Here is a 72,089-nt window from a genome sequence, read left to right as displayed (position 1 = left end):
CAGGGTGGGATGTAAGACAAAGGAAAGTAGGAAGAAACAAATTCAATCTCATCCATAAGTCACCTAGTTCTTCACAGAACACTTTCACTTAAAATCACAATTAGTATTTCTAGTTTTCCATCTCAGTTAGGAGGAAGCACTTAATTATTTTTTAAAGTTTTTATTTATAAAATGGAAACACTGACAAGACCATAGCATAAGAGTGGTACAATTCCACATAATTCCCATGACCATAACTCCACAGCCTCTGATAGCTTCCCTGTTCTTTATCCCTCTGGGAGTATGGACCCAGGGACATTATGGGATGCAGAAGGTGGAAGGTCTGGCTTCTGTAATTGCTTCCCCGCTGAACATGTGTCTTGACAGGTTAATCCATACTCTCTTTCCCTAGTAGGGTGGGACTCTGAGGAAAGCAGGGCTCCAGGACTTCCCTGGGAAATCCAATTGGCATCATGGTGACATCTGGAACCTGGTGGCTGAAAAAGAGTTAAAATAGAAAACAGAGCAAAATGTTGACTAATTATGAACCTAAAGGCAGAATATTGTGGATTGAGATTTAGGGTCTCCCTGGAGGGATACATAGTCCTATAAACAGATTTACATCTATGTAGACTTAACAGTGAAAAAAAAAAACCCAAAATTCCTAACTATGGAAAATGAAAATCTGCTTACTTCAAAACCTGACAGAGGAGGTACTGACTGGAGAGTTATCACATATGTCACTAAGAGTTACAGTTACTCCCTACTAGATGAGAGTGACTGAATAATGCAGAGAAAACTCAGGAGACATTTTTTTGTCTCATAGGCTTGGAGCACTGGGTGACTGCTAGTACCACCATCCCAGATCTGACAATAGTAGTCAGCTTCATCCTCAGCCTGCAACTGAGAGATGTGCAGAACTCCTGCATTTGTAGAGGCATCTTTGGATCCAGTGAAGCGGCTGGAGACCCCAGATCCCTGGTGCTTGATGGAGTCTGTGTAGTAGTACAGGAGATACCAGGGAGGGCTGCCTAGGTTCTGCTGATACCAACGGATTGCATATTCACCAAGCTTGAAGCCACCACTCAGGGTGCAGGTGAGTCTGGCTGTTGATCCAGGAGATGCTGAGAGGGAGGGAGGCTGAGTCAGTGCAGGCTGAGACAGGGAACCTGCAAACACAAGTAGTTATGAGTGATAAGGCAGAAACAAGGTTAAACCCTCATGGTCTACACTTTGGGGATGATGGAGGCTAGGGATCTGCCTTTTGACCTTGTGGCCTATTCCCACCTGTGCAGTGAGAGAGGAGAATCAGCACAAGGTAAGTCCAGGTCATGATGCAATAGCTCTTTTTTGCACTAGGTCTGGACTGTGGAGGCCTCCATTTTACTCCATCCCTCTACCAGAGGAGGGACTGCGCATGCAAATGGGTTTCCATCAAATGACTGCCCTCCCCATCGTGAACTCTGCTTCTAGTTCTCAGTTTATAAGCATGGATGAATAAGGCAGAGTTTTTCTTTGTCCCTTGGGTGATCCCTGGGAGGAATACCTATTGACACCACACAAGAGTTCACACTCAGAAAACTCTGATGGCCAGAGAGAACATGGTTGTTGAGGGTTCATCAGTGAGCACAGTCTCCAACACGCCCCCACCCCCGCTTTTTTAAAAGAATAGTCTTCACTGAAGAGATAAAAACTATATATAGAGATGAAAACACAGTATCAGAGCTCCCCCTTTTGGTCTTGTGTCATACACAAGAGACCAGATCCCTAAGAACACAGTTGACTTTTTCTTTCTCCCTTCCTTCCTTCCTTCCTTCCTTCCTTCCTTCCTTCCTTCCTTCCTCTCTTTTTTTTTTAAATTTTTATTTATAGAAAGGAAACACTGACAAAAACCCTAGGATAAGAGGGGTACAACTCCACACAATCCCCATCACCAGAACTCTGTATCTCACCCCCTCCCCTGATAGCTTTCCTATTTAAACCTCTGGAAATATCGAACCAGGGTCATTATGGGGTGCAGAAGGTGGAAGGTCTGACTTCTGCAATAGCTTCCCCACTGAACCTGTAATTTGGCAGGTCGACCCATACTCCAAGCCTGATTTTTTCATCTCATCTGGTTGCTCCTTCTATTCACAAGTCCATGAATAATGCCCTTAGTTTTAGCTCACAGTACAACTGTGCTATGGAACTTACAATCATGAAACCAAGGACTAGTTCAAGAATTAAAACTAGGATCCAGCAAGAAAGCTCACCTGGATAGTGTGTCTGCTTTGTTACACACATGACCCTGGCTAGTTTTGCTCTCACTCTAAAGGGGGAAGTTTTGGTGCTGTGACAACTTTATTCATCACCTTCTGTCTCTCTGAGCCTGTATCTCTTTTACCCTCTGAAGAAAAAGTCAACTTCAGGTCCTAGTTGTATTAGATAAAATATAACAACTGAGATATCCTGAAAATTTATTAATATTATTGTATGTTTAGATATTAATTAATTAATTGATTATATTTGCTTTCAGGCTATCATTGGGGCTTGGTGCCGACACTATAAATCCTCTGCTCCTAGCAGCCATTTTTCCTTACTGATTGACAAGACCACAGGATAAGAGGGGAACAATTCCTTACAGTTCCCACCACTAGACCTCCCTATCCCACCCCCTTTTGAAAGCTTTCCTATTTGTTATCCCTCTGGAAGTATGCACCCAGGATCATTATGGTGTGTAGATAGTGGAAGGTCTGGTTTTCTAAGTTTTATCAGCTAAGACAGAGAAATTGAGAAGGGACAGGGAGACTGGGAGAGAGATAGATACCTGCAGACCTGCTTCACCATTCATGAAGCAGACCGCCTGCAGGTGGCATGCAGTCCTTGTGTTTGTTAATATGTGTGCTTAACTGGGTGCGTCACCACTCAGCCCCCCAACAAGATACTAGTTTTCAAGTAGTCTTTTCAACCTTGCAAAGGAAACTCATGATCCTTATGTGAGCTATATCTAAAACAAAGAGTTATGCATAGAATCAATAGAAATCAATGTTCCTTTTATGGTAACTGTATGATAAATACATTACTCACTAGAGTCCAGTGAACATTTCTTTCTTTCTTTTTTTTTTAATTTAAGAAAGGATTAATTAACAAAACCATAGGGTAGGAGGGGTACAACTCCACACAATTCCTACCACCCAATCTCCATATCCCACCCCCTCCCCTGATAGCTTTCCCATTCTCTATCCCTCTGGGAGCATGGAACAAGGGTCATTGTGGGTTGTAGAAGGTGGAAGGTCTGGCTTCTGTAATTGCTTCCCCACTGAACATGGGCGTTGACTGGTCGGTCCATACTCCCAGTCTGCCTCTCTCTTTCCCTAGTAGGGTGGGTCTCTGGGGAAGTGGAGCTCCAGGACACTTTGGTGGAGTCTTCAGTCCAGGGAAGCCTGGCCGGCATCCTGATGACATCTGGAACCTGGTGACTGAAATGAGAGTTAACATACAAAGCCAAACAAATTGTTGAGCAATCATAGACCCAAATCTTGGAATAGTGGAGAGGAAGTGTTAGGGGGGTACTCACTGCAAACTCTAGTGTACTTCTGCTTTCAGGTATATATTTTGCAGTAGTTTATGGATACGTGTGAACATATGCTTTTACTCACAGAAACTGGTGTATATCTAGGTTTTGGGACTTTGTTAGAAAGTGAACCACCTGAGATGAAATTAGAGTGTACTATGAAAGGAAAGGTCTCACCCGAGTAATGAAGCTGAAGGGTTGTCATTCCACACGTGAAGCCTCTGAACACAGTCTGAAGTGAAGCATGTTGAGGTGGCCATCATTGCGTTGATTAGGTTGTGATCAGCAGATGCAATATTATTTGATATGGGTTGGGAGAGGCATATGGGAAAGTGAGCCCTATCCAAGGGTTCCAGGACTGGGGGAAGTAGGGGCTCTATAGTGGAGATGTGAGGTTCCTGCTGTCTTAGGGTTCAAAAGGACAATTGATAGTTAATGTTATCATCACATCATTTGGTAATTGGGTTAACTTTGAAAAGTCCTTTTGTTATGGTTTGCTGTACAGTATCCAGTATCTTGTATATAGCTGTGCTATTTGGATGCTTCTAATCTACTTGGTCTAGGCTTTTGAGAGAGTCCGCATATCAAATACACAGCCTATACAATTGATTTTCCCCCTCTCATATTAATTAACTACTGATTTATATGTCTACATTTTGCTAGGAGTGTACATAAACACCATTCCCACCACCAAAGGACTGTGACCCATCCCTCCCGCCCACTCCCACCCCCCACTGGCCCAGGAAGCTGCATGTCTACCCCTCACCACTGGGTTTTTACTTTGGTGCCCTACTTACAATTTGATCAGGTCCTGCTTTTAGTTTCCCTTTCAGATCTTCTTACTCAACTTCTGTTGATGAGTGGGATCATCCCATACTCATCTTTATCTTTCTGACTTAGTTCACTTAACATAATTCCTTCTATCTCTGTCTAAGATGGGTCAGAGAAGGTGGGTTCATTGTTCTTGATAGCTGCATAGTATTCCATTGTGTATATATACCACAGCTTTCTTAGCCACTCATCTGTTGTTGGGCACCTGGGTTGCTTCCAGGTTTTAGCTATTATGAATTGTGCTTCTATGAACATAGGAGTACACACCTCTAATGATTATTTAGTTTGAAATCTGTGATCAGTGAGAATTTGGTGTTTTGATAGATAAATATTAATAGGCAAATCTAACAAAATTTTTGAGGGATAATAGAAATCAAATATATGTATTGGAATGGGTTATGAGGCTTAAATTCAAATGATATATTCCCACTTGCAGTTTTTAATAAGTCCTGGGATTCTGTATGATTTCTATTTTAATTCAGTTTAATGCAATTTAAGATTTTAGTTTGCTACATTGCAAAAAAATAAAGAAGACGCCAATTTTTCATTATTTATAGTATCCTAACTTCTTTAGAGTGCTGCATAACAGCTATAGCCAAGTTCTACAGAGAATCAAGCCAGAATATTTAAAATTAAAGACCTCAGCAACTACATTAGTACTAATATTTCTACAGTTTCATAGGAGTTAACATAACCTCACAAACGCTGACTGAGAAGTCTGAGCCCAGATTTTGGTGTGATTTTCTTTTCTGATAATAATATTATTTCTGCCTTTCTGACATAAGGATAAAGTAAAAAAGGGATTGTAAATTAATACATATTGGATATGAAAGATGTTACACTAATAAATATGACTTTCAACTCCCTCACTATCTAGGACACAGACATGTTAATACATTGATTTATGCTTAAGTTGTGGAGAGAGAGCTAGAGAGAGATGGAGAGAGAGATATCAGACCACTAAAGCTGCATTCAATGTGCTGTGCATGTGTGTATGGAGAGGATAAAGACTTGGCTCGAACCTGGGTCACATGCATGGCAAATCAGTATGCTATCATGTGAGTCATTCCACTTTCTATGGGTCAACTCCATGGTATGCCACAAATACTTTAGTGTATGTGCTGCTGAAGCGAGCACAATAGTTTAATAAAACTGCTTATATAGGAAAATATAAGTCTGTGACTATTTTTTTTTATCCTTAAAACAGCATCTGTAATTGGAGAGTCTTTCTGCATCTCTCAAGAAAATAATTTCACTGAAAAAAAAAAAAACTTAGAGCAGAGATTTTCCTCATATGACTCCACCTGCAGATGATAGCCTCTGCAACTTGGTGGCTGAAAATGCCTATTTTTTTAAAATCAAAGGTAAGATATGCTTCTTGCAGTCAGCAATGGGTGTTTTTTTTAATTTCTTTATTGAGGAATTAATGTTTTACATTGGACAGTAAATACAATCGATTGTACAAGCATAACATTTCTCAGTTTTCCGTATAACAATACAACCCCTACTAGGTCCTCTGCCATCCTTCTTGGACCTGTATTCCCTCCTCCCCCCAGCCACCCACACCCAGACTCTTTTGCTTTGGTGCAATACGCCAATTCCAGTTCAGGTTCTACTTGTGTTTTCTCTTCTGATCTTGTTTTTCAACTTCTGCCTGACAGTGAGTTCATCTCATACTCATCCTTCTGTTTCTGACTTATTTCACTTAATATGAATTTTTCAAGGTCCATCGACTTAGATCTAAGATCGACTGAAAACGGTGAAGTCACCATTTTTTATAGCTGAGTAGTATTTCATTGTGTATATATACCACAGCTTGCTCAGCCACTAATCTGTTGTTGGACACCTGGGTTGCTTCCAGGTTTTGGCTATTACAAATTGTGCTCCCAAGAACATATGTTTACACAGATCTTTTTGGCTGGATGTGATGGATTCCTTAGGATATATCCCCAGGAGAGGAACTGCAAGATCATAGGGTAGGTCCATTTCTAGCCTTCTGAGAGTTCTCCAGACTGTTCTCCACAGAGGTTGGACCAATTTACATTCCCACCAGCAGTGCAGGAGGGTTCCTTTGACCCCACAACCTCTCCAGCCATTTGCTGCTGTTATCTTTTCTGACATATGACTTTCTCACAGGAGTGAAGTGGTATCTCATTGCTGTCTTTATTTGCATTTCTTTGAGAATCAAATACTTGGAGAATTTTTTCATGTGTTTCTCAGCCTTTTGGGTCTCTTCTGTGGTGAATATTCTGTCCATGTCCTCTCCACATTTTGGGATAGGGTTATTTGTTTTCTTGTTGAGTTTGGCAAGCTCTTTATATATGTTGGTTATTAAACTCTTGTCTGATATATGGCATGTAAAGATCTTCTCCCATTCTGTGTGGGGTCTCTTGGTTTGGGTAGTTGTTTATTTTTCTGTGTAGAAGCTTTTTAATTTGATGTAGTCCCATAGGTTTATGCATGACTTAGTTTTCTTTGTAATTGGATTCATTTCATTGAAGATGTCTTTAATATTTATGCAGAAGAGATTTCTGCCAATATTTTCCTCTAAGTATCTGATAGTTTCTGGTCTAACATCCAAGTTCTTCATTCACTTGGAATTTACTTTTGTACTTGGTGATATATGGTGGTTCAGTTTCATTCTTCTGCATGCTTCAACCCATTTTTTCCAACATCATTTGTTAAAGAGACTCTGCTGTACCCATTTAATAGTCTGGGCACCTTTGTCAAAGATTAGATATCCATAGGTGTGGGGGCTTATTTCTGGGCTCTCAATTCTATTCCACTGGTCAGTGTGTCTATTCATGTTTCAGTTTCAAGTAGTTTTGATTACAAAGGCCCTATAATACAGTTTGAGATCTGGGAGTGTGATGCTTCCAGTTCTGTTCTTTGTTCTTAAGACTGTTTTGGCAATTCTAGGTCTTTTCTAGTTCCAGATAAACATTTGTAGCATTTGTTCTATTCTCCTGAAAATGTGGTTGGGATCTTGATGGAGACAGCATTAAATTTGTATATGGTTCTGGGTAGTATATTCATTTTGATGATGTTAATTCTTCCAACCCATGATCCTGGAATATCTTTCCACTTCTTCGAGTCTTTTTCAATTTTCTTGAGTAATGACTCATAATTTTCAGTATAAAGATCTTTCACTTCTTTGGTTAGGTTTATTCCTAGATATTTTATTGTTTTTGTTGCTGTAGTAAAAGGAATCGATTTCTGGATTTCAACTTCTTCTAACCTGTTGTTTGTGTAGAAGAATGGCACTGACTTTTGAATGTTAATTTGGTAGCCTGACACCTTATTGATGTATTGTCTGATTATATCCAAAAGCTTGTTGCTATGTTCCTTATGTTTTTTTTTTATGTATACTGTCATGTCATCTGCAAACAGGGAGAGATTGACTTCTCTTCCAATCCATATCCCTTTAATTCCTTGTTCCTGCCTGATTGCTATAGGAAGAACTTCCAACACTATGTTGAATAGTAATGGTGATAGTGGGCAGCCCTGTCTAGTACCTTATCTGAGGGGAAATGCTTCCAGTTTTTCATCATTGAGTATGATGTTGGCTGTAGGATTGCTATATAGACTACATTATCTTGAGGAACTTTCCATCTATTCCCATTTTTTGTAGTGTTTTGATTATAAAGGCATGTTGTATTTTGTCAAAGGCTTTCTCTGCATCTATTGATATGACCATGTGGTTTTTGGTCTTTCTTTTGTTGATGTGGTGGATCATGTTGATTGATTTACGTATATTAAAGCATTGATGCATGCCTGGGATAAACCCCACTTGTTCATAATTAACAATCTTTTTAATATACTGCTGTATTTGGTTGGCTAGAATTTTGTTCAATATTTTAGCATCTATGTTCATCAGAGATGTTGGGCTGTACTTTTCTTTTTTGGTTGTGTCCCTGTCTGCTTTTGGTATCAAAGTGATGTTGGCTTCATAGAAGCTGGAAGGGAGTATTCCAGTGTCTTCAATCTTCTGGAAGACTTTTAAAAGTAGAGGTATTAGTTCTTCTTTGAAGGTTTTGTAGAATTCATCTGGTCCAGGACTTTTATTTTTGGGAAGATTTTTGATAACTTTTTCAATTTCATTAACTGTGGTGGGCCTGTTCATGTGATCTAGTTCCTCTTTACTTAATTTTGGAAGTTTGTAGGTATCTATGAAATTGTCCATTTCTTCCAGGTTCTCTAGATCCTAACCAAGATATAATGCAGGGTGGGACAGAGATAATCCAGTGGTTATGCAAAGAGACTTTCACAGCCCCACCACTAGGCCACCGAGGTATAGATTTTCTCCTGAGTTTCCTCCTTATTTCTCTGTCCCCTGGTTCCAGATTCTGATGGCAGTAGCAATGGAGTAGCATATTTGCAGCTGGTGAGTCTTAAGGTAGTCCTCTCCTCCCTTCAGCCATTCCCTTGTTGGTGAAACAGACTGGATGTGGTGTCTCAACTAGTAAATTGCTGGACTGTTACCAGCCACTTAATCTCTCCCTAGGCTGTTCTTTGTCCATGAGCCAAACGTGTTTGCACTCACTGGTGATTTGTTGGGTTCCTGAAGTTGTTCTAGTCTTGTCTTATTGTGGTTCCTGGTGGTCTCCTTTGGTATTCTTAGTTGACCCAAGATAGGAGAGGAGACAATCACAGTTGCTGCTGCTCTGTAGCCCCACCTCCGGAAGTCCTGTTGTTTATTTTTTTTTTAACCCCACTCATGCTTTAGTTTGTGAATTCAGATCATGAACATTTAAAGCAATTATTATGCTTTCTTTCTGCAATATTATAACCTACAGTATGACCTTACATGCCCTACAAAAAAAGCACCATAGTCTTAGGTCCCCCCATATGACCCTCTCTTTCCCTGTCATCACAACTAAAAGCTATGATATCAGTAAGGGTTTCAGAAACTTCTGTTAGAATTCCTTCTAGACATTTAACTTTTTTTTTTTTTTACATATAGCATCTCACTTTTAAGTGCCTCAGTCCCGGGGCATAGTCTGCTCTGAAATTGGAGGACTGTTCCAGCTAGAATAGACCCAGAGCTCTGATGATAATGAAACTGGAACATCTCTCTTTTAACTATTTTATATTTATTTTTACCTTTATGGGGGAATAATGGTTTATGGCTAATAGTAAAATCTAGTAGTTTGTACATGTGTAATATTTATCAATTTTCCACATAACTCTCTAACCCCCTAAGTAGGTCCTTCTCTGCCATCATGTTCCAAGACCTGAACATTGCACTGATCATGCATACTTGCACCCATTTATGGGTAAGTGAGAATTTTTAATTGCATTTGTAAGTGGGTATGCTTTCAGGTGAGTTTGTTCTGTTTTTGTTGTTGCTTTAACTTATCAGGGGAGTAAAGTTTGAAAGATGCTAATTTCTTCCCATACCTCTGGAAGTTGCCCAGGATTTATTTTCCTTGCTTGAGCAACCACAAGGCTTTAGTTCTAGGTCATGCTTGTTTGTTTTTATTTTTTCTGTTAGACACTGGTGAAACATTGTGGGTAGTTTAATATCCTATTACCCTGGGAGGTAGCACAGTGGATAAAACACTGGACTCTCAATCATGAATTCCTAAGTTTAATACATTGCAGCACATGTAACAGAGTGATGTCTTTTTTTTCTCTGTCATGTCTCCTATCTTTCTCATGGATAAATAAATTAACTCTTAAAAAATCACATTGCCCCTGAGTTCATAGGGTAAGCACCCAGAAATCCCTTGTCTTCTTGCCTCTGACAATGTGTTCCACTGCAGAGCTACCAATATGGTACCATGTGCCCCTAGGAGTGGCTACTTAATTCCTAGGAGTTTCTCCCTGACCCTTGGTCCATTCACTGACTACACATGCCTGCACCCACTTGCAGATTATTGAGATACTTATGAGATCCCAGTTGTAATTTGCTGAGTTTCCAGGTTACTTTTTTGCTTTAACAAGTTGATCAAGGGCATGAAATGCAGCAGCTGCTAATTCATGGTCCTGTCTCTGGCAATCTTTACTTTCTGTTTTTTAAACAGCATGTTGATACCTAATATATACAAAGTTTCAAGAGGATTGTGTGTGATTGAGAAAAACCTAGATACAACATTCCTAGTACTTCTGAGAAGGTCACTATTTAGTTGAGTCCTATCACACTTTCTAAAAATGAGAAGTTTAATTATTTCTGATTCAACTAGATGGGGCTTCATTCTGATCAACTTTGAACAAAACCACCTAGTATAGGAGAACCCAACTTTAGTTCCTCCTTTCCTCAATCCCAGTCAGTTCCTCCTCTTTCCAAAACATAGGAAATATGACTTTTTTTTCTCAATCTTTCCTGCCCTACAGGGGTCCAGGACCTATTGTCTGACATATGTTTCAGCCATATCCCCATTTGTTCCCAGCTTAACCCTCATTTTATCTTTTCTTTATTTCTCTCTTTCTTTGTAAAACCTCCTATTGGGGAAGTAATGATTTATAGGAAAGTTGTTGATTCACACATATAGTTCCTTATCTCCCCAGGGCTGTGTCTGCACACTCTTGCTGCCACCCACCCAAGTCTCTCTTTACCATTATGCCCTAGGGACTTGATGTCCTCTCCCTACCATAACCCCCTTGCTTTTGCTGGATGCAACACATCTCACCTAATTCGAGTTTCACCCTGTGCTTCCCTTTTCTTTCTCTTTCTTTTTTTAAATATTTATTTATTTTTACCAGGGCGCTGTTTACATCTGACTTTGACTTGTGGTGTGGTTGGATTGAACCTGGGGACTCAGAGCCTCAGGCATGAGAACCTGTTGTCAAAATCATTATATTAGCAGACTCCCCCCTATCCCTCAACCCCTTTCCCCTGTATTTCCCTTTTTTTGCTTTGCTTCTTAAGTTATGACTGTAAGTGAGACTAATCTGGTATTTGTGGGGTTTTTTTTCTGTTTTATCTCTCTCTTTTCTTTTTAAAAAATTCTTTATTGGGGGTTTAATATTTTACAGTCAACAGTAAATACAATAGTTTGTACATGCATAACATTTCTCAGTTTTCCAGACAATAATACAACCCCCACTAGGTCCTCTGCTATCCTGTTCCAGGACCTGAACTCTCCTTCCACCCATCCCAGAGTCTTTTACTTTACCTTTTTTTCTCAATTTAATTTTTTATTTATAAAAAGGAAACACTGACTAAACCAAACCATAGGATAAGAGAGGTACAACTTCACACAATTCCCACCACCAAAACTCTGTATCCCATTCTCTTCCCTGATAGCATTCCTATTCTTTAACCCTCTGGGAGTATGGATCCAAGGTCACTGTGGGATGCAGTTTCCTTTACCTTTTATCTTTCCCATTTTCTCTGAAGTATCTAGGCACTGCTAATCTAAATAAAATTCTTCTGCTGAATATTATCTCCTCTAGAGCAACCTAACCACCCTCTCACCATACCTTCCCTAACTCTACAAAGACATCTGCCTTTTGCTTTTATTTGTTTGTTCTGTCTCTCACAAAAATTTCCAGTTCCATGAGCACAATATCTTATTTTTTATTTATTCTTGTTATCATAGGAGTTTTTCTACTCTGTATCAACTTTTTGAGATAGATATAGACAGAAAGACAGGCAGAGAGAGGACACCATAGCATCAAAACTTCTTCTAGTGTAATGAGGACTGTGTTCAGATTGGGTCGTATACATGTCAAAGAAACAACCCAGGTGAGTTGTCTTCTCCTGTGCAATATGAGGGCCTTCTCATATTGTTAATTTATGTACTGAGCTTCTCTACACCCATGTCTGGCACATATAGATACACAGTAAATGGTAAAGTTATGCAGATGTCAGTAGCTGAGTACATTGAGGTAGAAACTGTTGAACTCTGTGTCCTGATGTTTTGTTGAAAAACCACTGTGTACTGAATCATAAAATCATAAAATATATAATATCTACTGGGGAAATCAAGTCCAAATATGTGATTTCATTTGATATTTTTGATGAAGGTATTAAAGTCAGTGTGGCTACTAAATGACTCTAATTTATTAAATCTGTTATTTTGTAATAAAACATTATTTTATTTACTGATGGATTAGTTATTTACAGTCCACAGTAAAATGCAGTAGTTTGTACATATGTAACATTTCTCGGTTTTCCACATCATAACCTACCCTCCACTGCCAGGTCCTCCTCTCCCATCATGTTCCAGGACCTAAACACTCTTCCTTCCACCCTAGAGTCTTTTACTTTGGTACAATGCACCAACTCCAGTCTAAGTTCTGCTTTGTGTTTTATTCTTAGGTCTACTATTTTTATAAGGCAAAGATAACCCAAGGTGGGCACACAGATCACAGATAATCAGACATACGAGAGACATACAAAAATTAGAAGAACCTGTATTTGTCAAATTATTTATCTTAAATTTCTAGATTCAAGTACTACGAGAAAACACATTTCTGTTGGTAAATCTTCCAAGCTTATGATGGTCATTATGGTAGCAATAGAGCACTAACATGCCCCTCATATAACTGACCAGTATCCACAGATTTCTGTTCAATTCAAGAACACATAAATATATTGAGAAAACTTGAGAGGATGAGGAAGTCAATAGACATTTTATTACACAGATCACTGAGAAGAGTTTTTGAACAAACAAGGAAGCAGCTGTCATGTTAAAAGGAGATTACACAGAGATTACCCATTGCTTGACTGATAGTAAGTTCTTGTCTCACTTCCCCACAGGCCTAGAATAGTGTGGGATCACTAAGATTATTATCATAACAATGACAGTAGTAGTCAGCCTCATCCCCAGATTGCAGTCCATTGATGGTCAGAGAAGCTGAATTGCCAGACTTGGAGGCAGAGAACCTATCGGGGATTCCTGATGGCCGTTTGGTAGTTTCATATATAAGAAGTTTGGTGGAAGCTCCTGGGAATTGCTGGTACCAGGATATATATTTACCATAATAACTATTCCCAATATTTGTGCTACTTCCAGCACAGGAAATAGTGATCCTCTGGCCCAGGTTCCCAGACACTGAGGCTGGCTGAGTCAGCACAGACTGGGCCCGAGAACCTGCAATAGAAGAGATGAAGTTGATGAAGTCCGCAAGACAAGGAAAGAAATCCCCATTCATTTTTAGAAGACCCCTTCCCATCACCCCATATTCAGTCACCTGTGCAGTGAGAGATGAAGATAAGAAGAAGAGGCCAGGTCATGGTGGAGACTGTTGCTGAGTTCAGCATTTTAAGACCCTACAGGTGAAGTAGAGCTACCCCTAAAAATCTGTTGCTCCTTTTCTTCACATTCTCACAATGGGAGGATCTATTCATGCAAATAAGATCACCATCATTTTCTGATTCATTACTTGGCTCTAGTCAGTTTCCTCCACCTATGTTGGGCAGGGGTGGAGCTTTATAGATATGAGAGATAGGAACACTAGCAGCTGTCAATCTTAAGTAGAAAGCATCTGGCAATGCTAAGAGGTGGACCCATTCTGATTAGTCAAGAACCTTCACAAACAATCCTCCAGTGCCCCCTGGTGACTTATAAACCACAGTGTGACGTGTTGAACAGAGATCATATGTGACCCCCTCATACACCCTTGCTGCTCTCTCCACTACCTACCTCTTTCTTAATGGCAGAACAGATATAGGAATATGTGGTCTTTCTATGACTTCTGGACTATCTCTGCACTTAAGTTTGACTCCTCAGGGATGATCTCCCCACAACCCTCTTAACTAGTTGTTCAGTGGTCAGAACAGAGTAAGTGTCTCTCATATAAACTTCTCTTAGAGCAGGATCATGACCAGTGCCAGTCCCTGTGGAGATTTTTCTTCTTTATACAAAATGTAGGGGGCTTGGTCATCTTCTTTTTTGTTTGTTTGTTTGTTTTTGGTTTTCTCTGGAGAATAGAGATCTTGATTCAATTTATATCCCCTCAACACTAAAGAGAATTGATGTCTCTGTTGTTGTATGAGAGTTTTATCTGAATAATCATGTTCTTTACATAGAGTTTTAGTGGGACTATTTACTGTGTGTTCATTTTTCCCAGTTGAACCCAAGGTTCTCCATATTCGATCAACAGCACTTCAATCCTGGGAATCTTCTTCAAGCATCAAGACAATGCTTTGGGCTTTATAGGATGATGTTGCTTGTTGCATTTATTTAACTTTATTGCTTGTGAGGCGACCTCTCTGCAGGTGTGGAGCCTGCGGTGTGAACAGGAATCTTTCCTTGGGTCCTTATGCTTGAAACTATGTGCGCTTAGCCCAGTATGTTTAGCCCAGTATGCCTGACCCCTTATATTTATTTATTAGATAGAGACAGTTAGAAATTGAGAGAGAACAAAGTAGTAGAGAGGGAAAAAGACAGAGAGGCATCTGTAACACTGCTTCACTACTCATAAAGCTTTCCACCACCATGTGGGGACTGGGGACTTAAACCTGGGCCCAGTTCATTGTACATTGTGACACGTGTGCTCAACTAGGTGCTACATCACCTGGCCCTCATGGTTTCTAGTATTTTTCTTATCTATTTTTGTGGGTTCTGTACTAAAATTTAAAATGTTTTTTCTTTTTAAAAAACATTTATTTTTTTAAAATTTTTTTATATTTATTTATTTTATTTTCCCTTTTGTTGCCCTTGTTGTTTAACATTGTTGTGGTAATTGATGTCATCGTTGTTGAACAGGACAGAGAGAAATGGAGAGAGGAGGGGAAGACAGAGAGGAGGAAAGAAAGAGAGACACCTGCAGACCTGCTTCACCGCCTATGAAGCGACTTCCCTGAAGGTGGGGAGCCGGGGGCTCGAACTGGGATCCTTACGTCGGTCCTTGTGCTTTGCGCCACATGCGCTTAACCTGCTGCGCTACCGCCCAACTCCCAAAAACATTTATTTTTCATATTTTAAGTCTTTATTTATTTATTGGATAGAGAGCTAGAAGTCAAGAGGTGAAGGGAGATTGAGAGAGAGAGAGAGGCAGAGAGACACCTGCAGCACTTCTTTACTACTTGTAAAACTTTCCACCTGCAGGTGGGTAGGTGGGTACCAGGGGTTCAAACCTGGGTCCTTTCACATTATAACATGTGTGCTCAATGAGGTGCTACACCACCCAGCCCCCTAAAGTGTTTTTTTAAAACATATTTTGGCAGTATATAGTTCCAGTTCTTATAGCAAATAAACAGTGTGTCGTTATTATTGGTAAAACTTCCAAATCTGGGGCTGGATAGATGCATCAATTTTATGCAAAAGTCTTTAATATTCAAGGCTCCAAGCTCTCAGGTTTAATCACCATGGCTGCCACAATTCAGGGTTAAATGATTGTCTGGGAAAACAGAAACAACAATAATAATTGTGTCCTTAGTTAACAACAATCTAGCAGGAAATATATATATATATATATATATATATATATATATATATATATATATATATATATGAACTGTAACCAGTGTAGGCTATCTTAGTATAGACACACTTGTGTTAATTCAGGAATAATACAAAATTATTACTGTCATAATAGATATTAAACAAAGAACATGAGAAAATTAAGCAACATTTGGGAAAATCCATTGAGTGGGTTTTCACAAGATTTTGAACACACCAATAAACAGATATTTCTAAGGAAATGGAGAATGTACAAAGAAGAACCATCAAGGATGACAGGAGGTTTTTGTCTTACTTCCCCAATGTCTTGGAGCACTGTGGGGGCAGCATTACTAATGTCTCCAGATAAGCAGTAATATTCAGCCTCATCCTCAGGCTCCAGCCCAGAGATGGTCAGTGAGGCTGTGTTGCCAGACTTGGAGCCAGAGAATCGGTCAGGAATCCCTGAAGGTCGTTTGGTAGTTTCATGTATAAGAGGTTTGGGAACCATTCCTGGGTGTCATTGGTACCAGGATACATAATTTCCAAAAGCACTATGCCCTATGTTGTTGCTGTCTCCAATGCAGGAGATGGTGATCCTCTGCCCTATGTTCCCAGACACTGAGGATGGTTGAGTCAGCACAAACTGTGCCCAGGATCCTGTAAATGGAAAAGACATAGTGATCAATATTTTACTCCAAGATGATAAAGCAGATCCATATTCATCTTACTAGGATGAATCTTTCTATCCCCAGCTTGATTTACCTGTGCAGTGAACAATGAAGGTTAGAAGGAGAGGAGTCCAATTCATGATGCAGCTTATCACTGTGTCCTCTCTTTCTATGTCCCAAACTGAAGTAGAACTTCCCCCTATGTCTCTTCCTTCTTTTCTGCCTCCTCTTTATATTCTCCAAGAGGGCAGGGTCACCCACGCAAATGAGATGTGCCTCATTTTGATTACTCACAAGTCCTAAGTCAGTTCTTGTGCCTCAGGATGGATGGAGCAAGACTGTGTGGGCAATACTTCTTCCCTCACAGCAGTGAGTCCCCAGAAGAGGGTAATGGGCAGACCAGGTAGTAATTTTCTATTACTCTGAGAAGCAACCTGTACTCACTGAAACAGTCCTTGAGCACCTCCTAGTGTCCATGACTAGAAGAATCATAGTGAAACATGATAACTAGAACCTATTAGAGACACCTTCTACCTACTCACTGGTCTTTCCTTATCCATCTTTAAGGTAATACATAGAAAACGTTTTCTACATTTTCATGACCAAGCCCATGTTTATGCTCTAGTCTGATTCTTCATGTGTGTGATCTCACCCTGTCTCATTTGACAATTGAGTGTTAGGATAAACTGACAAACTGCTATTAGATCAGAATCACTTTCAAATCAGTGATAAGTCACACATGGAAACCTGTCCCCTGGTGTGAAAGACCACTGTGGTTGTGTCCTCTGCAGTATGGTTCCTTCCTGGTGGATAAAGATCTCCTTCCCTTTGGATCCTCTCCAATCTGTGAGGAAATCTTTATGATGATGACAGTACGTGAGAAGAGAACTCATGCCCCTTCCTATTTTTTTATGCTGTATATATTTATCGTTTGTTATTTTTCCCCAGATAAAACCCACATTTCCCATATTCTCTTAATAGGAATTCAGTCCTATTACTCAATTCAAGAACATACATGGTCATATGGTAGAAGCCTTTTCAAATTAGGAATTGTGTGTACACATACAAAGTAAGAAAAAGTAAGATGAAAACTGGTGGACATGTGGGAATTTCTAGGATTTAATGTGCAATATCATAAATGTCTTTTAAACAGAATCATTTAATATGTGTGTATATCATTTTAATTTACACAATTGTACATTTTCAAAGGATATACTCTTTCACATATGAAGATGTTATGGGGCATATACCTCATGGAATGCTACTCTGCAATAAAAAAGACAACTTTGTGTCCTTTGGGACAAAATGGACAGAGCCAGAGGGGATTATGCCTATGGAAGTTTCACTCAGATGTGGTATCTAGAGATCTCATATACATGACCTTAGAGAGAGGGGGTGGGAGAAAGAGAAGAAACCAAATAGTTTCTAAGATTTTGTGAGAACTATGCTATTATATTTGGTAGGTGGGCGAACATTGGTGGTAGCTGCAATTTGGAACTACTCCCTGTACTCTTACAATTTTATAACTTACTATTAATCATTAATTTTTTAAAAAATGGAATAAAGAAGTGTCTTGGAGTAAGAAATTCCTAGAGAGGAGCAACACACACACACACACACACACACACACTAATATTTTAAATATCTTCTACACCTGCACACCAGAGGAGACGAGGTCAGGTGGTAGTTCACTTAGTCCATTCCCACACACGAATAAGAGGTTTTCTCAATGGAATTCATTTACCTGTTGAGTTCCCAGACCTCTTTGAGCTTTAAAACTGCAATTCAACTCACAAGTCACACATGGGAGATCCTTGGGAGGAAGCCTCTGTTATAACAGCACGAAGCTCTCTCCTCAGGGGAATTTATCATGCCCGAGTAGACACAGCTGCTGAACTCCATCAGCAAACACAGAGCACAGCCCTAGAACTAGGCTCCTCTGAATGAATGGTCCACAGAGTGCTGCTATAGGCACTAAAGTCAGTACTACAGCATACCCTGCAGGCACAGGTCCCAGGATCACTACAAATGATCATATAGTCCCAGGATCATTATAAGTATAACTAGTTTACTCTGGATCACATCAAGGTCTGTCTCTACTTTTAAGTCTTTTCGAATGTGATAAACTTTAGATTTCATTGTCAATTTTTATTTGCAAACAAGAGCCCTCATCTATGGAACATACTGATACATCCAAAAACTAAAAGTAAGTTGCTAATTAATCTGAAGGAGATGCTGTGAATTTCCTTTATCCTCTTTTGAATGTAGTTTAGCATATGCCAACACTTAAGCATTTCATTTATTAACCAACACATTTCATTGCATTTGTATCAAACATATTTTCATTTACTATTCCATCTGTTGATTTCTAATACCTCACAAAAAAGTATAACAAATCTTTAGATTGGTGAGTGTATCTCTCATATTATAACTTCTTGTCATAGATCACAGCAAAAAGTAGTAGATAAATTATTAGAGCATCATTTATTGCTTCCATTATTTTTTTATACATTAGACTCATTTTCTTCTATGGAATGAAGGACAGAAAAACACCATTATTCTTCTTAAGAATTTTTAAAAAGGGGCGGGTGGTAGATAGCATAATAGTTATGCAAAGAGACTTTCATACCTGAGGCTCCAAAGCCCCAGGTTCAATCCTCCGCACCACCATAAGCCAGAGATGAGCAGTGCTCTGGTTAAAAGAAAAAAAAGATAAAAAAATTTTTTGAAAAAGTCATTCAAAGTTAAAGGTACATACATAAGTATATATAATGAGTGACTATACATAGTATATGTTTAACTTGATGTTTTTCATAATATAATTCCCATGTTGCATTGGCATTGACTGTGTATCATATGGTATCAATACTGGTATATAGTGCAAAATAGAGATAATTTAAAAAATTTAGAAAAGGGGAGAAGGAGGAAAAGAGAGTAGTGGTGCTTCACTGTGGCGCATACTAAACTTGGCTCCACTTCTTGACTCAGTTCATACTAGAGCTTCCAAAGTCTTAATCAGCATGCCACCTCCCTGTCACACCATTCTTTCTACAAACCTGTGTGATGGTGAGTGTACATTCTAAACACGTGTCACTGTGGGATCTCCCTGTGATCAATAATACACAATTGTTCAGTGAGGACCTTTCATTCAGAAGATATCAGGTCTGCAGATTGGACTCTCTTCACTGACAGTAACTAAATCCACTCTTTGATGACAAATACCCTTGAGCAGGGACCTTTGAGTGATGTCAGCAGGTAATTTACTTTCAGGAATCCCCAAGAGAACAAACAAACTTATATCTTCAGTTTCAGAGATCAGCTGAATTCCAACACCCAGGTTCAGGGTGTGAATTTGTAGGAATAGCCTCTCCCCTGGAAGATGCAGGAGAATAATATGAGACCTGGAATTGCCCAACTCTACTGAACAATGATGGGCTTGTACATACTGTGACATACTTGGACATGCTTGTACATACTTGGACAACTTCCCTGTTTATGTTTCTCTTACCACATAGTCATTAACAAATCCTTGGCAACCTGAATATTCACTTCTTCTAGCTCAGAACCCTGAAGAAGATTCCTGGTTTCTATCTATCATTTATGAGTATGAATGACTGAAGCTCCCTGGAGGTCAAGATTCTCTCCTGAGTGAGGGAGAGAAAAAGATAGACACCGGGGTCCTTATGCCGGTCCTCGTGCTTTGCACCACCTGTGCTTAACCCGCTGCGCTACCGCCCAACTCCCTAATTAATTTTTAAATTGGGAGTCGGGCTGTAGCGCAGCGGGTTAAGCACAGGTGGCGCAAAGCACAAGGACCGGCATAAGGATCCCGGTTCGAACCCCGGCTCCCCACCTGCAAGGGAGTCGCTTCACAGGCAGTGAAGCAGGTCTGCAGGTGTCTATCTTTCTCTCCTCCTCTCTGTCTTCCCTCCTCTCTCCATTTCTCTGTCCTATCCAACAATGACAACAACAATAATAACTACAACAATAAAAAAACAACAAGGGCAACAAAAGGGAATAAATAAATAAAATAAATATTTTTTAAAAATAATAATTTTTTAATTATCTTTATTTTATTTACTGGATAGAGACAGCCAGAAATCAAGAGGTAAGGGGGGTGTATACAGAAAGACAACTGCAACACTGCTTCACCACTTGCAAAGCATTCACCCTACAGGTGGGGACTGGGGACTTGAACCTGGGTCCTTGTGCACTTTAACATGGGTTCTCAACCATGTGTGCCACCACCCAGCCCCAATTTCTCCTTATTCATACTTACTTCAATGTGTGTGCAATTATTACATGAAGACACACTTTGATTTCTAGTACTTCTTATCCTCCTCCTTCCTCTTTTTTTTTTTTTTCTACTTTTCCTTTTTTTCACAGATTTCTATTGTCCTGTGATTTAAAGTCCTGTTCTACCCATTATGCAGCACTGATGGGTAATCCTCACAAAATATTCTCTGTGTTAACTGTTGAAAAATATACCAAGGCTGTGGTCTCATTTATGAAATTCAAAGTAGACAAGTGCCTCTTAGAACTGGCACAAGATGTGTGCTGTAAATATTTGTTTTATTAAGGAAAATAAAATGTACTTTTGCCATCTGAATAAATATTGGTTAAAAGTATAAAAAAATGTCTACACAGTTTTGGAGAAATCTGTTGATTGTGTTGACTCATGTTTAATCTCTAAGGAGGAAAGTGTTCTGTTTAGAGAAATGGAGATACAGATTCAAGAGTCATCACAGGGGTAAGAAGTAATTTTGGTCTCACTTCTCTACTGGCCTGGAACACTGTGTTAGCACTGAGACTAGCATCCCCAACAAGGCAATAATAATCAGACTCATCTTCAGACTGAAGCCCTGTGATGGTCAGGGATGCCATGTTGCCAGACTTGGAGCCAGAGGAGCGATCAGGGACCCCAGAATATCGTTTGGTAGTTTCATATATAAGAAGCTTGGGGACCATTGCTGGGAGATGTTGGTATCAAGACATATATTTTCCATTAGTACTATCCCCAATGTTGTTGCTGTTTCCAATGCAAGAGATGGTGATCCATTAAGTTGGGTTTCCAGACACTGAGGATGGTTGAGTCACCACAGACTGGGCCCAGGATCCTGTAAAGGGATAGACATAATGTAAATATAGACAATCTGATAAAGAGGAGGGAACAGATCTCCATTCATGTTCCAAAGGCCATTCATGTTCTCAAATGTCCTCATTATTTACCTTTGCACTCAATGAGGAGTGTTAAGAGGAGACAGGGCCATGCCATGTTGGTGATCATCACTGAGCACTATCTTCTGTTGGACCTAAAGAAATAGAACTCCCCCACTATGTGTCTCTTTTGTCCTATTTATATTCTCAGAGAGGGGGGATCTTTTATGCAAATCAGACTCAACTGTTTGATTCCTCACGAAGTCTTAAGTCCTTCTGCCTCAGTGTGTATGGGGCATGGGTGTGTGGGTACCAAGGGAATGTTCATTCACAGCTGTGAGTCATGAGCAGAGGATAACATGGAGGCCAGGTGGTGTTCTCTGTGTTCATCACTCTGAATAACAATCTGTTTCCCATAGCGACAGAACTCTAGTGCCTCTTAGTGTTCAGGCTTAGAAGAACCATAGTGTGACTTTGTACCCAGTACCCATCTCAGACACGTCCTGCCTACCCAAAGTGTATCCATTGTTCATCTCTGACATCAAGATATAGAGCACCCTTCCTCCTTTCCATGACTTCAGGGCCAGTTTATGCTCTAGTATCACTCTTCAGGTCTGACCTCATCATGCATCCACTGAGTGACAGATAAGATCCGCCTGTCTTATATAGATCTAGGTCAGCATTAAGTGAAGTGTAGTGACATGCTGACATGGCAACTTGTCTCCTTGTGTGCAAAGCCTGGGAGAATGTGCCCTCTACTGTTTTCCTCCCTGGCAAGAAGAACTCTCCTTTCCTGTGGGTCTTCTCATAACTGAGAATATAGCAAGCAGAAGGTGGCTTTTTGGTTACATATTAACATATTAACGTCACATTGTTAAGCCCTTAATCCCAACATGCAAGGGGAAAGCTTCAGAAGCGAGAAATATCAGGGTTAAAGATCATCACTTGGTGTTGTTATGCTATAAAGAAGCAGAATTTGTTAAACCTGAGCCAAGAACTTGGCAATGTACATGCCAATAGTATGTTATAGTAGAGATTCAAAGAAAACTGAATGTACATAGGATACATCTGGAAGTTTCTTTGGTGACAATACTATCTTACCCATTTTCTATTAGAGGTTTATTTTTACTTACTAAAAACTATGCTTAGAGATTGTAAGGTGAGATAATTGAATGTGAGATGCTTCATGAGGGCATAAGTCCATGAGAAGTTCCATCTCAGAAAGCCTAGATCCTTATCTGCTACTTGCAGATAAGGAACCTGCAGACAACCCCACCAATGTGTCTGATTCCCCAGAGCCCCACTCCACTAGTGAAAGAGAGAGAAAGGCTGGGAGTACGGATCAACCTACCAATGCCCATTTTCAGCGGGGAAGCAATTACAGAAGTCAGATCTTCCACCTTTGTACCCCATAATGACCCTGGGTCTATACTCCCAGAGGGATAAAGAATAGGAAAGCTATCATGGGAGGGGAGTGAATAGAGATTTCTGGTGGTGGGAATTGTGTGGATTTGTATCCCTCTTATCCTGTGTTTTTTGTCAGTGTTTGCTTTTTATAAATAAATTAATAAATATTAAAAATAAAATAATAAAATTCCTTGTAATTTAAAAAAAATTTATTTATTTATTCCCTTTTGTTGTACTTGTATTATTGTTGTAGTTATTATTGATGTAATTGTTGTTGGATAGGACAGAGAGAAATGGAGTGAGGAGGGGAAGACAGAGAGGGGGAGAGAAAGATAGACACCTGCAGACCTGCTTCACCACCCGTGAAACGACTCCCCTGCAGGTAGGGAGCTGGGGGCTCGAACTGCGATCTTTATGTTGGTCCTTGCGCTTTGCACCATCTGCGCTTAACCCACTGCGCTACCACCCAATTCCCAGGAATATTATTTTTTTTATGACTGTACTTTATCACCTTCTAGTATTCACCTATAGTAAGATTTTCAGCTGTGCATCTTATGTCATGACATTCCTTACCTCAGTTATTACAACCTGTTTTTGAACTTCCTACATGCATTTTCCCTGTTTAGAACCAGTTATTTGATGGACAAAGAACTTGAAAAATGCATCAAACTTTCTGATGAGTCATTATTCTCAAGTATTACAGAACATTTGAAATTTAAATAATGAAAACTAGCATAAGAATGATGGTTTGCAGGCCATATTATCTTTATCATATTGTTAGTTAACAACTGCATTTCATATCCTCAAAAGCAGTACTACCTGAGATTCAGTCAACTAACACTCTGAATTGTATTTGCTCATGAACTTTGACTTCTGTGCTCAAGATATATAAATGATATTATTATTATTAATTTATTTTCCCAGTGTCTGCACATTCATAACTCATCCTCTTCTCTGTGTATGAGGCTGTGAAATAAATCTATAATTCACTTTCCTTGGGGAATAAACACATATTTTGTTCCCACAGTCTAACAATATTCAGCATGTTACAGAAACCACCTATGAATCAATAAAATCCCAAACTCAACCTGAAAACAAATTCATTATCTCCTTCCTTCCAGTGTCTTTGATAACAAGGGAACTAAAGGGACCTTGGTCTTCTGTATGGGACCCCTTTCCTGGCATGCTGTTCCATTTCTGTCTCATAACTACAGCTCTATGTGAATTTATTTGGTAGGTCATAACATTGGAGAGCAAAAATGCACAACAAAGAGAATTTTAATGTTTTTAATGGTTTTAATGTCACTTTTACTTTTATTTTTCTTATAGTTTTTTATATGTACATTTCCCAAATAATTGGAATGATAATTTTTTAACAAAGTATTAATTAGCAAAACCATAGGGTAGGAGGGGTATAATTCCACACAATTCCCACCACCCATTCTCCATATCCCACCCCCTCCCCTGATAGCTTTCCCATTCTCTATCTCTCTGGGAGCATGGACCCAGGGTCATTGTGGGTTACAGAAGGTAGAAGGTCTGGCTTCTGTAATTGCTTCCCCGCTGAACATGGGCATTGACTGGTCGGTCCATACTCCCAGTCTGCCCTTCTCTTTCCCTAGTAGGGTGTGTCTCTGGGGAAGCGGTGCTCCAGGACATATTGGTGGGGTCTTCAATCCAGGGAAGCCTGGCCAGTATCCTGATGGCATCTGGAACCTGGTGACTGAAAAGAGAGTTAACATACGAAGCCAAACAAGTTGTTGAGCAATCATGAATCCAAAGCTTGGAATAGTGGAGAGGAAGTGTTAGGGGGATACTCACTGCAAACTCTAGTGTACTTCTGCTTTCAGGTATATATTTTGCAGTAGTTTACGGATACGTGTGATCATATGCTCTCTCTCACAGAAACTGGTGTATATCTAGGTTTTGGGACTTTGTTAGAAAGTGAACCACCTGAGATGGAATTAGAGTATACTATGAAAGGAAAGGTCTCACCCGAGTAATGAAGCTGAAGGGTTGTCATTTTATTGTGTAGAAAATGAGAGAAATCAAGAGGGAAGGAGAGATAGGGAGTTGGAGAGTAAAAGTGACATCCACAGCTCTGCTTCACTTCTTGTAAGGATTACTCCATGCAACTGGAGACTGTGGAGTTGAACCAGGGCCCTTGTGTGCTCCTCCATGTGCTCCCCCCATAATCATATAATCTGAACATTATATGATCATAGTTTAAGTTGGGAACATAGTCCCACATGGACTGAAACAGATATTGTAGTATTACTTTTTTTTTGGACAATTTGTTTTAGAGCAATTTAAAATAGAATTCTTCTTTTTACATCATTATGAACCAGGACTCTAAATTCCTTCTTCCCTCTAGCCCCCAAATCCTTTCTTTGCCTGGAGCCTTTTGTGTGTGTGTGTGTGTGTGTGTGTGTGTGTGTGTGTGTGTGTGAGAGAGAGAGAGAGAGAGAGAGAGAGAGAGAGAGAGAGAGAGAAACCAAAGCAGTCTAGGTTTGATATTGTGTCTTCCTTCCTGCTCTTGTGTTTTCAAGTTATGACTAAGTGAGACCTTCCCAAATTCAAATTCATCCTTCTTTTTTGGCTTGTCTCACTTAATATGACTACTTTTTAACTCCACCCAAATTGAGGTGAAGAAGACAGTATCATCATTCTTAAAAGCTCAATAATATTCATACAGTTCAATAATATTTATATTACAACCTTCTAATTATTTTGGCTCCAGAGTTATTGGTGGGGTTGGGTACTGGTAATACAAATCCCCTGCTTCTATCAGCCTCTCTATTTTATTAGCTAGAACAGATAGAAACTGATAGATAATGGAGAGACAGAGAGGGAGAAAGACACAGGCAGACCAGCTTTGCTGCTTCTTCGCTGCTACTGAAATATTTCTGCTTGCAGGTGGGGAGCCAGGGTCTATAACTTGGATCCTTGTGTTGGTCCTTGCACTTCATAGTATGTGAGCTTACCTGGTTATGCCACTGCCCAGCCCCATACTACAACATTCTTAGCCACTTATCTCTTTACCAGATAAAATTTCCCAGTTCTAAGTCTATTTTATTAAATATTCTTATTATCTTTATTATTTATTGGATAGAGAAAGTCAGAAATCAAGAGGGAATGGGTGATAGAGATGGAAAGAGACAAAGAGACACCTGCTTTCCCCAAAAGAGACAAAGAGACACCTGCTTTTCCCTTTTTTTTTGTGGGGCATTCCCCACAAGAATGTTCTATGTAGCCAATTATATTGGAAAAAATAGGCAAGGTTGTGGTCATATTTATAGAAGTCCAAGTAGTCAAATACATTCATCTTAGGACAGTCACCATATGTGTGCTCCACACAATTCTCTTTGAATTGAGAAAAGTATTTTTCCATTTAAATAGATACTAGGTAAAGAAATGACAAACCCTCCACACAGTTTTGGAGAAATACATTGATTGTGTTGACTCATGTTTCTTATCTAAGGAGGAAAGAGCTCATTGTTTAGATTAAAGGAGTTAAAATAGTTTTTGTCTCACTTCCCTACTGGCCTGGAGCACTGTGTTAGCACTTAGACTAGCATCCCAAACAAAGCAAAAATAGTCAACCTCATCTTCAGACTGGAGCCCTGTGATGGTCAGGGAGGCTGTGCTGCCAGACCTGGAGCCAGAGAAGCGATCAGGGACCCCAGAATATCGCTTGGTTGTTTGGTATATGAGGGTTTGGGGGACCATTCCTGGGAGTTGTTGGTACCAAGACACATAATTTCCATGAGTACTATGCCCTATGTTGCTGCTGTTTCCAGTGCAGGAGATGGTGATCCTCTGCCCCAGGTTTCCAGACACCGAGGATGGCTGAGTCAGCACAGACTGGGCCCAGGATCCTGCAAACAAACAGACATAAATATAGAGAAACTGCTAAAGCAGAGGAAGTAGATCCCCATCCATCTTTCCAAAGTCCTTTCTTCTGTCTCTACCATTACTTACCTGCACATTGGATAAGTAGGGCTAAGAGCAGAGAGGACCAAGTCATGATGGGAATCATCATTGAACACAATCTTCTGATGCCCCCAAAGAAATAGAGCAACCTGCTATATCTCCTCTTTTTCCTATTTGCATTTTCAGAGAGGGAGGGATCTTTCATGCAAATCAATATTACCTGATTGATTCCTCTCAAGGTCCTTCTGTCTCAGTATGCATGGGTTATAGATGGCTGTGTACCCAGGGGATACTTCATTCACAGTTGTGAGTTGTGATCAGTATGCAAAAGCAGGCCAGGTGGTGGTCTTTGTTTTCATCACTTAAAACATCTATTCCCCACAGAAACAGTCTTGTGGTGACTCTTAGTGTTTTGGCCTGAGAGAGACTCATAGTCTAATATGATGCCCAGTAACCATCATTGACACCCTCTGCTTACCCACTCCTTTGTCCATTGTTAATCTATTTCATCCTGGCATTCATTCAAGCCCCTTCCTCCTCTTCATGACTTTAGAGCCATAATCTGACTGCTCAGGTGTGATATCTCCATGGCTTCCCTGACAATTCAGTGCGAGGATGAAAACTGTCTCATTACATCTTAGATCAGAATCTGGTACAGAGTGATAACAGAGACACAGTGGCAACTTTTCTGCTATGTGCAAAGCCTAGAGAATTGTGCACTCCATTGTGCTTTCTCCCTTTGGGAAGATCTTTCCTGTTCATTGAATCCTCTCAGGCTGAATACAGTTACAGGAGATGGTGAACTGGGTTGTATGCACACATCATCATACTGAAGGGACCAAGTTTAAACCCTTGATCCCAACCTACATGGGGAGAAGCTTCAGAGGGAAGAAATATCAAGGCAACAAATACTCTTCTGGTTTTTTGGTAATATCATGAGTCAGTGTTGGTTAAACCTGATCTCATAACATAAGAATATACATGATAATAGCATGAGCTTTGTATTAGTTTGGCATATATAAAAATTCTTAGTTTTTCTTAATTATAGTTGTTTTTGGTGGTTCCTGGTGTCATGCATACATGATTCTACTACTGTATCCAGAAGATACTATTGTGCTTGGTAAACATCAAATATTTCCAGTAATCAACCCAGGGTTTCTGAACACTATCAGGCACATAGGCCTCAAGGTAAGCTACATTCCTTCAGTTTCTGAAAGTTTAAAGAAATCTGAATGTACATCTGGAAGTTGTTTCTGGTGACAATGCTATCTTATCCATTTTCTATGAAAGGTTTATTTTTCCCTACTAAGTAACTGTGCTTAGAATTTTAAGATGGGATATTAAGATGTGAGATGCATTCTGAGGGCACAAGTTCCACCACAGAGAGTTTGGATGCTTCTCTGCGACCTGAACTTTCTGCTATGAAGTTAGAATAGGATAGGCATGTTGGATGTTTGTGTGTGTGTGTGTGTGTGTGTGTGTGTGTGTGTGTGTGTGTGTGTGTATGTGTGTGTGTGTGTGTTGATCGGTATCATTACTGGGATTTTGAGTACAGCAAATTACTTTATGTTCACTAAAAGAAAAGCTATTTCTACTTGACAATGAACTTTCTCCTAGGTCTCTTCTATATTGCAGTAGTACCTGAATGAAACATTCCTAGAGCTGACACTACTCAGGTCATCTGGGAACTCCGGAATTGGGTTTTTTAAGCCCACAAACACAGATAATATGCCTTTCCCCTCTCTCACACCATGAAGTTCTCTATAATTCACAGTGTGGAGGTGGGCTCTCATTGAGGACCATGGACTCTACATTACAAATGTCTCTGTAAAGTCAACCATGAAGCTAGACTGGATATCATCTCATATACAAGGAGTTGATAAAACATTGGGGTTTACTGAAACAAAAATACAAAGGGCATCTCACAGGGCTCATGACATAGGATAGTTAACTACCGGTTGATTTTTAGATATGTTTTTGGGTTTATATTTTCATAAGAATTCCTTTTAAAAAGTTGTTAGTAATAGTATATTACAAGATTGTAAAGTACAATGTGTAGGTCCATATTATATACAGCAACAACATTTAGCGTTCTCATCCCAAAGTTCTCTAGATTTTATATATCAGTGAAGCTATCTTTCATTCAAGTGCAACTGTTAAAAGAGAAGAAAACAAAAATTTAAATATATTTCTATTGTTAGCTCCTGATCACATAGGTTAATTGAGGATATATTCTTTAATTTCTATGCTGACTTAAATATCGTGCATGGATTATTTTGCCATTCAGAAGAACTGGTGTAGCATTATTTATTTCTGCCTTTGTACATAATATGTTAAGCAATTTTAAATAGAATTTTTGGGAGTTGGGCAGTAGTGCAGAGGGTTAAGCACAAATGGCATGAAGTACAAGGACCAGCATAAGGGTTCTGGTTTGAGCCCCCAGCTCCCCACCTGCAGGGGAGACACTTCATAGGTGGTGAAGCAGGTCTGCAGGTGTCTTTCTCTCCCCCTCTCTGTCTTCCCCTCCTCTCTCCATTTCTTTCTGTCCTATCCAATGACAACAACAATAATAATAACCACAACAATGATAAAAAACAACAAGGCCAACAAAAGGGAAAAAATGGTCTCCAGGAGCAGTGGATTCAGAAATAGGATTTAAAAATTTTTTATAGATTCTCACAATTTTATATATTTGTATCAAATGCCATTTAATAATGTGTCTATTTGACCCAAATAGCATGTATGTGCTCTGAATACAAATATTTCATCTGAAATGAGACCATATATATTCTGAAATCACACCCCAATATTTATATCTTGAATTTCTTTTAAAGTGTGTCAAATACATGGCCATGATGTTTCCATGGCCTCACTATCTGAGGAAATCCCAAGATCTGAGACTATTGATGACCTTGCCTATGAGCCCCTGCAAAACAATATTTTCCTCTGAATGATGAAAATAATGATACCTGACTATTTATTAATCACACTTACTCATGTGAGTTTAATATATGGATAGAATGGTAGGACTAATGGGTGGGAATCCACATTTTGATTTCTAGAATCTTTTCTTCTTCTTCTCACTCCTCCTCCTCTTTCTCCTCCTCCTTCTCTTCCTTCTAATTTATTCATCATCATCATCTTCTTCTTCTTCCTTCTTCTTCCTCTTTCTTCCTCCTTCTTCCTCTTCTTCCTTTTCTTCCTCTCCTTCCTCTACTTCCTGTCCTTCATCTCCTTCTCCTCCTTCCTCTCCTCCTTCATCTCCTTCTCCTCTTTCTTCTCCTCCTCCTTTTTTATATATTTGTATTGTCTTGTGATTTAAAGTCCTGTTTTAACCAGTATACAGTACATTCACCCAAAATAAATGATAAATGTTCAGTGTTTTCTGTTTATAAAATGAAGAAGTTGAAGGTTGGAGGGGTAGATAATATACTGATTATGCAAAGAAACTCTTATGGCTGATGCTCCAAAGTCCCAGCATTGCCACAAACCAGACTAAGCAGTGCTCTGGTAAATTAAATTAAATTAAATTAAATTAAAAATTGGGGGACAGGTGGTGGCACATCTGATTGAGTGCACATGTTAAAATGCATAAGACCTGGGTTCAAGCCCCTGGTCCTCACCTGCAACAGGAAAACTCTGTGAGTGGTGCAGCAGTGCTGAAGGTCTCACTGTGTCTCTCTCACTATGTCTCTCTCCCTCTCTATCTCCCCTTTTAATTTTTTTCTCAATTTCTGGTTGTCTCTATCCAACAAATAAATAAAGACAATTTAAAAATGAAGGAATTGTGACAAGTGAGATAAGCAAAACATAGAATAACGAATTCTGGATGGTCTTACTCATATAGGCAGAAATTAAGAAACAACAGAAAGGTAAATCTCAAAGTAAAACATGGGCTGGGTTTGATGTATTCAACCAAAACAAAGGACTCTGGAAAAAGAGGCAGTGAAGGAGTGGGATTGGTTGGAGGACTTTGGAAACCATGATGATGGAATAGGACCTAAATCGAGGGCATGAGTGTTTTGTAGACACTTATAATGTGGAGGTGAGAAATTTCTACTCACCCACCCAATAAGATGATCAAAGGAAAATAAATTTAATAAGTTAGGTATAAAAGAAACTGATGTCTGTGGCCTCATGTATGGAAGTCTAATTAAATAAGCATATACCTCTTGGAATTGTCACCAGTGTAGCATGCCCAAGTAGCCACACATTTATGCTTTAATTGAGAAAAGTCAAAATAAATTCACTATTTCATAGATGAGAAAATATGCACACAGTGTTGAATGAGTTCATTGAGTGAGTTCTGATTTATGCTCCATCTAAGGAGAAAGCAGCAAAATGCTGAGAGGAAGGGAGCTACAAATTTAAGAGCCATCATTAAAAAAAGGTGTGTTTTGTCTCACTTCCCCATTGACCTAGTACATTGTGAGACCATTGAGACTAACATCCCAAACAAAGCAGCAATATGTAGCCTCATCCTCAGATTGAAGCCCAGTGATACTCAGGAAGGCTGTGCTGCCAGATTTGGAGCCAGAGAAGCGATCAGGGACCCCAGAATATCTATTGGTAATATCATATATTATCAGCTTAGGTGCCCTTCCTGGGAGTTGTTGGTACCAATCTAAATAGATTCCCTGGGTACTGTGTCCTATGTTGTCGTTGTTTCCAGTACAGGAGATGGTCATCTTCTGCCTCAAATTTCCAGATAATATGGATGGCTGAGTCACCACAGATTGGGCCCAGGATCCTATAAAAAAAGAAACAGAGTAAAGATTCTCTTAAATTAGAGGAGGTAGATCCCTACTCATCCTCTATATTTCTACTCACCTGTATAGTGAATAAGGAGTGTTAAGATGAGAGGGGACCAAGCCATGATGAAGATCCTTATGAGTACTATCTTCTTACATACACAAATGAAATATAGCTTCCTCTTGTGTCTCTCCCATCTACTTTTATATTCTCAAAGAAGGAGAGATCTTTCATGCAAATAAGACCCACCTGTTTTCATTTTACACAAGGCCCTCAGTCAGTTAATTTTCTGCCTCAGTGTGGATGGGGCATGACTGTGTGGGTGCCCAGGGAATATTTCATTCACAGCTGTGAGTCATGGGCAACAGGCAAAGATAGGCCATGTGGTCTCTGTTAATTTTACTCTGAAAGTCAATCTGTTCCCCCACAGAGACAGTTCTTCAGTGCCAGGCCTCAAAAGCCCATAGTATGACATGGCCTCTTCATATGAACTTTTCCAGCCTTTAGGTTCATAATTAGTCAACAATTTGTTTGGCTCTATGTGTTAACTCTTTTTTCCAGCCACCAAGTTCTAGATGCCAACCGGACTTCCCTAAGCAGAGGACCCCACCAATGTGTCTTGGAGCCCCACCTCCCTAGATCTGTGTCCCACTAGAAAAGAGAGAGACAGGTTGGGAGTATGGATCAACCTGCCAAAGTCCATGCTCAGCAGGGAAGCAATTACAGAAGTGAGACCTTCCACCTTCTGTACCCCATAATGACCCTGGGTCCATACTCCCAGAGGGATAAAGAATAGGAAGGCTACCAGGGGATGGGATAGGATACAGAGTTCTGGTGGAAGGAATTATGTGGAGTTGCACCCTTCTTATCCTATGGTTTTTGTCAGTGTTTCCTTTTTTATAAATCAACTTTTTAAAAAAAGTGTGGAAAATGCTTCCCTCAGAGCTATGGGTCCTTATCAGAAGGCTGCAGACAAACCATATGAAAGCTACTTCTTTGATCATTCCTTTCCTAAACTATGTTCTTCTCCTCAATCTAAGACTTGTTAATGTTACTACATTATTTTTTGAGATTATTAAGTATATTAAATTATTATTCTTTTTTTAAGCTTATTTATTTATTCTGGACAGACAGAAAAATGGAGTGGAGAGAGGAAAGTAGAGCAGAAAGTGTAAAAGGAGATTCCTGCAGCTCTACTTTACCACTCATAAGCTCCCCCCCCCCCACAAGCCCCTGCACTAAGGGACTCTGTCTTGAACCTGAATCCTTGTGTTTTTGTGCATTGTACCATGTAACATGTGTGCCCAACCAGGTGCTACCTTGCCCCCCGTTACTGTTTTTACTCTGAATATCCTGATTCTGATAGTGACATTCTAGAAGTTAAATAAGAACTTCTCAGCAATTTTTTCAAATCAAAGGGCTACTGTGCATATTACTGAGGTGAAGGAAAAATGCTTACCTATATTTTATCTGACATTGAGTTAATAACCTGGGGTATCAAGGACCAGAGGATAAAATGGGAAAATAGAGAGTCCTTAGTGGCTGTTTTAGATAGCACTAGGGACATGGAGAACAACATATGCATATTTATTGGAAACCCATAATTTCCTAATGAAAGTAAACACTCTTACAAGATATTAGCAGGACTATTAAAAGAACACTTTCCCCCCCCCAATGTAGAGTGCTGTCTGAGATATTCCCTCTTAACATTCACTGCGATTGTAGCCTGAATTCATTAGGTGCATTCAGACACAGTTTGATTTCTATTAAGTTTTGCTTTTTTATTTGTTTTCATAGGCTGGGTTTGTCCTGTGTTTTAAAGTTGAGTCTTAACCATTACACAGCACAGGTTTCCATTTATCAGAATGAATGTCCAGTGTCATTTCTGCTTATAAATAATGACAAATATGATATTTTACTTATGGGAGTTCCAAACAGACAAGTGCTTTACCAATCAATGTCTACACATGCCTCCACCCACTGAACTAAATGAGATTCTTGCGAAATTGTGGTGGTCATTTGGAGAGTTTTCAAGTTAACTTTGTTGTTGTTAATAACTAATTCCCCCAATCCTAGTCAGCTCCTCCTTTCCCCCAAACATGGGTAATTTGACTTTTCTTCTCAATATCTACCCTTTGTTAAAGACACATAGTCAGACATATGTATCAGCCATATCTCCATTTGTTCCCAGTCTCACTCTCATCTTATTTTTATTCATTTTCTCTGCAGTGCCTAGATATTATCAATTGAAATCAGGGTCTTCTGATGACCTATTATCTCCTATAGAGTTCTTACCACCCTCTAACCACACCTTCCCTAATTCTCCCAGGACAGCTTCCTTTGATGTTTTTACTTGTTTTCTCTCTTTCAAAATGCCTTGTTTTTTTATTTATTGTTTTCATTGGAGTTTCTCTACTCTGAATAAGATTTTTGAGATAGACATAAATATAAAGACAGGGCAAGAGCAGAAGATATCATGGCAACAAATCTTCCTTCAGTGTAGTGAAGGCTGCACTCAAACTGAATCATTTGTATGTCAAAGCAAGGACCCACTCATTTGAGTTGTCCTTGGCCCATAATGGGACTTTCTTATGTTGTTAATCTGTGTACTGAGCTTCTGGAAAATGTAGCTAGACAGTAAATGATATAGGTTTACAACATGTAAACAGATGATGACATTAATGCAGAAACAGCTAAACTCAATGTCCTGATACTTAGTCGAAACACACACAATGCACTGAGTCATGTATCTTAAAAAAACTACTCTGAAAATCAGTTCCCAGTATGTGATTATATTTGATATGTTGTGATGAAGATATTATTAATGTCAATGTGGTTGTAAGGTGATTCTCCAACCTAGTAGGTCTGTTTTTTTTATAAGACATAATTAACTCGGATGAGAACAGAGATACCAGAGAATCAGACTCATGAAAGCCATGCAAACAATCATGAGAACTTGTATTTGTCAATTTAATTATCAAGAGTTTCTAGAACTTTGAGAAAATGCATTTATGTCGGTAAAACTTTCAAGCTGTTGGTAAGCACGGCAGCATAAGCCCACTAGTAGACCCCTTATGAAACCCAGGTAAATCTGACCTAACATCCACAAATTTCCATTTAGTTCAAGAAAAAAAAAAAAAAGTATTTTCACCAAGAAAACATTTTGTGAGAAAAACTTGAGAGGATAAGGAAGTCAATAGACAGCTTATTTTTAAGGTATCTGAGATTATTTTTTGAACAAACAAGGGAGCAGCTGTCATGTTAGAAGGGCATTGCACAGAGATTACTCATTGCTGGGCTGACAGTGAGTTTTTGGCTCACTTCCCCACCAGCCCAGATCACTGTGGGAGCTCTAAGATTGTCATCATAACAATGACAGTAGTAGTCAGCCTCATCCCCAGACTGCAGTCCATTGATGGCCAGAGAAGCTGAATTGCCAGACTTGGAGGCAGAGAACCTATCCGGGATTCCTGATGGCCGTTTGGTAGTTTCATATATAAGAAGTCTGGGGGAAGCTCCTGGGAATTGCTGGTACCAGGATATATATTTACCATTAATTGCTTCCCCAATATTTGTGCTACTTCCAGCACAGGAAATAGTGATCCTCTGGCCCAGGTTCCCAGACACTGAGGCTGGCTGAGTCAGCACAGACTGGGCCCGAGAACCTGCAATAGAAGAGATGAAGTTGATTCCGCAAGACAAGGAAAGAAATCCCCATTCATTTTTAGAAGACCCCTTCCCATCACCCCATATTCAGTCACCTGTGCAGTGAGAGATGAAGATAAGAAGAAGAGGCCAGGTCATGGTGGAGACTGTTGCTGAGTTCAGCATTTCAAGACCCTACAGGTGAAGTAGAGCTACCCCTAAAATCTGTTGCTCCTTTTCTTCACATTCTCACAATGGGAGGATCTATTCATGCAAATAAGACCTTATCATTTTCTGTGTCCTCACTTGGTTCCAGTCAGTTTCCTCTGCCTAATTTTTGGCAGGGGTGGAACTTTGTAGATCTGCAACAAATCTACACTAGCAGCTGTCAGTCTTAAATAGAAAGCATCTGGCAACGCCAGGAGGCAGTCCCATTCAGATTAACCAAGAGCCCTCAGAAGCAATCTCCAGCGCCCTCTGCTGTCCTACAAACCACAGTGTGACATGTGACCATAGTTCATCTGTGACACCTCAGCACTGGGCCTTGTTAAAATTTTGTTGTTATTTGTATTTATCTAATAGAAAAATATGAAGAAAACATTGGCATTTCTAGCATGTGCTAAGATAAAGCATCAAATTACTTTAACAGAGATCTTTTAAAGGTTTATTTTTAAAGGTTTTGTTAAAGGTCTTTTTAAAGGTTTATTTTTAAAGGTTTATTTTTAAAGGTATTTTTTAAAGGTTTGTCAGCAATTATCCAACTGTAGAAATAAAATGGAAATATTAACACACAGTCACTTTAATGGACAGATACTCATCCTTGAACCAATATTACCTCTGCTCCTAGAGCAGGCTCAATATTTTACAGAACTCTGAAACATTGTGTAGATTTTCATGTACATAAAATAGAATTTTTGTTCTTATTTTCCATTCAGCACTTATTTACCTCATAAATAATCTTTCTGATTTTACAGCTGAAACCTCAGCTATAAACATATGTTTGAGGCATCTCTATGCTAGATTTTCTCCTTGGTCTATGTACTCAGAGTTTCTCATTCCATAATAATTTATGTCAGGAACCCTGAGAACAGTTTCCTAAGAAAATAAGAAGTATCTGCTCTGAGCCTTGGAAGAGCAGTGTCCGCACTGTAGAGATATTTTCTTTAAAATTGCTTCCAGGGATATTTCTGGGGCCCCGTGCAGACACTATAAATTCAAAGCTCCTGGAGGCCACATGATATTTTATTTTTTCTTTCTACATCTTCATCATCATCATTATCATCATTATCGTTATTATTATTTGACTGGATAGAGAGAAGTTGAGGGGAAAATTGAGAGGGAGAGGGAAACATAGCTGCTGACCTGCATCACTGCTAATCACTTCCTGCAGGTGGGGAGTAGGGGCTCAAACCAGGATCCTTGAGCAAAGTGATATGTGTGCCACCACCTGGCCTCTCCTTTTTTATGACAAAAGTCTAGAAGTACAGACATAGTTATTAACATTCATGAGATACCAGGACAATTTTCAGTTTTAGGGACAAATTACTACAAGAAAAGTCTTGATCTAGTAGTCACATGAACATTATAGAATTACTTGAAAGACCATGGTCTTTCTCTGCAGAAATACCAGTGTAGTTTCTGGTTACCCACCTGGAAGGGTGGTGGGACAAGAGAGGCAGTGGAGAGTCATTCCAGAGGAGAGCTTTGCAGATATAAAAGGCATCCTCACATGTCAGTATGTAGTCTATGCCTCTCTTCTCTAATAAGCTTTGCCTAATCCTTAAAGTTTCCAAACTTTCATTAAGTGAAGCTATTATAATGAAACAGACATGAGCATAAGCCTGATAATGACAGAGGCATCTTTTGGGCTCATAGGAGCTATTAAAAATTCTCAAACCCTGATGCACAAACAAATGTGTGTAGTTGTTTCGAGAATGCTGGAATGAGATCTTTGTTTTCTGTTGGTTCTGGTATATACTGTAGTTATTAACACCGAAACCTCTGTTTGAGTGGCTGCCACTTCCATAGATGCAAAGAGAGGAAGGTTGGGTGATTTTCCACAGGTTGCAGGACAAAACATACAACAATTTCCTCAATAGTGAAGGGCCTGTGTCCTGGTACATCTTGTCAGGGATCTGAGCAAGAAGGGGATGGATTTGTGGTATGTCACACATCTTTTCATTCCTGCCATTATCTGTGCATTGGGAGAGGAATAGAGGAACAGAGTTCAGCTGGTAGTTCACTCAGCTCCTTTCTTCTCCCTTCCTAATAGAGGAGAGAATATTATTACAATATTGGTTTGGTCATTTCATCTGTAGCCCACTCTATGTCCTAAAGTTTAAGTTCAGTGTACAGAGAAGATAGAAAGCACCTCCTGAAACCAATGAAATTTCTCTGGTCAGGGAACTTTGTCATGCCAAAAAAGACACAGCTGCTGAACATCATTGGTGAATACAGACGAACCCCCCCAAACCAACCTCCTCTAAATTATAAATATCCTGTCATGTGCAGCTGTGTAGAGACCCAAGTTCAGTCCACAGCACACACTTCAGGTCACAGGATATATTTAGTATGGCTCTAGGAACCCTATAAGTATAGCTAGTTTAATCAAGATAACAAGCAAGGTTTTTCTCTTTTCTTAAATCTTCAATCAGTGGATCAACAAAGGTAATGTTCCACCCTCTAAATGGAAGCTGGAAATCATACTCTGTTCCACCTGAAGAAGATGGGTCCTGAAAGTGGGTCAACTTGAAATGTTCCTACTCATGACCACAGAATTTGAGCTCAGACCTACAGAGAGTCAAAGATTACATAGGTTCCTATGCTGAATATGGGCCCCAGATCAAATTGATGGGATTTACAATCAACAATAGTTATAGACCTTTCCCATATTTGGGAGCTACTCTCTTCCCTGATCCAGCTTTTTAACCCTTTTTCTAGACAAGACATCATCTCCCCAGACAATAACTTGGGTCCACTTGCATATCAGAGGTCAGGCTCAGAAAAAAAAAAAAAGAAAAAAAAGTAGTATAGTCATAGGTCCTTTGGACTATAACTAAAATAGGCCTACTAGCAAATCTACAAAACGGAGACCCCAAATATTCATCTGCAGCCTTTCGGTTCATGATTATTCAACAGTTTTTTGGCTTTATATGTTAACTCTTCTTTCAGCCACCAGGTTTTCAGATGTTACCATGATGCCAGATGGACTTCCCTGGGCAGAAAACCCCTCCAATGTGTCCTGGAGCCTCACTTCCCCAGAACCCTGCTCCACTAGGATAAGAGAGAGACAGGCTGAGAGTATGGATCGACCTGCCAACGCCCATGTTCAGCAGGGAAGCAATTACAGAAGCCAGACCTTCCACCTTCTGCACCCCATAATGACCCTGGGTCCATACTCCCAGAGGGATAAAGAACAAAATAGCTATCAGGGGAAGGAATGATATACGAAGTTCTGTGGTGGGAATTGTGTGGAGTTGTACCCCTCTTATCCTTTGGTTTTTATCAGTGTTTCCTTTTTTAAAATGATCTTTAATTTTTTTTAATTATCTTTATTTATTTATTTGATAGAGACAGTCAGAAATTGAGAGGGAAGGAGGAGATAGAGAGACACCTGCAGCACTGTTTCACCACTTGTGAAGCTTTCCTTCTGCAGGTGGGGACTGGGGGCTAGAACCTGGATCCTTGTGCATTGTAACATGTGCGCTCAATCAGGTGCAACACCACCCAGCCCCACAGTGTTTCCTTTTTATAAATAAAAATTTAAAAAATGTGATCAGGACTCAGAGATCCTAATGGGTTTAACTGATGGTAAAACATGTTTTTTCCTATATATAATATATTTTTATATAGGAATTTGAAAATTATAGTTTCCACTGGAGATTTTTCACTTTGCAGAGTGTTCCCATATATGGAACATATTGATACATACAGAAGTGAAAAAAATTATCTTGGCTAAGATACTATAAGTTTCCTTCTTCCTTATTTAAATTTGGCATAGCATATGTAAACATTTTAGAATTTCCATTCGTTGGTGATTAGTGCAACAGATTCAAGTGCATTATATAAATGTATTTTGATTTACATATTCCATATTTTGGTTTCCAAGAATTCACAAATCAAAGGAAGTGAGTGAATCTTTGGATTGGTGACTGTTTCTCACATATCATAGCTTTTTGTATTAGAATACAGTGTAGAGTAGTAAATAAATTATTAACACATCATTTATTAGATGCCATTATTAATTTTATACATTAGACTTCTGAACAATTTTGAAAATGTTGCTCATGATTAAATTTTCTTATAATATTTATAAGATATGAAGAATTATACATTCAACTGGTTTCATTCTAAATATGTAATTGGCATAATTTATTAGCATCAATTGTTCAACACAGGAATTATTACTTGTATATAATGCATAATAGTAACTTGAGTTAACCTGTATCATCTTTCAGTTGCAAGTTTTCTAGTGATCAGAACATTTAACATTTTCTTTCTTAGCAACTTAAAAACAAACACAAAATAAAGTTTTATTAATTATAGTTAACATTCTGTTTATTACATTCCCATGACTTAGGTTATTTTACAACTTAATATTTTAAATATTTGACCAACTTCATCTTTTTTATTCACTCACAATTTTGGAAAGTACAAATACATCTTCCATGTATTTGGTATCATTTTAGTTTTCATTTTTAGCATCTGCACTAGTGAGATAATAGAGAATCTGTCTTTCCTGGACATAGTTCACTTTAATATGCCACAAAAATGTATTAATATTGTTTAAAATGTTAGAGCTTCCTTCTTAGATAGTTGAATGAAATCCCATTACATTCTTTATATTCACATATTATATATGTATATATATGATTATAGTTACACAGTACATATAGATGAAAACTTAGCTTGCTTCTGTTTCTTAGTTTTCAGAAGCAATGCTGCAATTAACACAGGTATGAATATGATGATATTTCAAGACAATGTCTGTACATTTTTTATAAAAGACACATTGGAACTACAAGATTGTCAAGTTATTAGTAGTATTTTAATTTTTTGAATGACTACATTTCTCCATGACATTTGATAATTAACATTACCATTACAAATTTCCAGTAATTTTCTTTTCACTGAAACCTCTCCACAATTTTCCCATTTGTTTACTTAATAGTTATTCTAATAGGTGTTAGATGATGTTTCACTGTTGTCTTTCTCTGACATTTTCTTATGATTACTGATGCTGAATACTTCTATTTATATTCCACATACATATACTTCCTTGGAAACACATGCATTTACAAAAGTCCATGTATAATTTTTTCTAAGCTGAGTTAATTTTAAATATATTTTAAATATTAGCCCAATATTAAGCAACTGAGTTGCAAATATATTATCCCATACACTACCTTTCATTTTGATGATAATTTATTTTATGATGGAGAAATCTTTAAATTGATTCAGGATTACTTGTTTATTTTTGTGTTTTATAGCTTGTTATTGAATGAAATTTTAATAGGATTGACCTCTTAATTTGACATGACTAATTTACTATTAGTCTATAAGATGAATTCTATTTTATATTAATTTTGTCTTTCTTTGATTAATATATCTATTTGATTCAAATACCACATATTATCTCCTAGTACAGTTATTTCATTTGAAATGTGGCCATCTGGCTTTGAGATGGAAAAGCTTTGTACCCTGAACTGCATTTACTGCTTATAAAACATAGTCACACAATCTTCAGATTCCCTTTTGATCTGAGAAATGAAGGGATGGATACGGAGCTCTGGTGGTTGGAATTGTGTGGAATTGCACCTCTCTTAACCTATGATCTTGAAAATATTTCCATTTTGTAAATATTTTTTTAAAAGAAAATGTCCCTTATCTGAGTCTGTTAAGGATGCATCCTATCAAACTTTCAGGACAGGTTTATCTCCTATGAAGGAGATAAATTATGAAATGTATTTACCTAGTCTGGTTCAACATTTTTTTTCTTTTCACATTCATTAATTTATGTTTAATAAATGAATAGGAAGACTTAATTTATGGAAAATCATGTCTCCTCAGTAAACTTAATGCACTTTGATAGCATAGCATGCATGCTAGAAGACTCACTGCTTTTCTAGTTTTCTTCTGGAGACAGTTGCATAAATTCCCCTTCATATTCACAGCACTGTGGGGTCTGCAATTGAGCCTTCATGCACTTTGGTTTCCAGTTTTCCTTCTTATTTGTTTTTATGAACTCTATGCCTGAATTAAAGAAGTTTTGGGTTTTTTAACCTATCTCCCAGCACTGAGTTGCAGTGCCCACAGCAAATAGGCAGTGTGTCATTATTATTGATAAAACTTCCAAGTCTGGCACTGGAGACATAGCTCTATGTTTATGCAAGTCTTTATACTTGAGGATCTAGGATCTTAGATTCAATCACCAGTGTTGCTGTCATAATAAAGAGCTAAGCAATGCTCTTAAAAAATGTCTGTGACCTGAATTATAAGAGATCAAACAAGATCTCTTCACTCTTCATCAGTATAGCCTGTGACAGAGTCTACATATTTTGGTTAATTTGGTAATAATTAAAAATGACAATTAAAAAACTGGGCAAATTTGTTTTGTGGGTCCTTGTGAGAGTTTGAGCAAACAAGTAAGCAGATGTTTCTAAGAGGAAGGAGAACACACAGAGAAGTGCCTTCAAGGGTGATAGCAGGTTCTTGTCTTACTTCTCTAATGACCTGGAGTGATGTGGGACCATCAAGATTAATGTCTCCAGATAAGCAGTAATAGTCAGCCTCATCCTCAGGCTGTAGCCCAGTGATGGTCAGTGAGGCTGTGTTGCCAGACTTGGAGCCAGAGAATCGGTCAGGAATCCCAGAAGGTCGTTTGGTAGTTTCATATATAAGAAGTCTGGGAGCCATTCCTGGATGTTGTTGGTACCAGGATACATAATTTCCTAAATCACTATGCCCTATGTTGTTGCTGTTTCCAGTGCAGGAGATGGTAGTTCTCTGAGCCAGGTTCCCAGACACTGAGGATGGTTGAGTCTACACAGACTGGGCCCAGGATCCTGCAACTAGAAGAGACACAATGATAATTATTTTCCTCCAAGATCATAAAACAGATCCCCATTTATCTTCCTAGGATCCTGTCCTCTATTTCCAGCTCATTTCAACTGCACAGTGAACAATGAGAGTTAGGAGGAGAGGAGTCCAATTCGTGATGGAGCTCATAACTGTGTCCTTTTTTCTCATGTCCCAAACTGAAATGGAGCTTCCCCCTATGTCTCTTCCTTCTCTTTTACCTTCTCTTTATATTCTCAAAGAGGGCAGGATCACCCATGCAAATGAGATGTGCCATTTTGATTACTCGCAGGTCCTACGTCAGTCTTTCTGCCTCAGGGTGGATGGAGCAATACTGTGTGGGCAATGTTCTCTCATAGAGGTGAGTCCTGAGAAATGGGCCATAGGCAGGCCAGGTTGTGGTCTTCCAGGTGGTGATTGACAGATGACTGAATAAAGACATTATGGGATATATACTTCATGGCATACTACTCTGTAATACAAAGACAACTGTGTGCCCTTTGGGACAAAATAGATGGAACCAGGGGCTATTATGCTTACTGAAATAAGTAAAGAAATGAAAAGCAGTTACCAGGTGGTTTCATTCAGATGTGACTCCTAGAGAACTGAAAAAAAATAAATAAATAACCTGTCCTCATAGAAACAGTCCTTGAGCACCTCCCAGTGTCTATGACTAAAAGAACCATGGTGAAACATGATAACCAGAACCTATTAGAGACACTTCCTGCCTACTCACTGGTCTTCCCTTTTCCATCTTTAAGGAGATACATAGAAATCCTTTTCCACATCTTCATGAATTCAGGGGCATGTTTATGTTCTAATCTGATTCTTCATGAGCGACTTCACCTGCTCTCTCTTGACAACTGAATGTCTAGAGAAACTGACAAACTCCTTTATATCAAGATCAAGTTCTGTTGCAGTCAAACATGGAAACCTGTCCCCTGATGTGCAAAGTTCAGGTATTTGTGCCCTCTGCTGCAACTCTTCATAGGTGAGCAAAGTCTTCCTTTCCTTTAGAGCTTCTTAGAACTGAGAGAAAATCGACAAGCCCTGAGAGGAATATTCATGTCCCTTCCTACTGGGTTATGCTATATATAGTTGTTGTTTGTTAATTTTTTTCCAGCTAAAACCAGTACTTCTCATATCCTGTAATAGGGATTCCATCTTATGAATAAATTTAAGAACCTATAAGATCATATGATATGAACCTTTTCAAATTAAGAATTGTTTTTGCATATACAAAATAAATAATAAGATCAAAACTGTTTGACATATGGGAATTTCTAGTATTTGTTGTTGTCATAAAAGTCTTTTAACCTGAATCATTTAAAATGTTTTCCATTTTTAACCAGAATCATTTAAAATAGTTGCCATTTTTATTTATCCAAATAAGCATTTAAAATGGTTATGCTATTTTACATTAAATCACTTTAGGAAAGGAGATTGGCAGATGACTTAATAAAGACATTATGGGATATATACTTCATGGCACACTACTACTACTCTGTAATAAAAAGACAATTATGTGCCCTTTGGGACAAAATGGATGGAACCAGGGGTTATTATGCTTAATGAAATAAATAAAGAAATGAAAAACAATTACCAGGTGGTTTCATTCAGATGTGACTCCTAGGGAACCTATAAATATGAAAATGCAAAAAGAAAAAAAGACCAAATAAAAAACTGATTCTTAAACTTTTTTGAGAATTACAGAATTTTCAAAAATCTGTTCAAAATAAAATATACATATATTAAATTATTGTATACAGTATATGTTGAATTTTATGTCTATCTAACTGGCATATTTTATTGGCATCAAATATACAACACACAGAATCAAGATTTGTATATAATATAAAATAACATCACCTAAATTTTATCAGCACTCAGTTGCAAATTTCTAGTGAGCAGAGCACTTCTATTTTCCTCTGCAGGACCAGGCAATAGTGCACTTGGTTAAGCGTACCTATCACAGTACACAAAGACCCAGGTTCACGACCCCGATCCTCACCTCTAAGGGGGAAGCTTGATAACGGGTGAAGCAATGCCATTAATCTCAATCTCCCTCTCTCCCCCCCCTCTCCCTTTCTCTCTCCTCCCTCTATCTTTCTCCTACCTCCCCTTCCCTCTCAATTTCTCTCTGTCATAATTAAAAATAAATAATACATTTTTATTTAAGAAAGGAGACATTAATAAAACCATAGAATAAGAGGGGTACAATTCTGCACAATTCCCATAACCCGATCTCCATATCCCATCCCTTCCCTTGATAGCCTGGAAGAAATGGATGAGTTCCTAGTTACCTACAAACTTCCAAAATTAAATAAAGAGAAACAGAAAATATGAATAGGGCAATAACAGCCAATAAATTGAAACAATTATCAAAAACCTTCCCAAGAATAAAAGTCCTGGATCAGATGGTTTTACTAATGAATTCTACAAAAAAAAAAATCAAGGAAGAGTTCATATTTCTACTTTTAAAACTCTTCCAAATGATCAAAGACACAGGAATACCCCCTTCTAGCTTCTATGAAGCCAATATCACTCTCATACCAAAAGCAAACAGGGGTACAACCAGAAAAGATTCTATCTCTGATGAACATATTGAACAAAATTCTAGTCCAGCAGATACAGCAGTATATTAAAAATATTGTTAATAATGACCAAGTTGTATTTATCCCAGGGATGCAAGGCTGGTTTAATATGCATAAATCAATCAACATGATCCACCACATAAATAAATATAAGACTAAAGCCACAGGGTAATACAAATAGATGCAGAGAAATCCTTTGACAAAATACAACATCCCTTTATGATCAAAATGTTACAAAAAATGGGAATACATAGAAAATCCCTCAAGATAGCGGAGTCCATACATAGCAAACCTACAGGTGACATCACACTAAATGCTGAAAAACTGAAAGCATTTTCTCTTAGGTCAGGTATTAGACAGGGCAGCCCACTATCAACATTACTATTTAACATAGTGTTGGAAGTTCTTGCCATAGCAATCAGGCAGGAGCAAGGAAAACAGATTGGAAGAGAAGAAGGCAAACTCTCCCTATTTGCAGATAATATGATAGTATATATAGAAAAATCTAAAGAATCCAGCAGGAGGAGTCGGGCGGTAGCGCAGCGGGTTAAGCGCATGTGGCGCAAAACGCAAGGACCAGTGTAAGGATTCCGGTTCGAGCCCCGGCTCCCCACCTGCAGGAGAGTCGCTTCACAGGTGGTGAAAGCAGGTCTGCAGGTGCCTATCTTTCTCTCCCCCTCTCTGTCTTCCCCTCCTCTCTCCATTTCTCTCTGTCCTAGCCAACAACAATGATGACATCAATAACCACAACAATGTTAAACAACAAGGGCAACAAAAGGGAAAATAAATAAATATAAAAAAAATTTTTTTAATTAAAAAAAAAGAATCCAGCAGGAATCTTTTGGAAATTATAGGGCAATATAGGAAGGTATCAGGCTATAAAATTAATATACAAAATCATTGGCATTCCTTTATGAAAACACTAAGTTACAAGAAGAAGAAATCCAGAAATCAATTCTTTTACTATAGCAACAAAATCAATAAAGTAACTAGGAATAAACCTAACCAAAGAATTGAAAGACTTGTATACTAAAATTTATGAGTCACTACTCAAGGAAATAGAAAAAGACACAAAGAAGTGGAAAGATATCCCATGTTCATGGACTGAAAGAATTAACATCATTAAAATGAATATGCAACCCAGAACCATATACAAATTTAATAAAATCCCCATCAAGATCTCAACTACATTTTTAGGAGAATAGAACAAAGGTACAAATGTTTATCTGGAACCAGAAAAGACCTAGAATTGCCAGAACAGCCCTGAGAAAAAAGAACAGAAAAGGAGGCATCTCACTTCCAGATCTGAAAATGTGCCATAGGGCCATTGTAATCAAAATTTCTTGGTACTGGTACATAAATAGACACACCGACCAATGGAATAAAAATGAGAGCACAGAAGTAAGCCCTCACATCTATAGACATCTAATCTTTAACTAAGGTGCCCAGACTATTAAATGGGGGAGAGAGAGTCTCTTCAACAAAAGATTTTGGTGATAAAAAAATGGGATGAAATGTGCAGAACAATCAAACTGAACCATTATATTTCACAAATCACAAAAGTAAATTCCAAGTGTATCAAGGACTTGGATGTTAAGCCAGAAACTATCAAATACTTAGAGGAAAATACTGGCAGAACTCTTTTTCTGTCTAAATTTTAAAGACATCTTCAATGAAACGAATCCAATTACTAAAGCAAAAATAAATCAATGAGACTACATCAAATTAAAAAGCATCTGCAGAGCGAAAGAAACCATCACCCAAACAAAGAGAACCTTCACAGAATGGGAGGAGATCTAATAACGCCATACATAAGACAAGAAGCTAATAAAATATATAAAGTTCTTGTCAAACTCAACAATAAGAAAACAATAACCCCATCCAAAAATGGGGAGAGAACATGAACAAAATAGTCACCATAGAAGAGATCTGAAATGTCTAAAAGCATGAAGAAATGCTCCAAGCCATTGGTTGTCAGTGAAATGCAAAGAAAGGCAACAATGAAATACCACTTCACTCTTGTGAGAATGTCATCTATCAGAGAAAACAGTAACCACAAATGCTGGAGAAGTTGTGGAGACAAAGTCCTGCTACACTGCTGGTCCAACCCTATAGAGAGCAGTCTGGAGAACTCTCAGTAGGCTAGAAGTAGACCTACCCTTTGACCCTGCAATTCCTTTCCTGGGAATATATCTTCAAGAACCAAACGCACCACGGGGTCAGACAGTATTGCAGCGGGTTAAGCACACATGCCACAAAGTGCAAAGACTGGAATAAGGATCCTGGTTCGAGCCCCCTGATCCCCACCTGCAGTGGGGGGTCACTTCCCAAGTGGTGGATCAGGTCTGCAGATGTCTGTCTTTCTCTCCCCTTCTCTGTCTTCCCTTACTATTTCCATTTCTCTCTGACCTATCCAACAACAACAATAATAACCACAACAACAATAAAACAACAAGGTCAACAAAAGGGGAAAAAATGGCCTCCAGGAGCACCAAGCCTCAACAATGACCCTGGGGGCAAGAGAAAGAAAAAAAAAAGAACCAAACACACCCATCCAAGAAGATCTGTGTATACCCATGTACATAGCAGCACAATTTGTAATAGAAGCAACCCAGGTGTCCACAACAGATGAGTGGCTGAGCAAGTAGTATTATACATACACAATGGAATACTACTCAGGCATTAAAAATGGTGATTTCACCATTTTCAGCCCATCTTGGATGGTACTTGCAGAAATCATGTTAAGTGAGATAAGTCAGAAGCAGAATGAATATGGGATGATCTAATTCATAGGTAAAAATTGAAAAACAAGATCAGAAAACACTAAGCAGAACTTGCACTGGAGTTGGAGTACTACAACAAAGTAAAAGACTCTAGGGTGAGTGTGTATGTAGAGGGCATTCTGGTCCTGGAACATGATGGCAAAGGGGGACCCAATGACGGTTGTATTGTTATGTGGAAAACTGGAAAATGTTATGCATGTATAAACTATTCTATTTACTGTCCACTGTGAAACATCAGCTACCCAATACAGAAAGAAAATAAAGTATCTTGTGTATTTATTTATTCATTCATTAATGCATTCATTTATTTATCTGACAGCAAAAGAAAGAAATTGAAAGTGAAGTGGGACATAAGAAGCACTGCCTAACCACTCAGTTGCAAACTGTTAATTTTTTTATTGATCAACAAATTCATTTGGTAAGAGGGGTACATTCACACAATTCCCATCACCAGAGATCCACATCATATTCCATCCATTGGAAGCTTTCCTAGTCTTTTCCTTCTGGGAGTATGGGCCCAGGATCAGTATGGGGTACAGAAGGTGAAAGTTATGGCTTCTGTAATAGTTTCTTCACTAAACATTAGCACTGACAGGCTGATCCTCCCTCCCAGCCTGTTTCTGTCTTTCCTTAGTTGAGCAGGGCTCTAAAGTTCACCATAACCCCGGGAAGTCACACTGGTGTCTTGGCCGCATCCGCAACTTGGTGGCTGAAAAAACATTAAGGTATAAAGTAGAACAAATTGTTAAACAATCATGAACCTAAAGGTAAGAAGATAGCAGATGATATTCTCCATTTTAGAAAAAGCTAGGAACTCTATCTTAGGTCTACTCCAAGGGACCCATGACTTTACTAATTTTTGCCTGAGACTTTTAACCCTGCAGTTAAGAATCCAGATCTTGGATTGTCATTCCACACGTGAAGTCTCTGGACACAGTCCGAGGTGAAGCATATTGAGGTGGCAGTCATTGCGTTGCTTAGGTTGTAGTCGGCGGATGCAATATTATTTGATATGGATTGGGAGAGGCATATGGGAAAGTGGGCCCTATCCAAGGGTTCCAGGACTGGGGGAATTAGGGGCTCTATAGTGGAGATGTGAGGTTCCTGCTGTCTTAGGGTTCAAAAAGACAATCGATAGTTAATGTTATCATCACATTATTTGGTAATTGAGTTAACTTTAAAAAGTCCTTTTGTTAGGGTTTGCTGTACAGTACCCAGTATCTTGTATATAGCTGTGCTATTGGATGCTTCATTACTGGGTGAGACCTTTCCTTTTATAGTACACTCTAGTTTCATCTCAGGTGGTTCACTTTCTAACAAAGTCCCAAAACCTAGATATACACCAGTTTCTGTGAGAGAGAGCTTATGTTCACACGTATCCATAAACTACTGCAAAATATATACCTGAAAGCAGAAGTACACTAGAGTTTGCAGTGAGTACCTCCCTAACACTTCCTCTCCACTATTCCAAGCTCTGGGTCCATGATTGCTCAACAATTTGTTTGGCTTTGTATGTTAACTCTCTTTCAATCACCAGGTTCCAGATGCCATTAGGATGCTAGCCAGGCTTCCCTGGATTGAAGACCCCACCAATGTGTCCTGGAGCTCAGCTTCCCCAGAGACACACCCTTCTAGGGAAAGAGAGAGGCAGACGGGGAGCATGGACCGACCAGTCAACGCCCATGTTCAGCGGGGAAGCAATTACAGAAGCCAGACCTTCTACTTTCTGCAACCCTCAATGACCCTGGGTCCATGCTCCCAGAGGGATAGAGAATGGGAAAGCTATCGGGGGAGGGGGTGGGATATGGAGATTGGGTCGTGGGAATTGTGTGGAGTTGTACTCCTCCTACCCTATGGTTTTGTTAATTAATCCTCTCTTAAATTAAAAAAATTAAAAAAAAAGAATCCAGATCTTCTGCACTGTAATGTGTATGTTCAACCAGGTACACCACCACCAAAGACCCAGATAGCTTCTTTTGTAATGCAGACATCTTTAACATTGATGAACATTTACTTATTTTTGTTTGCCTCTTTATTTTTTGGTTTTGTGCTTTATTGTGATTTTAGTAAGTAAGTTTGTTTTCTCAGTTTTTCTTACTCATATTTAAATAATAATCTATAAAATATAGTATTTAAATTCAACTTGCCTAGTTTATTCAAATAGCATCTAAGACTCATTTGATGATTATTTCACCTGAGATGTGTTCTTTTTCACTTTCAGACAGTACAGAAAAACTTTGCACACTTACCTTTATTTACTGAGTTCAAACCATAACCACATCTTCCTCTTCATTCTTGATAAAATGTCCCAGGTCTGAGCCTATTAATGTTCCATATGTTGCTTCCTTCACATTTGGCATAATCTCGGACTGATCAATTTTTCTTTAATTTACTCATGTGTGTTTAATGAATTAACAAAAATATTTAATTGATAGGAATTTTGTTATCTCTATAGATTTATTTTTCTGACAACATATATCATGCATGTTTGAAAATTCACTAAATTTCTGGATTTTTTAAAAATCTGTGTAGATAGTTTCATAAAATCTTCAATTTCTTTTATGTATGGGATTGTCTATTATCTGGAAATATTTGTACACACTGACTTAAAGTAGCCTCCCTTATTTCTTTTCCTAGATTCACTTTGTGCTGAGTTTAAAGTGTTATTATTGTTAACTTATTTTTTATTTATAAAAAAGAAACATTGACAAAACCATAGAGGGGTACAACTTTGCATAATTCCCACCACCAGACTTCTGTATCCCACCCCCTCCCCTGATAGCTTTCCTATTCTTTACCCTTCTATGAGTATGGACCCAAGATCATTGTGGGATGCAGAAGGTTGAAGATCTGGCTTCTGTAATTGCTTCCCCCCCTAAACATGGGTGTTGACTGGTCGATCCATACTCCCAGCCTCTCTCTCTCTTTCCCTAGTGGAGAAGGGATCTGGGGAAGTGGAGCTCCAAGGCACATTGGTGGGTTGTCTCTCTATTGGTGGGGAAGTTTGATCGCATCCTGCTAACATGTGGAACCTGATGACTGAAAAGAGAGTTAACATACAAAGCCAAACAAATTGTTGAACAATCATGGACCTAAAGGCTGGAATAGTGTAGATTAAGTGTTGGGGGGGGGGTCCTCCATTTTGTCGCTATAGCTAGCGACATATAGGCATATTTTAGTTATATTTCAAAGGACCTGTAGCTATACTAGTTTTTTGTTTATTTGTTTGTTTGTTTTTGCCTGAGCCTTAAATCTGATATGCAGGTGGATTCGAGTTATTGCCCGGGGAGATGATGTCATGTCTGGGAAAAGGACCAGAAAGTTGGATCAGGGAAGAGAGTAACTCCCTAATATTGGAAAGCAGTATAAATATTGTTCACTGTAGACCCCATCGATTTGATGTGATCTGGGGTCCATAAACAGCATAGGGGCCTGTGTGACCTCTGTATCCCTGTAGATCTGAGCTCACATTCTGTGGTCATGAGTAGGAACATTCCATGCTGCCCCAGTATCGATCGACCCATCTTCCCCTTATTCACTGTACTGCTGATGGCCCAGTATCCTACCCTATCCAGTAGTTGTTGTAGGAGCTCATGCTAGCAGCTGCCTCCAAGTCATCATCTTGACTATGCCTGCCTTAAAGTGTTATTCTAGCCAGCTTCTAAGTACAAACATTCAGTTCCCACAGTAAATGTACAGTGTTTTATTATTGCTGATAAAAATTCTGTGTTGGAGAGTTAGCATAATGAACATGGAAAAGACTTTGTTTGATACCTGAATTCATAACTGAGCTGTGAAGGAAGAAAGGGGGGAGAATCAGAGTCCAATTCTGTTGTCTGAGACCTAGGATGACTTAATTTATGGAAAATCATATTTCTCAGTAAAGTTAAAGTATTCTGATAGCATACAGCATGTATGCTAGAAAACTCACTTTTTCCCCCTATTTTTTCCTGTGGAAACAGTTGCATAAATTCTCCTTCATAATCAAAGCAATTTGGGGTCTCCAATTATCTGTAAGCGTCCATACACTATGATTTCCAGTATTCTCTCATTTATTTTTCTGGACTCCGTAATCTATTACTCAGCACACAGTTCTTCCAGTTCCCACAGCAAATGAACAGTATGTGATTCTTACTAATAACACTTCCAAGTCTGGGGGAGTAGGGCAGTAGCACAGCGGGTTAAGCACACATGGCACAAAGCACAGTGACCGCTGTAAGGATCCTGGTTCGAGCTCCTGGCTCCCCACCTGCAGAGGAGTAACTTCACAAGTGGTGAAGCAGGTCTGCAGGTGTCTATCTTTCTCTCTCTCTGTCTTCTCCTACTCTCCATTTTTCTCTGTCCTATCTAACAACAGCAACATCAATAACTACAACAATAAAACAGCAAGGGCAACAAAAGGGAATAAATAAATATAAAAAAACAACTTCCAAGTCTGGGACTGGAGAGATAGCATCATGATTATGAGAGTCTTTAATACCTGAGGTTCCAAATTCCTAGGCTTAATCACCAATGCTGTCATATACATAGCTGATCAGGGGCTGGGTGGTGGTGCACCTATTTCGGTGCATATGTTACAATGTGCAAGGACCCAAGTTCAAGCCCCTAGTCCCCAACTGCAGGGAGAAAACTTTGCAAGCAGTGAAGCAAGGTTGCATGTGTCTCTCTGTCTCTCCCCTCCCATCTCTATTTCTGGCTGTCTCTAACCAAAACTCAGTAAAGATAATAAAAAATTACAGACCAGAGCACTGCTCTGAAAAAAAAAAATGTGTGGCTTGAGTCATGAATGACCTATCAAGAAAAAACATTCCTCTTGAAGTTGTCATTAGTGTATTTAGAAATAACAAAAGAAATATAGAAGATATGAAAAAATTAGGGGGAAATCCATTAAGTGAGTTCTTGTGAGATTTTTAAACAAGTGAGTAAGTAAATAGTTCTAAGAGGATGGAGATCACACAGAGAAGAACTATCAAAGGTGACAGCAAGTTTCTGTCATACTTCCCTAATGGCCCAGAGTAATGTGAGACCTGTAAGAGTAATGTCTCCAGATAAGCAGTAATAGTCAGCCTCATCCTCAGGCTGCAGCCCAGTGATGGTCAGTGAGGCTGTGTTGCCAGACTTGGAGCCAGAGAATCGGTCAAGAATCCCTGAAGGTCGTTTGGTAGTTTCATATATAAGAAGTTTGGGAACCATTCCTGGGTGTTGTTGGTACCAGGATACATAATTTCCTAAATCACTACGCCCTATGTTTGACAATTACTATTATCAAATAGTAAATATGTACAATTTTTTAATTAATTTATTTAAGAAAGGAGACATTAACAAAATCATAGGATGGGGGGGTACAACTCCACACACTTCCTGCCACCTAATCTCCATATCCCATCCCCTTCCCAATAGCTTTCCCACTCACTATCCCTCTGGGAGCATGGACCCAGGGTCTTTGTGGGTTGCAGAAGGTGGGAGGTCTGGCTTCTGTAATTGCTTCCTTGCTGAACATGAAACAACAAGAGAAACAAGAATAGCAACCAACAAAGTAAATGAAACCTCAAAGTAACCCAGTTTGGTTACTACTAATTGAGATCTAGATGGATGTTCTGGTGGTGGGAATTGAGTGGAATTGTACCCCTCTTATTCTATGGTCCTGTTAATAAATCTACTTTACATGGAAAAGATTTAAAAATAAAATAAAAGGACGTAAAAAATGTTCTGTGTGTCTATTTCATTAGAGGAAAAAAAAAGAAGACACAGGGATGTGGTCCCATTTATGGAATTCAAAGTCGGAAAAACTGAAACCTGATGTGCACTCTACACCTATCTGTCTTAGTTAATTAAGAAACATAACAGTACTGGCCATCTAGATATTGGGGAGGGTGCTAGGTGGCTGCAAACCCAGGTAAGTGCACTTAACACCAAATGGAAGGGTTAGTTCAACCTCTGGCTCTAAACCTTGAATCAGGTCTGCAGGTGTCTATCTTTATTTCTCCAACTCTATCTGCCCAACCCTCTCAATTTTCACTGGACTTTCAAATATAATAGAAATTAAACAGAAGAAGAAAAAATGACCCCTGGAAGCAGTGAGTTCATAGCACCAGTACTGAGCCCAGCAATGACACTGAGGGAAACAAACAAATACTAAATAGATAAATACATAGATATTGGGGAAAGCACATGACAAAACATTCACACAGATTTGGAGACATCAATGAGTCTGTTCTGACACATGATACATCTCTAAGGAAGAATCAATTCACAGCTTAGAGTAAAAAGCTACAGATTTAGTCATCATTGGGGTAAAAAGTAGTTTTTGTTTCACTTCCCCACTGGCCTGGAGCACTGTGTGAGCACTGAGACTAACATCATGAACAAAGCAATAATAATCTGCCTCATCCTCAGACTGGAGCCCTGTGATGGTCAGGGAGGCTGTGTTGCCAGACCTGGAGCCAGAGAAGCGATCAGGGACCCCAGAATATCGCTTGGTAGTTTGGTATATGAGGATTCTAGGGGCCATTCCTGGGAACTGTTGGTACCATTCTACATATTTTCCATTATTACTGTGCCCTATGTTGTTGCTGTTTCCAGTGCAGGAGATGGTGAGGCTCTGCCCCAGGTTCCTGGACACTGAGGATGGCTGAGTCACCACAGACTGGGCCCAGGATCCTATAAAGGAAGACACAAAATTAAATGTTCTAAACAGAATAACATTAATAATATATAACAAATATTTCTAATAAAGCAGAGGAAGCAGATCTCCATTCATCTTCCCAGGACCGTTTCTTCTATCCCCATCACTATTTACCTTTGCACTGAATAAAGAGTGTTAAGAGGAGACAGGACCAAGCCATGATGGACATCTTCATTGAGAACTTGCTTCTGATGCCCCAGAGGAATTAGAGCTCCCTCCTCTGTCTCTCGTTTCTCCTGTTTATATTCTCAGAGAAGGAGGGATCTTTCATGCAAATAAGACCTACCTATTTGATTCTTCACAAGCTCCTAAGTCAGCTTCTTCTCTCAGTGTGAATTGGGCATAGGTGTGTGTGTCCCCAGGGAATGCTTCATTCATAGCTGTGGGTCATGATCAGTGGGCAGCAGGCAGGCAGGCCAGGTGGTGTTCTCTGTTTTCATCAGTCTGAAAAACAATCTATTCCCCACTGAAGCAGTCCTCTGGTGCCTCCTAGTGTTTAAATGGAAGTCATGTTATCTTAATAAAGAGCAGAAGGCCACAGGTATGACTCAATAGAAAGACAAGGCAGAAGAGGTGAAGCCTCTATGACCTTGGGAACCACTAATCTCCTCTGTCTGTCTCTCTGTCTCTCTCTCTCCTGCCCTCTCACTATTTGCTCTGGAACTGATCAGCTCTGGCTTAAGGTAGTGCTGAGGTCTGAACCCAGGGCTTTGGAGCCTCAGGCTTGAGAATCTCTTTACATAACCATTATGCTATCTAACCCTGCCCAGTACCCACCAACTACCCCTGTACAGTAACTTTATTTCCATGAACCCTGGGAACGTATACAAGATGGGATATTCTTTTTTGAGCTGAGTCCCACATCCTGTGTATGAAAGATGCCTTCCCACTAAGAAATAGTTCTCAGGCATTCAAGTAAGTACACAGAATTTCACCTATAGGGAACAAGGCTCACAATGTAAATAATGGACTTTGGACACAATTCGCATATGACTGACATCAGCCTAGTGAGTATTTCCCAGATTTACACATACTCACAAGGGGCTGTGGTTACAAGGGACTATATAAGCAAAGGCCTGGAGCACATGCCTGGGTGTCTCTGATAGCTAGCTGCAGGTCTCATGGCTTCCAGAATTTCTCTTAGCTAGACTTTTCCTCTTGTTTACTTTTCATGCTTATGTTTATAAACAGACATCTCATTTGTTTAACCCCTTTTATATAATTTTCTATATTCATCTCCATCTTTCTATCATTATTGATAAAGATGCCATATTAAGATGAAAAAGTAAATGAGCACTTAAAGAAATAATGATGCATAATATCCCTTTTTTTTCAAATAAGAAATTACTCATTTATTTATCTTAAATCTTACAGTGATGATATACAACCATGGAACATCATGAGATATATGCATAAAATGCATAATATTTCCCACAAATTTGCAACACCTTTGTAAGTATAACCATTGTAAAATATTTTACAGCTTTCTAGCCCTTTTTCCAGCCATGGCATTATCTCCCCAAACAAGAACTTAGGCCCACCTGCATATTAGATGTCAGGCACAGGGAAAAACTAGTAATGTCATGGGCCCTTTGGAATACACCTGAAACAGACCTACTAGCTTTTTCCAAAATGGAGATCCCATATTTTCATCTGCAATATGCAAGCCTTTAGGTTCATGATTATTAAAGTATTTGTTCTGTTTTATATCTTAAGTAATTTCAGCCACCAGGTTCCAGATGATGCCAACCTGATTTCTCTGGGCAGACAGCAACACCAATTTGTCCTGGATCCCCAATTCCCCAGAGCTCTACTGTTCTGGGGAAAGAGAGAGGCAGGCTTGGAGTATGGATTGTCAAAGACCATGTTCAGTGGAGAAGCAATTATAGAAACCAGACCTCCCACCTTCTGCACCCCACAATGATCCTGGGCCCATACTCCCAGAGGGATAAAGAATAGGAAAGCTATCAAGGGAGGGATTTGATATGGAGTTCTGGTGGTAGAAATTGTGTGGAACTGTAGCTCTTGTTGGTTTTTCCATTTTATAAATAAAAAATAAAATACCCCTGTTTTATCTGGAAGCATTATGTTCTCATGGAAAAATGAGCCATAAAAAGTATTTATACGGGCTAGATCATAAAAAGTAATTATAGGTGCTAGGTGGTGGCACACCTGATTGAGTGCATATGCACAAGGTCCCAAGATCCAGTCCCTAGTCCCCATCTGCAGAGGGAAAGCTTCATGAGTGCTCAGGCAGGTCTGAAGTTGTGTCTCTGTCTCTCTCATTACCTCCATCTACTCCTATCAATTTCTTTCTATCTCTATGCAATAATATATAAGTAAATAATTTTAAGACTAGTTATATGCATCTTGCCATCGCATTCATCAGATGCAGTTATTAAAACCTGCTTTTGAGTGCTCTACATGCAATCAATCCTTATTTAGAATGATCTTTTTGATGGTCAAAGATTTTGAAAAATGCATTTGTATTTTTTGATCTCATGTACTATAGAACATTTGACACTGAAACCATCAATACTACAATATAAATGATATAAAGGTCATGTAATTTTATAATTTCCCTGGTGAATAACTGTTGTACCTATCCTTAAGTGCAATGCTACCTAGGATTCAGTCAAATAACACTCTGAATGGTTTTTATTATTATTATTGATTTTTAATTTTTTTATTTATAAAATGGAAATATTGACAAGACCATAGGATAATAGAAGTACAATTTCACATAGTTCTCGCCACCAGAATTCCATATCCTATCACCTCCCTTGATAGCTTTCCTGTTCTTTATCTCTTTAGGAGTATGGTGCCAGGATCATTATTCAGTACAGAAGGTGGATGGTCTGGCTTCTGTAATTGCTTTCTCGCTGAACACAGGTATTGGCAGGTTGATCCTTACTTCTAGCCTGTCTCTCTCTTTTTCTTTGGGGAAGGGCTTTAGGAAGGCAGGCTCCAGGACATACTAGTTGGGTTAAATGCTCAGTAATGTCAGGTTGGCACCATGGTAGCATCTGGAGCCTGATGGCTGGAAAAGAGTTAGGACATAAAGCAGAACAAATTGTTGACTAATCATGAACCTAAAGGCAAGAATAGTGCAGATGAAGATTAGGGGTCCACTTTGGGAAAAGCTAGTAGGTCTATTGTAGGTATGTTCTAAGGGGCCCATTACACTACCAGTTTTTTCCTGAGTCTGACAGATAACATGCAAGTGGACCCAAGAAAATTTCTGGGGAGTTGGTTTCATAGCTGGAAAAAGGACTAGAAATCTGGATCAAGGAAGAAAGTAGCTCCCAAATATGGTACAAGTATATAATATTCTTAACTTCAAACCCCATCGATTTGATCTGGGGCCCATAAGCACAGCTGCCTATGTAAACTCTACATCCCTGATATAATAATGATCAACAAGTCAGTTGGATAAGAGGGATACAATTCCATACAGTTCCCACCACCAGATTTTCACATCCCATCCCCTCCACTGGAAGCTTTCCTATTCTGTATCCTTCTTTGAGTATGGACCCCAAATCATTATGAGTACAGAAGGTAAAAGGCCACTTATAATTGTTTCCTGGCTTGACATGGGCATTGCCATTTTGATCCATACTATGCCCCTGTTTCTATCTTTCCCTAATTGGGCAGGGTTCTAGAGGGGCAAAGTTCCAGGACACATTGGTGAGATCATCTGCCGACGGAAGCCAGGTTGACATTATGGTAGCATTTGCAACTTAGTGGTGAAAAGCATTAAAATGGAAGAGAGATTGAGTACTTTATGATATCTTTTTTACTTCCTTGCTTCACATATTGACTCAAAGCAAACTATTGTGCACTTTTGCTTTAAGGTTTATATTTTCCCCTAACTTATGTACATATGCCTTATCTCTTGGGTCCCAGACTATATCTAGGTTTTGAGGTGTCTTTTTTTTAAAGTGGACCACCCAAAATTGAATTAAGGAGTCCTATGAGATAAAACGGTCTCACCAGAATAATAAAGCTGAAGAGTTCACAATCCACATCTGACATCTCTGGACACAGTCCAAGTGAAGCATGCTGAGGTGGTACTGGCTGCACTGATTAGGCTGGGATTAGCGGATCCAAGTAGTATGCACTGTCAAGTGGTATGAATTAGGAGAAGGCTAAAGGAAAGTGACCCCATCCTAGAAGTTCTTTATAGAGAAACGGGAAGGTTCCACTGTCTTAAGGTTTGAGAAGGCAATAGATAGTTATTGCTGTAATCAAATTATTTGGAAATTGGGTTAACTTTGAAAATCCCATTATTAGTATTTGCTGTATCATACCAATCATCACCATAATTTATGCCCTTCAATTGTATTTACATATAGCTTGTATCTTATAAAGTAATGCCACCAATTGTATCTGTTCTCCCTAGGCTAAGCTTTTAGTAGATTTAATATTTCAAAGAACAAGTCATTATTAGAAATGTATTAACAATTTGAGCCAGGGTGGGGGTAGATAGCAAAGAGACTGACATGCCTGGGGCTTTGAATTCCCAGGTTCGATCACCACACCACCATAAGCCAGAGCTGAGCAGGGCTCTGGTGTTTCACTCTGTGTCTTTTGCTCTCTATATCTCTCTCATAAATAAAATAATAAAATACTTAACAAAAAAGTTTAAAAAAAGAGCTAAGTAACATAAAAAAATATTGAGTCCACTGTTAAAATTTAATCTGATTACCAATTTGAAGTCATAAGTGCTTAGATTGAAGGTACTTATACTCAGAGCTTTGGTCTATGCATCAAAAAGTTTGAGACATTCAATTCATTTCCCCTCTCATATTAAATAAACAGTGATTTCTGAGAATATAAGTTAGTAGGAGTTTCTATTAGCACCATTCCTGCCACCAAAGGTGTTTGTCTCTCTCCCAGCCCCAGTAAAGCTGAACATCTACCCTCAGCCTCCACTCAGAGATTTTTACTTTGGTGCCATACTCCAAACTCAGTTGGGTCTTGATTTGAGATTCCCTTTCTCTTCTTCTTTTTCAACTTCTGTTTACAAGTGAGATCATCCCATACTCATCTTTGTCGTTCTGACTTAGCTTATCATAATTCCTTCTAGCTTCATCCAAGATGGTCAGAGAAGGTGGGTTCATTGTTCTCAATAGCTGCATAGTATTCTGCTATGTATATGTACCTCTGCTTTCTCAGACATTCATCTGTTCTTTGGCTCATGGGTTGCTTGTGAGCCCCTGCAGGCTAAGAATCTACCCTGACTATTATATGGAAATAATCATTCCTGTTCACTCCTGGCTGTTTATGATCACATACACACGAATATGTTTATATATACAGAGACAACTCAGAGGCAAAGCGGGGTAAGAGCCCATGCCTCCAAGTGCACCTAGCTGCTTAAGGATGCAGGTTGGAGTCCTGGCTTCTCACCTGCAGGGGGTCGCTTCACAAGCTGTGACAGGGGTATGCAGGTTCTATCATTCTCTCTCCTTCTCTGTCTTCCCCTCTTTTATCAATTTGTCTCTGTCCTATCCAACAACAATAGCAATAATAACAAGGGCAACAAAATGGGAAAAAATGGCTTCTAGGAGCCGTAGATTTGTAGTGCAGGCACTGAGCCCCAGCAATAAACCTGGAGGGAAAAAAGTGGGAGCCTCAATCTGTAGTAGCACTGTAACTAGATGTGAGCTGTGCTCTGCTAAAAATAAATAAATTGATTAATTAATAGACTGAACTCAGAATTCAGTGGTGGTAACCTAAATTCTCTCAGATGGTTTTGACTACAAAATGTAGACAATAGAATAAGACTCGCTGCTTTTGTCTTTTTCCCTAGATAGAGTACTATACCCTCTTACTTTTTATAGATTTAAGTTGTCCTGTGATTTAAAAACTTGTTCTAATTATTATGAAACACTGATAAGCACTACCCATAAGAATGTCCTGCATGCCATCTCTATTGGGAAATAAAGAGGTAAGACTGTGTTCACATTTATGTAAACAAAGTAGACAAATAACATTCCTCTTATAACCGTCACCAGATATGCACTCCACATATATCTGTTTAAAACTAGGTATTGGGGAGGGGGCTGGGCAGTGGCACACCCAGGTAAGGGCACATATTTCCAAATAGCCAGTTTGAGCCCCAACTACCCTGCACAGAATTGCATCAATAGTGGTGATGCAAGTCTGTAGGTGTTCATCTTTCTCCCATTATATCTCCTCTCCCCTCGGAATTTCTCACTGTCCTGTCAAATTAAGTAGAAAGAAAAAGAAAAGAGAAGAAAAGGCAAAAAAGAAAAAATGATCCCTGGGAGCAGTGGATTCAAAGTGTCAATAAGAGTCCCAGGAATAAATCTGGAAGGAAACAAACAGATAGTAAATAAATGAATGATATTAGTGAAAGAACATGAAAAATATTCATACCATTTTGGATAAATCAATGAGTTTGTTCTGATTCATGCTTAATTTCTAGAGAAGATGTAAGACAGATACAGATTTAGTTGTCACTGGGGAATAATGAGTTTTTGTGTCACTTCCCCACTGGCCTGGAGCACTGTGTCAGCATTGAGACTAGCATCCCAAACAGAGCAATAATAATCAGCCTCATCCTCAGACTGGAGCCCTGTGATGGTCAGGGAGGCTGTGTTGCCAGACCTGGAGCCAGAGAAGCGATCAGGGACCCCAGAATATCGCTTGGTAGTTTCATATATAAGAAGCCTGGGGGCCATTCCTGGGAACTGTTGGTACCATGCTATATAGTTTCCATAACTGCTATGCCCTATGTTGTTGCTGTTTCCAGTGCAGGAGATGGTGATGCTCTGCCCAAGGTTCCCAGACACTGAGGATGGCTGAGTCACCACAGACTGGGCCCAGGATCCTATAAAGAGACACAAAATTAAATATTATAAACATAATAACATTTGTAATATATAACAAATATTTCTAATAAAGCAGAGGAAGCAGATCTCCATGCATCTTCCCAGGACCATTTCTTCTATCCCCATCACTATTTACCTCTGCACTGAATAAAGAGTGTTAAGAGGAGACAGGACCAAGCCATGATGGACATCTGCATTGAGAACTTGCTTCTGATGCCCCAAAAGAATTAGAGCTCCCTCCTCTGTCTCTCCTTTCTCCTGTTTATATTCTCAGAGAGGGAGGGATCTTTCATGCAAATAAGACCTACCTGTTTGATTCTTCACAAGCTCCTAAGTCAGCTTCCTCTCCTTCAGTGCGAATGGGGCATGAGGGTGTGTGTCCCCAGAAATGCTTCATTCACAGCTGTGGGTCATGATCAGTGGACAGCAGGCAGGCAGGTCAGGTGGTGCTCTCTGTTTTCATCAGTCTGAAAAACAGTCGGTTCCCCACTGAACGGTCCTCTGGTGCCCCCTGGTGTTGAATGGAAGTAATGTTATGTTAATTAAGAGCAGAGGGCCACAGGTATGTCTCTATAGAAAGAATTAATCCTTTCTTAAATAAAAAAAATAAAAATAAATAAATAAATTTTAAAAAAAAGAAAGACAAGACGGAAGAAGTGAAGCCTCTATGAACTTGGGACCCGCCATCCTGCGCTCTCTCTCTCTCTCCCCTCCCCTCTCTCTCTCTGCCTCCCTCCTTCCTCCCTCTCTCCATTTGCCAGAGCACTGATCAGCTCTGGCTTAAAGTGGTGCAGAGGACTAAACCTGGGACTTTGGAGCCTAAGGCTTGAGAATCTCTTTGCATAACCATTATGCTATCTACCCCTGCCCAGTACCCACCAACTACCCCTGTACACTTACTTTATTTCCATGAAGCTTGGGAACTTACACAAGCCAGGCTATTCTTTTTTGATGAGTCCCTCATCCTGTGTTTGCAAGATGCCTTCCCAATAAGAAATAGTTCTCAGGCATTCAAGTAAGTACACAGAATTTCACCTGTTGGGAACAAGGCTCAAAATGTCAATAATGTACTTTAGGACACAATTAGGATATGGCTTACATCAGCCATAAAATCCCAGATTTACACATACTCACAAGGGGTTGTCGTTACAAGGGACTATATAAGCAAAGACCTGGAGCACATGCCTGGGTGTTTCAGATAGCTAGCTGAAGGTCTATGTCCTCCAGAATTTCCCTTAGCTATACTTTTCCTCTTGTTTACTTTTCATGGCAATATTTATAAATAGACATCTCATTTGTTTAATCCCTTTTTGTAATTTTCCATATCCATCTCCATCTTTCTATCTATCATCACGATGATAGATTAAGATGCCATAGTAAGATGAGAAAGTAAATGAGGACTTAAGGAAGTAATGATGCATAATATCCTGTTTTTTTCAAATATGGTATTATTCATTTATTTATCTTAAATCTTACAGTGATGATATACAACCATGGACCATCATGAGATGTATGCATAAAATGCACATATTTCCCACAAATTTGCAACACCTTTGTAAGTATAACCATTGTAAAATATTTTTTACAGCTTTCTAGCACTTTTTCCAGCCATGGCACCATCTTCCCAAACAAGAACTTAGGCCTACCTGCATATTAGATGTCAGGTGCAGGCAAAAACTAGTAAAGTCATGGGCCCTTTGGAATATACCTGAAACAGACCTACTAGCTTTTTCCAAAATGTAGACCACAAATTTTCATCTGCAATATGCCAGGCTTTAGGTTCATGATTATTAAACTATTTGTTCTGCTTTATATCTTAACCTTTTTTCAGTTACCAGGGTCCAGAAGCTACCATAATGGCAACCTGACTTCTCTGGGTAGACAGCACCACCAGTGTGTCCTAGAGCTCCAAATCCCCAGAGCTCTACCCCACTGGGCAAAGAGAGAGGCAGGTTTGGAGTATGGATCCACCTGTCAAAGCCCATGTTCAGTGGCAGAAGCCAGAACTTCCACTTTCTGCACCCCACAATGATCCTGGGGTCATACTCCCAGAGGGATAAAGAATAGGAAAGCTATCAAGGCAGGGATTTGATAAGGAGTTCTGGTGGTGGAAATTGTGTGGAACTATACTGCTCTTACTGTCTGGTCTTGTTGGTGTTTCCATTTTATAAATAAGAATTATTTAAAAATAAAAAATATCCCAGTTTTACCTAGAAGCATTATGTTTTCATGGGAATAAATGAGCCATAAAAGTAATAATAGGGGCTAGGTGGTGGCACACCTGACTGAGTGCACATGCACATGGTCCCAAGATCCAGCCCCTGGTTCCCATCTGTAGGGGGAAAGCTTCATGAGTGGTGAAGCAGGTCTGAAGGTGTCTCTCTGTCTCTCTCCTTATCTCTGACTACTCCTCTCAATTTTTCCTCTAATTTCTTTTCCAGTTTTTTCCTGAGTCTGACAGATAACATGCAAGTGGACCCAAGGTAATTTCTGGGGAGATGGTGTCATAGCTGGAAAAAGGACAAGAAAGCTGGATCAGGGAAGAGAGTAGCTCCCAAATATGGGAAAAGTATATAAATATTGTTAACTTCAAACCCCATCAATTTGATCTGGGGCCCATAAGCACAGGTGCCTATGTAAACTGTGTGTCCCTCATTTAATAATGATCAACAAGTCTGTTGGATAAGAGGGGTACAATTCCATACAGTTCCTACCACCAGATTTTCACATCTCATTCCCTCCATTGGAAGTTTTCCTATTCTTTATCCCTCTTTGAGTATGGACCCAAAATCATTATGAGTATAGATGGTAGGAGGCCAGGCTCTTATAATTGCTTCCTGGCTTGACATGGGCATTGACATATTGATCTATACTATGCCCCTGTCTCTATCTTTCTGTAATTGGGCAGAGCTCTAGAAGGGTAAGGTTCCAGGACATACTGGTGAGATCTTCTGCCCAGGGAAGTCAGGTTGGCATCATGGTAACATCTGCAACTTAGTGCTGAAAAGCGTTAAGATATAAGAGAGATTAAGTACTTTATGGTATCGTTTTAGGTCTTTCTACTTGTTTGCTTCATTTATTGACTCACTGCAAACTATTGTGCACTTTTGCTTTAAGGTTTATATTTTCAGGAGTCGGGCTGTAGCGCAGCGGGTTAAGCGCAGGTGGCACAAAGCACAAGGACCCGCGTAAGGATCCCGGTTCGAATCCCGGCTCCCCACCTGCAGGGGAGTCGCTTCACAGGCGCTGAAACAGGTCTGCAGGTGTCTATCTTTCTCTCCTCCTCTCTGTCTTCCCCTCCTCTCTCCATTTCTCTCTATCCTATCCAACAACGACAAAAACAATAATAACTACAACAATAAAACAACAAGGGAAACAAAAGGGAATAAATAAATAAAATAAATATTTTTTAAAAGGTTTATATTTTCCCCTAACTTATGTAAATATGTCATACCTCATGGATCCCGCTCTATATCTAGGTTTTGAGGGGTTTTTTTTGTTTTTTTTTAAAGAAGTGCACCACCCAAAATTGAATTAAGGAGTCCTATGAGATAGGAATGGTCTCACCAGAATAGTAAAGCTGAAGAGTTGACATTCCACACCTGAAATCTCTGGACACAGTCCAAGTGAAGCATGCTGAGGTGGTACTGGCTGCACTAATTAGGTTGGGATCAGCAGATCCAAGTGGTTTGCAGTATCAAGTGGTATGAATTAGGAGAAGGCTACAGGAAAGTGAGCCCCATCCTAGAAGTTCAGGACTGGGAGAAATATGGGCTTCATAGAGAAACGGGAAGGTTCCCTCTGTCTTAAGGTTTGAGAAGGCAATAGCTAGTTATTGCTATGATCAATTTATGTGGAAATTGGGTTAACATTGAAAATTCCATTATTAGGATTTGCTGTATCATACCAAACCTCACCATAATTTATGTCCTTCAATGCTATTTACATATAGCTGTATCTTATAAAGTAATGCCACCAGTTGCATCTGTTCTCCATAGGCTAAGCTTTTAGTAGATTTAATATTTCAAAGAACAAGTCATATTGGAAATGTATTAACAATTTGAGCCAGGGTGGGGGTAGATAGCATAGTGGTTATGCAAAGAGACTGTCATGCCTGAGGCTCTGAAGTCCCAAGTTCAATCCCTTGATCCACCATAACCGGAGCTGAGCAGTGCTCTGGTGTTTCTCTCTGTCTTTCACTTTTTGCATCTCTGTCAAAAATAAAATAAATAAAATACTTCACAAAAAAGTTGAAATTTAATCTGATTACCAATTTGAAGCCATAAGTGCTTAGATTGAAGGAACATGTACTCAGAGCTATGTGGTCTATGCATCCAAAAGTTTGAGACACTCAATTCATTTCCCCTCTCATATTAATTAAGCAGTGATTTATGAGAATATGTTAGTAGGAGTGTATATTAGCACCATTCCCACCACCAAAAGTCTTTGTCCCTCTCCCGACTCCAGTAAAGCTGAATATCTACCCTCACCCTCCACCCAGAGATTTTTACTTTGGTGCCATACTCCAAACTCAGTCAGATCTTGCTTTGAGTTTTCCTTTCTGTTCTTCTTTTTCAATTTCTATTTATAAGTGGGATCACCCCATACTCATCTTTGTCTTTCTGATTTAGCTCACTTAACATAATTCCTTCTAGCTCCATCCAAGATGGTCAGAGAAGGTGGGTTCATTGTTCTTAATAGCTGCATAGTATTTTGTTATGTATAGGCACTTCAACTTTCTCAGACATTCATCTATTCTTGGGCACCTGGTTTGCTTGTGAGCCCCTGCAGGCCAAGAGTCTACCCTGATTGATAGAAATAATCATTCCTGGTCACTCCTGGCTCTTTATTGCTCACATTCACATGAATTTGTTTATATATACAAAGACAACTCAGAGGCACAGAGGGATAAGTGCCCATGGTGCCAAGTGCAGCTACCAGCTTAAGGATCCCCTAGGAACCCTGGCTTTCCATCTTCAGGGGTCACTTCACAAGCTGTGACATGGGAATGCAGGTTCTATCTTTCTCCTTCTCTGCCTTCCCCTCTTCTATCAATTTCTCTCTGTCCTTCCCAACAACAATAACAATAATAACAAGGGCATCAAAAATGGAAAAAAATGGCCTCCAGGAGTAGTGGATTTATAGTGCAGGCACTGAGCCCTAGCAATAACCCTGAAGGCAAAAAAAAAAAAAAAAAAGCTCAATCAGTAGTATCACTATAACTAGATGTGAGCTGTGCTCTGATAAAAATAAATAAATAAATAAATAAATAAATAGGCTGATTTCAGAATTCAGTGGTGGTAACCTAAATCGTCTCTGATAGTTTTTACTACAAAATGTAGACATTAGAAAAAGACTCGCTGCTTTTGTCTTTTTCCCTAGGTAGAGTACTGTATCCACTCATCCATTTTCACATTCACTTTAGTGTGGATTTTGCATTTTTTATGTGCATTCAGATACATTTTGAATTCTAGTACTGTATCCTCTTACTTTTTATAGATTTAAGTTGTCCTGTGATTTAAAAACTTGTTCTAATTATTATGAAACACTGATAAGCACTACCCATAAGAAGGTCCTGCATTCGTTTCTATTGGGAAATAAAGAGGTAAGACTGTGTTCTCATTTATGTAAACAAAGTAGACAAATACATTCCTCTTATAACTGTCACCAGATGTGCACTCCACATATATCTGTTTAAAACTAGGTATTGGGGAGGGGGCTGGGCAGTGGCACTCCCAGATAAGGGCACATATTTCCAAATGACCAGTTTGAGCCCCAACTACCCTGCACAGAATTGCATCACTAGTGGTGAATCAAATCTGCAGGTGTTCCTCTTTCTCCCATTATATCTCCTGTCCCCTCTGAAGTGCTCATTCTCCTGTCAAATTAAGAGAAAGAAAAGCAAAAAAGAAAAAATGATCCCTGAGAGCAGTGGATTCAAAGTGTCGAACTGAGTCCCAGGAATAAATCTGGAAGGCAATAAACAAATAGATAGTAAATATATGAAAAGATATTGGTGAACAAACATGAAAAATTATTCACGGGAGTTGGGCGGTAGCCAGTGGGTTAAACGTACTGGCACAAAGCTTAAGGACCTGCATAAAGATCCCAGTTTGTGCCCCTGGCTCCCCACCGGCAGGGGAGTCGCTCCAAAGGCAGTGAAGCAGGTCTGTAGGTGCCTATCTTGCTGTCCCTGTCTGTCTTCCCCTCCTCTCTCCATTTTTCTCTGTCCTGTCTAACGACAATGACATCAATAACAACAATAATAACAACAACAACAAGAGCAATAAAAGGGAAAATAAATAAAATTTTTAAAAAAGAATAAAATATTGACACTGTTTTGGAGAGATCAATGAGTTTGTTCTGATTCCTGCTTCATTTCTAATTCATTCTTCATTTCTATATAGCTACAGATTTAGTTATCACTGGGGTAACAAGTAGTTTTTTGTCTCACTTCCCCACTGGCCTGGAGCACTGTGTCAGCATTGAGACTAACATCCCAGAGCAATAATAATCAGCCTCATCCTCATACTAGAGCCCTGTGATGGTCAAGGAGGCTGGGTTGCCAGAACTGGAGCCAGAGAAGCGATCAGGGACCCCAGAATATCGCTTGGTAGTTTGGTATATGAGGATTCTAGGGGCCATTCCTGGGAACTGTTGGTACCATTGTACATATTTTCCCTCAGTACTATGCCCTATGTTGTTGCTATTCCCAGTGCAGGAGATGGTGATGCTCTGCCCAAGGTTCCTGGAGACTGAGGATGGCTGAGTAATGACAGAATGGGCCCAGGATCCTATAAAAAAGACACAAATTGAAATGCTCTAATTTTAATAGCACTTATAATATTAATTAATATTGTTAATAAAGCAGATGAGGCAGATCTCAGTGCATCTTCCCAGGACCATTTCTTCTATCCCCGTCACTATTTACCTCTGCACTGAATAAAGAGTGTTAAGAGGAGATAGGACCAAGCCATGATGGACATCTGCATTGAGAACTTGCTTCTGATGCCCCCAAAGAATTAGAGCTCCCTCCTCTGTCTCTCCATTCTCCTGTTTATATTCTCAGAGAGGGAGGGATCTTTCATGCAAATAAGAACTCCTGTTTGATTCTTCACTAGTTCCTAAATCAGGTTCCACTCCTCAGTTTGTAGGGGGCATAGGAGTGTACATGCCAAGGGGATGTATCATTCACAGCTGTGGGTCATGATCAGTGGGCAGCCGGCATGCAGGTCAGGTGGTGCTCTCTGTTTTCATCAGTCTGACAATCTGATCCAGAAAGAGTCCTCTAGTGCCTCCTAGTGTTCAGGACATGAAGGTCCATGATCTATAGTGTGGCATAGTGCAAAGTACCCATCCCAGATACTAGATACCTTCACACTGCTGTTTGCATTGTCCTCTATTAAGAGCACACACAGAAGTACTTTTCCTCCTTTTCATGATTTCAGGGCCACATTTATGTTCGAATCTCACTTCTCTGGTGTGATCTCTCCATGTTTCCCTTAACAATTCAGTACTACATGAGATGTATCTCATATAGATCTTTGATCAGGACTGATATCAGAGTTGTGACAGGCACTCATGAGAACCTGTCCTCTTGTGTCTACAATATGAGATAAAGGACTCTCTGCTGTGGTTCTTCTCTCATGGGCAGAACTGTCCTTCCCTGTGGACCCCTCAGAATTGAGAAGTTTGCAGTCATGCGGTATACCGCGCATTGGCTTGAGGGCACATATTATTATGATTAATGCCACAGAATGATGGAAGCACCAAGCAGAAGTAGTTCAGGGCAACAGATCATCCCCAGGTGTTGTGATAAAATAATGAGGCATGCTTAGATGAACCTTAGGGCAGAGCATGGCAATATACTTACCATTAGTATGCACTCTGTCTTAGTTTGGTGTATATACATTTTCCCAGTCTTTCCGATTTTAATATTTGGCAGGTGTGCCAAGTGGATCCTGGTGTCATAAACCCATAATTCTACTGCACCCAGAAGCTATTCTGCATTTTAAGTGATACTTTTTTTTCCCAGTAGTCAGACCAGGATATCTGATAACCACTATGTACTTATACCTCAAGGCATGCAAAAGTTCTTCAGTCTCTGAAAGTTTAAAGGAAACTGAGAGGGGGATAGGTGATGGCACAATGGGTTTATTACACATAGTATGAAGCACATGGACCCACACAGGGATCCCGGATCCAGAACCCAGGCCCTCCAGCAGTTGGGTCGCTTCACAACTGGAGAACAAGTCTGCAGGTGTCTATCTTTCTCTCTCCCCCTCTTTATTTCTCTTCTCTTTCAATTTCTCTCTGTTCTATATACAATATTAACAGCAAAAACATTAAAACAAAAGGGAAAATGTGGCTGCGAAGACCAGTAATCTGGTGGTGCAGGCACCAAGCCCCATTTAACCATGGAGGAAAAATAAAAAGAAAGAAAGAAAAAGAGAGAGAGAGAGAGAGAGGAGTAAATTGAGCATATCATGAATATATCTGGGACTTGTTTCTGGTGACAATGCCATCATACCCACTTACATAAAAGGTTTATTTCTCCCTACTCGCAATCTTGCTAAGAGATCCTAACATGAGACTCTAAGAGGTGAGAAGCCTTGTGATAGCCAAGTGCATGAGAATTTTCAACACAGAATGCCTACCTATCTCCCTATCAGGTTCATGAATCCTTTATGATGCCAGACAGAGTAGGTAAGCCATGTTGAGCAAAGAGAGATCATGACTGGGATACTGAGCAAAGCAAATTATCTTATGTTCACAAACAGAATCTATTTCTAGTAGATGGTGAACCTTCTCTGAGGACTATATTCCTGTAGTCACGAAAGGAAACATCCTTGGAGCTCACACCACTCAGAACATATGGGAACTCGTAGGAGTAGGGTCTCTCAGCCCAAAGACACAGATAATGTGCCCCTCCCCACTCCTACACCAAAGTTTCCTATAATCCACAGAGGGGGCGTGGGAGGGCTCTGGTAGATGATGATGATTCTTCATACATGCAAATCTATCTGTGAAGTCCCTCATAAGACAAGATTGGATGCCATTGGAGTTTATAAAACATCAGGATTTACTGAGACGAAAGGACAAAGGAGATTTCTCAGAGCTTTTGTGACTTAGGATAGAGTTAGTGACTTGTTTATTTTCAGCTACACTTTTGTGGGGTTTTTTTTAATTGCTTTTCACAAGATCTTCTTGACACCAATCAGTGCTCCAGACTCAGTGGAATGCCACTGTCACTCTCACACAACAAACATAATTACAGCTTCTAACACAGTAAGATCTGGTGCTCTACAGCAGGAAGAGTATCTTACCCACACTCCCTGCCTGATTTATGATATGTCTCCTGGCATAGGACTGACTATCACAGTCCACATTTTCAACTTTTCTATCATTTGTACCAATGACCTACACATCCTTGGATTTTCACTTTGTTTACCTTTACAAAACCAACAAAATTACTCTTTTTTTATCTGGTCTTCAAATGACAGTAATGTTATTTTCATTATGAAGCAGAATGCCTCAAATATTTCTCAATAGGTAGAAAATAATTAAAGTGAAGCTTCTATGTCCTGGGGATACACCATTCTTTCCCCAGCACCCAATATGTCCTCACTTACTCACTTTCATCAATCCTAGGACTTTAAGGAAGCTGGGCTAATCTTTTCTGAGCTTGCACTAGGAGGACTTCCTAATCTTATGTAAGGCAGATCTCTCCCCAGTAAGAAATGTTTCCAGGCATTCACAGACTTACATTTAAGTCCCCATACCCTCACCACTATCTTCATACTATTTTTCTTTCTGTCTTTCAACTATCTGCCAATTCCAGATGAAGATAATTTTGTATATGAGAACTCAGAGATGAGATCACTGGTAATATACCTATTTTACTTGAAGCATTATATACTTATGGAGAAATGAGTAATAAAAATTAATTATATGTATAATTTTGATTTGGATGGTTAGCAAAAGAAGTTGTAAAAAAAAACAACCGAAGGATAATAATAATAACCAACAAAGCAAGTAAAACTTCAAAAGTAACCCAGTTTAATTGCTAGTACATCTGATATATGTGGGTGCACAGGAATATGAGCACAGAGTATGGCCCATGTTTTATATGTACTAGGAAAGAATTCAGGCACATGTGCTAACACAAATTTCAAGTAATCCTTAAGGATGTGAAACATTAATCAACAATTCATTTCAAATCCTATGATTATAGTTCATCATTCTGTGCCTTATTCAATGAGGGCAATCATTCCAAATGCATATATTTTCTCCAATATATGTTATTTGTGATTAATATTGGTTTAAAATATTAGATGATCATATAGTATAATTCTATACCACAGCCACCACCAAAGATCTGAACCACATACTCCCAAAGGAACAGTATTTTCAGTGATTGTAAAGCATTTCTCACCTTCTGACATTCATTCATCCTAAGATTTTTTTCAGCTGTGTAACTTATGTCATGGCACTTGTTAGATGCAGTTATTTTAACCTGCTTTAGAGCTCCTACATGTAATAATTTCTCTTTAGAACCATCTCTGATGGACAAATAACTTGAAAATTACATCATACTTTCTTGATGAATATTTGTTCTCAGATACCAAAAAATATTTGAAATTGAAACCATCAGTAGTAGAAGATAAATTATGGTTTATGATTTTAGTATGTTGTCAGCCAACAACTATCTTCTCTATCCTCAAGTGCAGTGCTCCCTGAAATTCAGTCAACTAACACTGAATTGTATCTGCACATAACTTTTGACTTCTTTACTCAATATCTGTGATTATTTTTTTCCTCTAAGGCTA

The 72,089-nt window shown here is 39.2% G+C and overlaps 1 pseudogene and 8 gene segments (V, D, J or C); all 9 read right to left on the bottom strand.

Moving 5' to 3' along the window:
* Positions 1–735: 735 nt before the first annotated feature.
* On the bottom strand, positions 736–1,312 carry LOC103127120 (probable non-functional immunoglobulin lambda variable 5-48). The segment is given in 2 exon segments: positions 736–1,148; positions 1,267–1,312. Coding segments are annotated over 2 exon segments (459 nt in total).
* Positions 1,313–13,004: 11,692 nt separating this feature from the next.
* Positions 13,005–13,610, bottom strand: LOC103127121 (immunoglobulin lambda variable 1-51-like). The segment is given in 2 exon segments: positions 13,005–13,404; positions 13,505–13,610. Coding segments are annotated over 2 exon segments (402 nt in total).
* A 2,143-nt stretch (positions 13,611–15,753) lies between these two features.
* Positions 15,754–16,569, bottom strand: LOC103127122 (immunoglobulin lambda variable 2-23-like; annotated as a pseudogene).
* Positions 16,570–26,444: 9,875 nt separating this feature from the next.
* On the bottom strand, positions 26,445–26,989 carry LOC103127125 (probable non-functional immunoglobulin lambda variable 1-50). The segment is given in 2 exon segments: positions 26,445–26,809; positions 26,913–26,989. Coding segments are annotated over 2 exon segments (426 nt in total).
* Positions 26,990–31,282: 4,293 nt separating this feature from the next.
* On the bottom strand, positions 31,283–31,740 carry LOC103127126 (probable non-functional immunoglobulin lambda variable 1-50). The segment is given in 2 exon segments: positions 31,283–31,614; positions 31,695–31,740. Coding segments are annotated over 2 exon segments (378 nt in total).
* Positions 31,741–34,877: 3,137 nt separating this feature from the next.
* Positions 34,878–35,557, bottom strand: LOC103127127 (immunoglobulin lambda variable 1-51-like). The segment is given in 2 exon segments: positions 34,878–35,281; positions 35,378–35,557. Coding segments are annotated over 2 exon segments (474 nt in total).
* Positions 35,558–53,950: 18,393 nt separating this feature from the next.
* Positions 53,951–54,648, bottom strand: LOC103127129 (immunoglobulin lambda variable 2-23-like). The segment is given in 2 exon segments: positions 53,951–54,375; positions 54,515–54,648. Coding segments are annotated over 2 exon segments (471 nt in total).
* A 6,237-nt stretch (positions 54,649–60,885) lies between these two features.
* LOC132539052 (probable non-functional immunoglobulin lambda variable 1-50) lies at positions 60,886–61,498 on the bottom strand. The segment is given in 2 exon segments: positions 60,886–61,259; positions 61,397–61,498. Coding segments are annotated over 2 exon segments (435 nt in total).
* Positions 61,499–67,766: 6,268 nt separating this feature from the next.
* LOC107523467 (immunoglobulin lambda variable 2-8-like) lies at positions 67,767–68,237 on the bottom strand. The segment is given in 2 exon segments: positions 67,767–68,054; positions 68,192–68,237. Coding segments are annotated over 2 exon segments (309 nt in total).
* Positions 68,238–72,089: the final 3,852 nt, after the last annotated feature.

Source organism: Erinaceus europaeus, chromosome 6, assembly GCF_950295315.1.
Source record: "Erinaceus europaeus chromosome 6, mEriEur2.1, whole genome shotgun sequence".
Taxonomy (NCBI): Eukaryota; Metazoa; Chordata; class Mammalia; order Eulipotyphla; family Erinaceidae; genus Erinaceus; species Erinaceus europaeus.
Note: the sequence above shows the minus strand (reverse complement) of the source record. Positions and strands in the feature narration are given on the sequence as shown.